Source organism: Trachypithecus francoisi, unplaced genomic scaffold (assembly GCF_009764315.1).
Source record: "Trachypithecus francoisi isolate TF-2019V2 unplaced genomic scaffold, Tfra_2.0 Lachesis_group21, whole genome shotgun sequence".
Taxonomy (NCBI): Eukaryota; Metazoa; Chordata; class Mammalia; order Primates; family Cercopithecidae; genus Trachypithecus; species Trachypithecus francoisi.
In genome coordinates, this window is record NW_022681467.1 from 46,775,327 (window position 1) to 46,847,415 (window position 72,089).

General features: G+C 44.7%; 1 protein-coding gene and 1 pseudogene across 1 annotated transcript; one reads left to right on the top strand and one right to left on the bottom strand.

Moving 5' to 3' along the window:
• Positions 1-21,542: 21,542 nt before the first annotated feature.
• Positions 21,543-35,085, bottom strand: LOC117068321 (annotated as a pseudogene).
• A 5,885-nt stretch (positions 35,086-40,970) lies between these two features.
• Positions 40,971-41,468, top strand: LOC117068297 (40S ribosomal protein S12-like). The gene has a single exon (XM_033185373.1). The coding sequence runs from the start codon at positions 41,048-41,050 to the stop codon at positions 41,444-41,446; it is 399 nt and encodes a 132-aa protein (XP_033041264.1). The 5' UTR covers positions 40,971-41,047; the 3' UTR covers positions 41,447-41,468.
• The last annotated feature ends 30,621 nt before the right edge of the window (positions 41,469-72,089 follow it).

A 72,089-nucleotide genomic window follows, 5' to 3' on the forward strand; every position in this document is an offset into this window, starting at 1 on the left:
TTCAAGAGGAAATGACAGAGATTACTTTTTCATGAGGGCTGCCTTTTGTAACTCAGCCGATGTTTAATTAAAATTTTTATTATCTCTACAAGTTAACACGGAAATTCATCTACTATGGCAGCACAAGGCCCCATCTTTGAAACTGCCCTTTTATGAATTGAGAATTCCACTATCAGCCAAAGCCCAGCATCTTTCCCAAGCATCTCTGTGTATAGCGCAGGTGAGGATTTGACAGCCCCTCACCCCAGCTTAGATGCGACCTCCTTTATGCCGTTTCTCTTGAAACCCCACTCACCTATCCCCACGCCTGTTACCTTTTCCCTTCCCTGCTCCTTTTGCATCTGCAGCACCTTATGCTATGATTCGTTTACCCGCCTCTCTAAGCTCCAAGGACAGCAACTCTATTGTCTTTATTCTAGAGTAGATGGGTATTTTGGCCTGGTTTGTAATTTATGACTATATTCCCACAGCTTCAAACAGTGCCTGGCACATAGTACATGCTCAATAAATGTTTATTAAATGCATCTCTGCATCCCACACACGTGGCAGTCCTTAGCACAGCAGAAGGACTTGGGACCTGCAAGAATGAAGCGAAGGGTTAGATACACCCTTTTACTCGATGTGATGATTACACATTGCATGCCTATATCAAAATATCTCCTGTACCCCATAAATATACCTTCTACATATGCGTAACAATTAACATTTAAGATAAAAAAGGATAAAGTAGGCACGTTGGTTCCCAGCTCCCCCAATATCATTGCTGTCCAGGACTCAATCACGGCAGGTTCTTCTGTTTCCTTTTATCCAATCAGACACCAACTGCCTTTCCTTACATTCATTCATTTTCCAGATTCCCTGCACACTTATTGGTGCCTATGCTGTGTTAGGTGTAGATAGATGAATGTGTACAGATTCTGCCTGGAACTCATCTGCTTCAGCATGTGCCATGAGGAAAGTCTCATCACTCCCATTTCACAGATGTAGGATCCAAGACTCTGAGAGGTAAGAGTCAGAGGTCACCTGATGTAAGAGGTGAAGTTTAGATGAACACCATTTTGCTTTTTCCTCAGTTGTCATGTACATGCATCTTATCTACCAGCTACTGTAGGAAAAGCAGGATAGATATCCCACATTCTGAGAGAAAGACTTGGCATGAGGCACCCAGGGGGCTCTCAGTCAAGGGATAGCTAAAACCTCATTGTCTGTGTTGCTCTGCCTTTTTCCCTGCCAGAGGTACCCTGTCGTCTTACCTTTATGAGGGACATGAATCCTTCTACTTCCTCCTGGCTTTCATTCTGAACCTCTGCACCCCTAGCAAACACCATTAGTTCTTCCTGACTTCAGGATGGACTGAGTAACTGACGCCAGAGACAGGGATGTTGTCAACACTGCCTAGAATGAAGTCACTTTTAACAGAGTGAATGCAAACACAATGTATGCATGTTGCACATACAGAACTACCTGACAGTGCTAAATAATTCAGAGAGGACGCTGGCAGCTCAGTGCCTTTTAATAGTAAATAATTCAAGGGCTCTTGGCATCCCTCCCACCGAAACAGCAATATATCCGCCTATATTGGAGAGAAGCAGAGGTCTTACATGAATGAATGTGAGGGCCATTACAACCAGAACCTTCTCCCCCATGGATGTTTACAGAGTGCAGCGGGCAACATCATTTGCAATCGTTCTTTGATTTAGGTGGCCAGCTGATCAGACTTTCAGCGTGCTGGCTTTTGTTACATATATATATTTTTTGAGATGGGAGTCTCGCTCTGTCGCCCAGGCTGGTATGCAGTGGCACAATCTCGGCTCACTGCAACCTCTGCCTCCTGGTTTCAAGCGATTCTCGTGCCTCAGCCTCCCAAGTAGCTGAGACTACAGGTGTGTACCACCATGCCTGGTTAATTTTTGTATTTTTAGTAGAGATGGGGTTTTACCATGTTAGCCAGGCTTGTCTCGAACTCCTGACCTCAAGTGATCCACCCACCTCAGCCTCCCAAAGTGCTGGGATGACAGGCGTGAGCCACTGCCCCCAGCCGGTTACATATTTTTTAAAGTGAGAGAAGAAAGTTTCCCCAGACATCCGCTGTGATTAAAGACCACCAAGTGTGCGGTTATGTACATATACATTTGTTAGCAATTTAGGTCATCCTTGGCCTACTGTTCAAACTGAGTGGCTTGAGAGCGGAGAGCATCTTGAATGGCATAGCAGCCTCGCATGTTTTCTGTCTATCTTGCTAGCTATGCAACTCTGGGCAAGTGATGAAACTTTCTTGTTCCTCAGTTTCCTCATCTATCAAGTGGGGCCAATAATAGTTCCTATATCATAGGATTGTCATGAGGACCCCATGGAAGTTCACCTGTAAAGGGTTTAGCACTAAGTGGGGCAGGTGGAAGCTGCTTTCTACATAGAGACCCATTGCTAACAGTAAATCAAAGTCATCATTTTACTAATGAGGCCACTGAGGCTCAGAGAGGGACATAAACCCAAGGTCACACAGCCATGACTAGCAGGAAGAGGGCAAAGGTCAGGTGCTCAGTTTCCCATTCAAGTGAATTTATGGCAGAAGGGAGTCACAGCATACCCCAGGGACTGGAGTGTAGCTCAAAGATCCTTTGTAGCTGAAAAATGCTTTGGGATATTAAGCTTTATCAGACAGAGTTTGAATTTCTCGATGTTTTAGTGTAACACAACAGCAATTTCTTTTACTCAACACATGTTTCTTTAGCTCCCACTTAGTGCCTGGCACTGGAAAGGCAGCAGTGAACAAGACAAGGTTTCCACTCTCATGGAGACAACCAACAAGAAAACCAATGAACAGATCATTTCATGTCATGGTAAGCACAAAGCAAACTTTAACACAGAGTAAGGGGTTAGACAGGGATTGGCAGCTCCTTCTATGGTGGGTGGGGGTGTCAAGGAAAGCGTCTGTGAGGAGCTGGGCATGTGGCGAGCTGGCACGTGGGCTGAACCATCAGCCTGTGCAAGGGCCCTGGGGTCGGGCAAGTTTAATGCCTTACCTTTCCTTCTCAAAGTGTGGAGTACTTTTCAGGGTTGTATTAGTTTCCCTGAAATCTGCTGCTATCGCAGGTGGTCACAAATAGGGTGGTTTGAAACAACAGGAATTTCTTCTCTTGCAGCCCTGGAGGCCAGGGTCTGAAATTAAGGCATCAGCAGGGCCACGGTCCCCCTGGAAGCTCCAGGGGAGTGTCCATGTTCTGCCTCTTCCACGACTGGTGGCTGCTATCACTCCAACATCACCCCGTCTCTGTCAGTCTCCCTCTGCCTACCTGCCTGCCTTTTCCTTCCTTCCTTCCTCCTTCCTTCCTCCTTCCTTCCTTCCTTCCTTCCTTCCTTCCACCCTCCCTCCCTCTCTCCCTCCTTCTCTCCCTCCCTTCCTCTCTCCCTTTCTCTCTCCTGTTTTCTTTTCTTTTCTTTTTTGGATACAGGGTCCTTCCTCCCTTCCTCTGTCTCTTCCTCTCTCCCTTTCTCTCTCCTCTTTTCTTTTCTTTTTTTGGATACAGGATCTCACTCTGTCACCCAGGCTGGAGTGCAATGATGCAATCATAACTCACCATAGCCTCGAAACCCTGGGCTCAAGTGTTCCTACTACTTCAGCCTCCCGAGTAGCTGGGACTACAGGCATGCCACCACCATGCCCAGTTACCTTTTTATTTTTTGTAGAGATGGGAGTCTTGCCTAGTCTGGTCATGAACTCCTGGGCTCAAGTGATCCTCCTGCCTCAGCTACCAAAAAGGTTGGGATTACAGGCATGAGCCACCATGCTTGGCTAATTTTATTTTATTTTTGTGAGATGGAGCTTTGCTCTTGTTGCCCAGGCTGGAGTGCAATGGTGTGATCTCGGCTCACTGCAACCTCTGCCTCCTGGGTTCAAGCGATTCTTCTACCTCAGCCTCCCAAGTAGCTGGGATTACAGGTACCCACTACAATACCTGGCTAATTTTTGTATTTTTAGTAGAGCCGGGGTTTCACCATGTTGGTCAGGCTGGTCTCTAACTCCTGACCTCAGGTGATCCACCTGCCTCGGTCTCCCAAAGTGCTGGAATTACAGGCATGAGCCATCGTGCCCAGCCCCTGGCTAATTTTTTTATTTTTTGTACAGATGGGAGTCTCATCCAGGCTGGTCTTGAATACCTGGCCTCAAGCAATCCTACCATCTTGACCTTCCAAAGTGCTGGGATTATAGGGATAAGTTTCTGCACCCAGCCTGCCTGCCTCACTCTAATAAGGACACTTGTCATTGGATATAGGACCAACCCAGATAATGCAGGATAAGCACCTCCACTCAAAATCCTTAAATTAATCACTTATTTTATCATATAAGGTAATATCCACTCTTTACTACACAAGCTAACTTTGACAGGTCCCAGGGATTAGGACACAGACATATCTTTTTGGGGCCACCAGCCAGCCCACTATTATGGCTGAGGAAGATGTACCAGGTTCTGGACGCTAAAAGCACCAATAAAAGGCAAAACTTGGGCTCCGTTCTGAGTTGAACTTGCAAGTACAGTATCCAGTTATGTTAGACATTGCTGACAATTTTGGCTCTGAATAAATACGTTGAATGAGACCTAAATATGCCACTGGGGATCCTGCAACGCAAGCTGAAATACAGATGCTTAACTCTGAAGTCCCCCCAGCCTGCACTTTCTCTGGTCCTGTTTTGATTTACTGAGGACTCTGGCGGACACTGTGCTAAACATGAACGTTCCCTGGGGAGCTTGTTAAGTGCATGCGCTCGGGTGCCCTCCTGGGAATTCTAACTGGACGTGTCTCGGAGAGGCCCAGAAATCTGCGTTTTAAACAAGCATGCCAGGTGATTCTGGTTCAGATGCAGGTGGTCTGAGAATGACAGGTGGAGAAATGCTGATGTTAGGGGGTGGGTGATGCATGTTTAATTACTAGACAGTGGTAGTGGAAAAAAAATTCTGGCCTCATACTCCATTTGAGGCGGACATAATTGAAATAACTACATATACCTTTGCAAGAAGGCTCAGGTTGGCCAGGTATGGTGGGTCACACCTATAATCCCAGCACTTTGGGAGGCTGAAGTGGGAGGATCACTTGAGCCAGGAGTTAGAGACCAGTCAGGGCACATGGCAAAACCTTGTCTCTACAAAAAATACAAAAATGAGGCTGGGCACGGTGGCTCATGCCTGTAATCTCAGTACTTTGGGAGACTGAGGTGGGCAGATCACTTGAGGTCAGCAGTTCAAGACTAGCCTGACCAACATGGTGAAACCCCGTCTCTACTACAAGTACAAAACTTAGCTGGGCATGGTGGCAGGCACCTGTAACCCCAGCTACTGTAATCCCAGCTACTTGGGAGGCTGAGGCAGGAGAATCACTTGAACCCAGGAGGCAGAGTTTGCAGTGAGTCGAGATTGTGTTCACTGTACTCCAGCCTGGGCAACAGAGTAAGACTCTGCCTCAAAAACAAAACAAAACAAAACAAAAAAACAAAAATTAGCCAAGCATGGTGACATGTGACTGTAGCCCCAGCTACTTGGGAGGCTGAGGTAGGAGGATCACTTAAGCCTGGGAGGTCAAGGTTGCAGTGAGCCATGATTGTGCCACTGCACTCCAGCCTGGGTGACAGAGTGAGACCCTGGTTAATTTTTTTATTTTTTGTAGAGATAGGAGTCTCACTCAGGTTGCTCTTGAATTCCTGGCCTCAAGCAATCCTCCCGCCTTGACCTTCCAAAGTGCTGGGATTATAGGGATGAGTTACTGCACCCAGCCTGCCTGCCTCACTCTAGTAAGGACACTTGTCATTGGATATAGGACCCACTCAGATAATGCAGGATAAGCACCTCCACTCAAAATCCTTAAATTAATCACATATTTTACCATATAAGGTAATATCCACTCTTTACTATACAAGGTAATTTTGACAGGTCCCAGGGATTAGGACAGGGATGAGGATTTGTCTCATAAACAAACAAACAACAACAAACAGACAAATAAAGCTCTGGATGCCTGGAATGATCTTGTACAACACAGAACCCTCAACTGGCAGGGTGAATCCTATGTAGGCTTCATAAGGTTGGAGAGAGCTTTCGGGAAGTGACCCAGTGCAGGCGCCTTGGGTTAGGAGTCTGAACCGCTCAGGCTGTCATCTCCACTCTCAGCTTACTGGACCTGGGGTCTTGGGCAGGCCGCTCTGCTCTTTGAGCCTCAGTTTCCCCCTCTGTGAACAGGGCTATCCAGACTTGCCTTACCCAGTTCACAAACATGCCTTGAAGAGTCATTGTCACTGTTTAGAATTTACAAATCCCAGGAGTGTCTGGACTTTCCTCCTCTCTGAGAGCTGCTGAGTGAGGCTGAGTGGGTGTTTTCTCAAAGGCTGTCACATTGATGGCATGCTGGAGGAGCCCCAAGACCACCCTCAGGATTGACGGTTCGGTAGGAAGCCTCACCAGGCCTCAGCATACGGTTATCCTCCTGGCTGTGACTTATGACGAAAAGACACCAAGTGAAATCAGCAAAGGAAGAGGCTCATAGGTGAAGGCAGAAACCAGGCACAAGCTTCCAAGAGTCTCTCCCACTGCATCACACAGGATACCTAATTCCCCCAGCAATGAGCTGTGACAGCACGTGTGAGATGTTGTCCACCAGGGAAGCTCACTAGAGACTCGGGGCCTGGGATTTTTATTGGATGCTGATCATGTGGCAACCTCAGCTTGGTAGGTACCAAAATTCCAGACTCCCAGAGGGAGCCCAGGTGTTCAGCACAAACGCTATTCTTTGTATAGGTATTTTAGGCACAGAAGCCATTCTTATCAGTTAACCGTGGGTAGGACCCTCATGAAATCTGAGTTCCCAGACTCTAGCCAAGGGCCAACCTCATAGAGATTTTTTCTTGCCTTCCAAAGGATGGTGGCTGGGCTTGCTGTGCTAACTCTCTTTGTGTAACGATCATCTCTCATTCTTTTGTTGACATTTGGGTATTCAACCTCCCTTCCCATGCCTGGGGAATCTCCCATCTTTTGAGACAAAAATCCACCTCTCATGATAGAAGCTGAAAATGTCACTCATTTTCCCAGCCAGCTTTGCAGCTAGAGGACAGTCACATGACCCCCATCCTGCCAATCAGATGAAGCACTCAGATTTTGAATTAGAAGCTAGTAACATAAAGAAAGTGGAGCCTGGGCAACATGGCAAAACTCTGTCTCTACAGAAAACACAAAAATTAGCCCCAAGTGATGGCTCACACCTGTAGTCCCAGCTACTTGGGAAGCTGAGGTGGGAGGGTTCATTGAGCACAGGAGATCCAGGCTGCAGTGAGCCATGATTACATCACTGCACTCCAGCCTGGGCAACAAATCAAGACAACTGTCTCAGAAAGAAGTTGGGAGCACACTTGTAGTGAGGGGTTGCAGCAGCTACATTCTATTTCTAGGGGTGGTGGTGATGGCAGCATTTCTGCTGTCAGAGGCCGGTGAGCAGTCCTGATGGTGGTGGTGACACCTGTGCCCAGCACGAGCTTCCAGGAACCTTCCCTGGGCCAGTTCTGCAGGATGCTTTGAGCCCGCCCCTGAGTCTCTGGCCCTCCCGGAGTCTTGGTGAGCTCACCGTTCACTTCTTTACAGCCTCTTGTCTTTCCTTAAGTCAGACAGGCTTGGGCTTTGTTTCAAAGGTTTGTTTGGGTTTAGGTTTTGTTTGGTTTTGTTAGGAAGATAATTTTAAGATGTACTCATACATGATGTTAAACAAAATTGAGTCATAGGGTGAAACGGTCCTTCTTCATTCTCTCTCAGACTTCCTGCTTACTTAGGAGAAAGTCTCTGTTTGCGTCTGGAGCCCTTGGCCCCTTTAAGCCATTTCTAGCGCTTGCAAATTTCCATTTTAAACAAAGACAGAGCATGCCTAAGGCTAGGATGGTATCTAGCTAGAATTCGACAACAAGGATATTGCAAAATGTTTATTTCATGGTTACTTTCTATTTTTCTATTTATGGCAAGTATTACATAGCAATGATACAATGTTTCCTTTTAAAATAAGAACATTTAAGAAAAAGTCCGAATCCAGTTCCTGACGGTGAAGTAGTAACAGCACAGTAGTGTCAGGATAAGGCAGTAACAGGAACATGTTCTTGAATGAGAGAAGTAGGGGGAACGATGTGGCTGGAACTCACGTTTGGGGTCTGCAAAAAGTTGTAGCAGATTCTCAGAAAGAGTAGCCAAGCTCCCTGAAACCTGAGGGCTGTGCTGGGGAACCAGGAACCCCTCAACCCCAGCAACCCCTCAACCCCAGCAGGGAAGATGTGGTGACTGTCCCCTCCACCCTAGCATTGTATCCACGGCATGTGGACAAAAGAAACCCCCCAGGGCCATCGTTGAACATTGTCCAGCCAGCCCTTCTCATTGCAGAGATCCCGTTAGGGAGGATCTGGGTTTCAGGACCAGCCTTAGGCCTTGCAGTGAATCTGGGCAAGGTCCGACCATGAGCTGGTGGGTAGGCGTTCTGGATCCTCCCCTCGAGCTGCACTGAATGGCCCCCTGCTCTGCTTAGGTCATTGCCTTCTCACTCACTCGCCAAGCTGCAGCCACACCGACTCCTCCCTGTCCCTTCAGCTTAGCAAACACCCTCCTGCCCTAGGGACTCAGCCCTTGCTCTTCTCCCCCTGCCTGGAAGGTTCTCCCCACCCACCTCCCACCACTGCGTGGCTGCCTGGCTGCCTGGCTCCCTCTAGGCACCCGCTCAGGGAAGCCTTCCCTGCCAGCCTCGGCCAGGCCACCCTCACTGGTTGGCACCCACCACCTTGGTTCACTTTCTTCACAGCACTTCTCCTCTGGGGCTTGACATTTCAGATTCACGGAGTGTCTGTTGTCTCCCAGTAGAATGTGAGCTCCCTGAGGGCAGGGACAGAGCAGCTATACAATTTCTGGGACCCAGTGCAGGATGAAAATCAGGGCCCTTGTCTAAAAACAGTCAAGAGTTTCCAGACAGCCACAGCAGAGCCTCAAAGCAAGCTCTGGCCCGCTTGAGGCCCAGCTGCTGTGCTTCTGCAGCTCCCTACCGCCTTGCAACTGGCCCCAGCCAGGGACTTTGTCTTGCTAACCACTGTCCCCTGAGCATCGGGGACACAGCCTGACGCATAGTGGGCCCTCAATGAGTATTTGTTGACTGAATGAATCAATGAATGAATGAGCTGATGGTTTTAGTTGCTGCTTCATCTGCAAACCAGAAACAAAACACTTGCATCTAACCATTGATGACTGAGATCAAGTTACCCATTAAGATCGAAAGACAGAGTCAGATGACTAGGAAGGCCCTGCCGGGCTGGCTCGAAGAGCAGCTCTAAGGGCCTCAGGAACCTTTGGAGCAGGGCCGTGACCAGTGGGCTTCTGCTGTACTGTATCACCATGTGGCTTGTGGGCAGCACAGTGAAGGAGGTGCCAGAACAGAAGCAGGACCGGGAGCCAGGAGGCCTCCCCAGTGGTCTGATAAGCAAAGCACAGTGGTGGCGGAGGAGGATGAGAGAGAGAGATGGGATGCGCTGATCCAGGCTGGGAGGATGAGAGAGAGAGATGGGATGCACTGATCCAGGCTGGGAGGATCACGTCCAAATTGCACACATGCAGTGGGGGAGACTGAAAGACTTCAGTGATGTTTTATGTCTCTAGGGTGATACCTTGTGGTGTAGGTTCTAATCATCTGGGTCTCAGAGTCTGTCCTGATGTTGTCACATGTGCACATTCTCCATGTTTCAGCCCTTCCCCTAGTCCTGTGGGACAGAGGAGATGGTTTATGCCGAGAGCACCGCATACCCCATAAAAGTTAAGTGTATTTATATATAACAGGCAGGCCTGGAGAGCCTGCAGTGGGATAGTTATGAGAAGAAATGTAGCCTTTGGAAGAAGCCTGTTAGAACCAGTGACATGGAGCCAGGGACTCCTACTGGAGGAAGGTGTGCCCTCTCCGGAACCCGGCAGGTTACAGTTCAAGTTTGTGGTGGCTCTGAGGGGTGAGAGGAGATGGATATTTCAGATCCAGCTGGTGTTCTGGGTCATTAGTGGCAATGTCAGGGGGTCCAGAAAGCATCTTCCCATGGCAGAGAGAGCTGGTTCTTTTGGAGATTACCAACATGTGAAGTGAGGAGAAAAATAATACCAGGAAAGACCTCAGTGCAGTTTTCTATATGCCAGGCACTATTCCAAGGCATTTACATATATTCATTTGTTTACCTCTGACAGCAACCCTGGGAGGTATGTACTAATATTATGACTGGGAAAACTAAGGCACAGAGAAGCTAATTACTTGCACAAGGTCATGGGCCAGAAGGCAGCAGAGCTGGAGTTGGAATAGAACATCTGGCTCCAACTCCATGCTCTTAACCACCACTCAGGGTCAGGGACCAGGGGCGCCACTGTCTGGTGTCCTCATGGCTGTGGCAACATGAGCTTGCTGCACTGGCCAAAATGCTTGGAGGCCTTTGCAGGCAGCCTAGACCTTATTTCATCCTTGAGGATGGACACCCAGGACCAGCCTAATGGCAGGATTTGGTGTGAATGATCACATTTGATTCTTATGCTGACCCTTTGCAGCAAAGGCTGTGATTGTCCCCATTTTACAGATGAGGAAACAGGCACAGAGTTATGCACCTTGTCCAAAGCCCCACAGCTACTAGGCTACCAAACTAGGCTGGACTCCAGGGCTGACCAAAGCTGTTGCAGTTTCTTCACGTCAGTCACTGGGCTTTTCCGTTTTCTGAAACCTTTAGGCTGTGGGGCTGTCTTTCTATGGCCTTCAAAGCCAGAGCATCCTTGTCCCTTCAATAGGCATTGAGACAAGAGAGGTTCAACACTCTGCTTGAGGTCACACAGCTGGTGAGTAGAAAAAGGGGATTCAATACCAGGCTGGTGCATGTCCAGCCTTCATGCCTTCTTTCTTCCACGCTTTGTTTCTAAGCAGTTTAGACTAACCATGGTTTAAAATTCTAGGGCATCTTCCTTTTTAAAATGGACTTTCCCATGGGAGAGGGTGCTAGGGACAATCTATAGCCAGCCCAAAACTTGGGAGTCAGAGAGATCTGGGTTCCATTTCCAGATCTGCCTCTCACCAGCAGCATGGCCACAGCTGGTCATACTCCTCTCTGAGCCTCCATAAGATGACAATAACAGCCCCACCTCCAGGATGTCAGGATGAAGGGAGATCATAACAAGGCTACTAGAAGAGTTCAGACTCCACAATGTGCCTGCATGTTCCATTATCTAAATCAGTAGAACATCTCTGAAGCCATTAACATGATGGCTATTAATAGGCCCTCATCCATCTTCAGATCATCCTTCTAAAGTACAAAGAGCACAAAAGCAAATCTACCCCCTTTGCAGGTGGAGAACCGAGAACCTGAATGTGCAAAGGGAGAGCCTTCCAGAACAAACTGTGCTCACTCACGTAGATTTCTTTGCTGCTTTGTTCTTAATCAGGATCTTTTAAAATTTCTTTCCACCATTAAAAATGTCAGAACTTCAACATGACAAAGTTCAGGACACCCCCTGGGGAGGAGTGGCTCAGCTCCCTCTGCCGCCCGCTGTGTCCTCCTGGCTGGGCTCCCCAGGACTGTCTGCCAAGATCCGCGCATCCCTGAGGCAGTGCATCCTAGCACGGAGCAGTCTCTCCAGGGCTGCCAGCAGCAATCCCCCGCAGATAACATGTTCTCTTCCCGAGGCCTGGGCTCACAGAACGTGTAGCCCTCGTAGGCTCAGGGGTTGATTCTGGAGGACTCTGTATCTCTTCACAGAAATGCAAAATTGAAATGTCAGCCTGGACATCTTCCCAGGGAAGTCCAGGTCTTTGCAAGGGATGGGATACCTGTTGGACAAATTTCTAGCTAATTGATTTTCTTAAGTCTAGCCTTGCTTCCTAGAAGCTTAAAATCTAGTGGAGAGGCATCCTGAGGGGACATGTGCTGTTTGGTTTTAATATTGCTAACAAATAGCATCATTCTAAACCCTTGGAGTCCTCTGCCTCCATCCAGGCTGTTCACCTGCAATGCCGTGGACCTCACTGATGTCCAGCAACTAAAGGGTTAATGCCTAGCCCAGCAGGGAATGCTGCCCAAAGCTGGAGTCACACTTTGTTCTGATTTAGTCAATACTTGCTTCTCCCTCATGACACTGATGGTTAAATATTTAGAACATTACTCCAGAGGCAATGTATACAGTCACGAAATAAGTCACGGTACAAAATGCGCAGAATGTCTGTCATAAGGGCCAGAGCAAGTGGCAATGACCCCCCTGCCACCTCCCCATCCAATTGGCAGCAAGCTTCTTCTCTGGAAGATGTTCATCCTCTTCCTCAGGCCACCTCCACAAGGAGCGAGGCCTCTTCCTGTCTCACCTGGATTCCTCCCTTAGCCTCCTCTCTGGCCTCCCTGCCTCTACCCTCACCCCTGAGCCAATCCATCCTCCTTACAGCAGCCAGAAAAACAAATTTGGTCACACCAACCCTCTGCTTAAAACCATCCCGTGGTTTTCTGTGCTCAGGGTCAGGTTAAAGCTCCCGGTTCCCTTTAGAGCAATCTCTGCAATGTGCAGTTATACATTTGTTTGTTTTGTTTATTTTGCCATCCTGGAATGGCAAGCCTCAGCAAGACTCCCTAGTGTTTACATCCAGTGTCTAGCACAGTGTCTGGCACACAGTAGGTGCTCAATAGATGTCTGCTTAGTCAGAGAAAGAATAAATGAATGGATGACCGAGCACTCACCGTGAGGTCTGCAAGAGCCCAGAAGGACCGGGGTGTTTCCTCGGCAGGTTGTAATTTGCAGAGGCAGAGAAGAGATCGCCATTCAGGGCAAAGGAATGGCCAGGGCAAAGGCTGGGAGGCGGCGTGTAGGTGGTTTCCTCTGCCCTAGAGGGCTCTGTCAGCCAGAAGACAATACATGGAAGGGACTGAGAATGTGAGGTTCTGAGTCAAAGGACCTGGGTTCAAGTCCTGGCTCCACTATGATTAGCTGATGACCTTGAGAATGAGGTCACCTTTGTTTGACTCAGTTTTCTCATCTTACAAATGGGGACAATGGTGATCTCTACTTTATAGAACTGTTTTGAGGACTAAATGAGATAACATAAGTCTGGGTGAAGAAAAAGGCTCAATAAATGTCAGTGAGTGTGTTTGATTCTGGGAAAGAAAGAACACTCGCTAAGTATTTTCTGTGCAGGACAGGTAGTGAGCCGCTCATTTAATCCTTTCAGCAACCCAGTGAGGCTGACTTTGGCATTTCAGTTTGACAGATGAATGTGACATTTCCCCGTTATGGGTATCCCAGTACCTGGTTTACTGTGGTTGGTTCAGTGCAGTGATGTTTAACCCTCACCTGGGCATTAGAATTACTTGGGCAGTTGCTGTAAAATATCCACACTTCCCACCACCAGCCAGCCAAATAAATCAGAATTTTTGGGAATGGGCCCAGGTGTCAGTATTTTTTAAAAACTCCCTGGATGATCCTAATAGACCAGTCAAATGGTCTAAGTTTGGATGTGTGGTTGTCACAGTGAGCCCCAGGACTGGGGCTAAGACTTGAGGACGGGGGCTGTGAGTCACTTCTTACTCTGACTCCTGACAGCAAAGCCAGACAAGTCACTTCATAGAGGAGACTCAGAAATCTGTTACCACCCAGTGCGGGCATGCCTGAAGTGTGGCTTTCAAGTGCTCAGCAATATTGCTTGGTGGAGTCTTCCAGTCACAAGCATCCCTCACTTTTAAGGGGCTCTCTGCTCCAGGCATCCAATTTGTATTAGCAAAAGCTCCCTCTCCTTCGTAGGAGGGTGGAACAAAAGGGAACCCAAGACATAGATTTTCTCTCTGCCTGTCTGGGGGCTGACTGTTCCCAGATCTTACTGAAAGAGGCCAGGCATGGTGGCTCACGCCTGTAATCCCAGCACTTTGGGAGGCCGAGGCGGGCAGATCACCTGAGGTCGTGAGTTCGAGACCAGCCTGACCAACATGGAAAAACCCCATCTCTACTAAAAATATAAAATTAGCTGGGTGTGGTGGCACATGGCTGTAATCCCAGTTACTTGGGAGGCTCAGACAGCAGAATCACTTTAACCTGGAAGGTGGAAGTTGCAGTGAGTCGAGATCATGCCATTGCTCTCCAGCCTGGGCGACAAGAGTGAAACTCTGTCTCAAAAAAAAAGAAAAAAAAGAAAGAACTTTGGGGCCTGAACCTGACTTTTCCTAAAACTGCTGGACGGCTACATTGCTTTCAACCCCTTCCTATAGCAATTTGCAAATTAAGTCATTTCTCTAATTAAAAAACCAACCAACCAACCAACCAACAGGATGCCTAAATTAGAAATGTAGTTACATAATGAATAACATTGCATGATACAGTTTAAAAAAATTACTGGTTGTGTACCTGAAATTCAAATTTACCTGAGTGTCCTGTAGTTTATCTGGCAACCCTACCTGGGTCTCACTTTCTGGGGCTACTTCAGAGTTAATAGCATGGACATTAACACACCACAGACATCCTCCTTGGAACCCAGCTCTGTCCCTTACGTGGTAACTGAGCTGCAGGCAAGACATTTAACTTTCGAATGGTAAATGCTTCTTTTCCCATAAGCAAATAGAGATAATGATAGTACCTGTTTCCTGCGGTTATTGTAACCACAAGAAAATAAAAATCATCTATCTAAAATAAAAATAAAATCATCTATCTAAAGTACATACTAAGTGCTCGATAAATAGTAACTTTTACTATATTTCCTGTATCAGGAAACAATATCAGCAATGTATTTTTGGTTTATAATGAGAAGAATTATAAATTCCTTTTATCCTGTCTGTAAGAAGAATGTATGTATGTTATGGAAAATCAGAAAATGTAGATAGGAGAAAGAAAATCTACTCACATTTTTAACATTTGGTGATTACTCTTCCAGGTTTTTCCTTAAAAATATATCTATATCTGGCCGGGCACGGTGGCTCATGCCTGTAATCCCAGCACTTTGAGAGGCTGAGGCAGGCAGATCACCTGAGGTCAGGAGTTTGATATCAGCCTGACCAACATGGAGGAACCCCATCTCTACTAAAAATTCAAAATTAGCCAAGCGTTGTGGCACATGCCTGTAATTCCAGCTACTCGGGAGGCTGAGGCAGGAGAATCACTTGAACCTGGGAGGCGGCGGTTGTGGTGAGCCAAGATCGTGCCATTGCACTTCAGCCTGGGCAACAAGAGTGAAACTCCGTCTCAAAAAACAAAAACAAAAACAATTATATCCATATCTATCTATCTATCTATCTATCTATCTACCTACCTACCTACCTACCTACCTACCTACCTATCTATCTCTGTACAGAAAAGTTAGTTTTGTGTTGTGGGTCCTGCTTTTTGTTTTTGTTTTTTTTCCACTTAACATTATATGACAGCTGACCTTTGAACAACATGGGTTTGAACTGCATGGGTCCACTTATAGAAGGAGTTTTTTCAGTACAAGTGACACCCAGCGTGCCTGCCTTGCCTGCCTCGCCTGCCTTCCCTTCCACCTCCTCCCCATCTTCTGCCTCTGCCACCTGCAAGACAGCAAGACCAACCTCTCCCTTTTCTCCTCCTTGTCAGCCTATTCAACATGAAGAGAGGATAAACATCTTTATAGTGATCCACTTCCATTTGATGAACAATAAATATATTTTCTCTTCCTCATGATTTTCTTAACAGTTTCTTTTCTCTAGCTTACTTTATTGTAAGAATACAGCATATAACACACAACATACAAAAATATGTATTACTTGACTATTATTAGTAAGGTTTTAGTCAGTAGTAGGCTATTAGTTAAGTTTTGGGGAAGTCCAGAGTTCTCTGAAAATTTTTGACTGCATGGGAATCAGTGCCTCTAACTCCTGCATGGTTCAGGTGTCAACTGAATAAACATTTCTCTAAGTTGTTAGATATTCCTTGAAAATCTAATTTTCACTGTACAGATATACACAAATATATTTAGTCAATCTTATGCTGATCAAGTTTTTGTTGCTGTTATAAATAGTCCTGCAATGAGCTCTGTATCTTTTATTAAACATTGCGCTAGAGCTCAGTTGGCCCCTCTGTGGCCTGTCTCAAAGCACGGTCTTCTGGCTTGTGTTTCTGGCTGCCTGGCCGCTGCTTTTGCCAAAACCCAAGACAAATGGATTTCAGCCTTGATGGGTAGGCCCAGGGCTGCTCAGAAGCCCATTTTGTCACTCTCCGTCTTTTGGAAGCGGAGCTGGCTCTCTGCTGAAATGTACAAACATAGAATCCTTTTTGATCAAGGGCAGATCCTTTTCTAGCCTTGGGACTCGGTCCCTTCTGTTCCTGGTTGCATGTGTGCCATCTCCGTTGATTGCGCTTGTCTTTCGTGTTTCATGGAACTGGAAAAACAAAACCAAACCAAAAACCTTCCAAGGTTCTGAAGTCCTCATGTCCTTAAAAATCCATCAGAAAGCCCTGAAGCTTTCCGCTGCTGAGTTTGCCTTTTCCAGCCTTGCCTGATCTCACTTGGGAACATAACTACCCAATAACTCAGTTGCAGGAATGGTGGGAGAACAGAGCCACCAAATACAACGTCCCAGAGAGAAGGGTGATTACAGGCAGAGGCGAGGCACACTGAAGCAATCAGTTCTGCTGTACAGGTTTTCTTAATGTTTTGACATCTTAAGTTCAGAGAACATAGCTTGGTTTTATAAAATAGTTTTAGTCCAGAGGGCAGAGGGCACAAAAGTCTCCAAACAAGTTCTTCTGGGTGGAAGACACTACGAGTGGCTCTTTACCTGCTTTGCCATCATCTTTGCCCCAGAACCTTATGGAATATGTTAAGTCACTGCATAGGTCCACTTGTACAAGGAGTTTTTTCAACAGAAGTTACTCTCAGTGTGCCTGCCTCACCTGCCTTCCCTTCCACCTCCTCTGCCTCTGCTACTGCTCAGACAGCAGGACCAACCCTTCCCTTTTCTCCTCCTAGTCAGCCTGTGCAACATGAAGAGAGGGTAAAGATGTTTTTAATCATCCACTTCCTCTGATGAATAGTAAATATATTTTCTCTTCCTTGCAATTTTCTTGTTTCTTTTCCCTAGCTTTTCTTCCTGCAATTACTTTTGCACCAACCTAATAATATTCAGTGCAGATTTGAGGCAATGAATTGATTTAATTGTAGGGCTCATTTGAGCCCCTAGCGTGTCTTTCTGTACGCACAATTTTTTTTTTTTCTAAACTGGTTGAGTTTAAAAATGTAATAACTTTGCCCAGACCCACATAGCCATTTTCTTCCCAGAGAATCAATGTAATTTGCATGTGTTATTCGGCCACAGGACATCCTAGAGCAGTGCAGCTCTTGTTGATTTTGTGGAGCTGCTGATCGCCTTGTTTGAGATGTCAGGGCCCAGGAGGGCAGCCAGGATGATGCAGGGCTTGTCAATTTCCAGGTGAATTCATCAGGCAAATGGGAGCGGCAGGTGCTGGTCAGCTTGGGTTTCAACCTCATCCTTCACACGTGCCAGCTTTGAGACTTTGGCAAGTTACTTCAGCTTTCTGTGCCTTGTTTTCCTCACCTGTAAAATGGGATAATAATAGACTCTACCTCATAGGATTCTTTTGACTCATAAATGAATCATTAAGCATTAAACACGCCAAACACTGCCTGGTTCATTGTTAGTATTATTTATTACGCTCCAAGTGGTATTTGGACGTCTTAAATGAGAATCACCAAAAGCAGGGCTTCTCAAACTTTAATGTAAATATAAAACACCTAGAGATCTTGTTTAAGTACACATTCCGATTTAATAGGTTGAAGGGCGGGCCTGGGAGTCTGCATTGGCAGGTGCAGAGCTATCGCAGTTGATAGCCGAGATGCTGTTTGAAGACCATGCTTTGAGGTTCAAGGACTTTAAGAACTTAGAGTAAAATTGCAGATTCCCAGGCCCCAACCCAGACTGTTGGTTTCAGGACCTCTAAGGGTGGGTCCCAGGATCCAAGTGTTTAACGAGCCTCCTAGGTGATTCAAACACACCAAAGTTTGACAGGCTAGAATGAGGAAGATGTGGCTTGTTCATAACCTTTGTGGGAGAGAATGTGTCATTCTGTGTTTAGGACTTAGGTTTCTTCTTCTCTCCTTTCATTTTCCATCTTCTCTTTCTTCATTCCTCCCAGGCCAGGCAGCATAGCTCAGTGGTTAGAGCGTCTCCTCTGGATTTGCCTCACGATCTCACCATTAGCAGTGATACCTCTATGGAGGCATGTGCTATAAGAGGACTGTGAAAGGGAACCCAAGGGTTGATTTGGGAAGCTGGCAGTCATCAGCCAAGTTCTGACCGTTTTGAGCTGACTGCTGCAGAGGCTGCAGGTCAGAGTGTATCATCGTATATGTTCTGGCCACTGGCTTTGGACAGCAGTAGTATGTGTGGGTGTTCGTTCTCCTCTGGATGATAAACAGCTCGACAACAGGGCCCTTTATTGCTCCTCTTGGGCCTTCCCCAGCACAAGACTTGACATCTAGGCTCATCAATGCTTCCTGAATGAGTGAATGAAAGACATGCTGCAGCCACTGAGCCATGCACCAGTGAGCTATTGTGAGCTGAAAGGAACTCAATGGTTCATAAACATTGGCTTTGACCACCTTCGCCCAATTCAAGTCAGCACATAATAGTGATCATGTATCTTGCGTCGGGGCCCATATCCGAGGCTACAGAAAGGCCTGTGGGGGCAGCCAGATCCGATAATTATAATTTCTCTTTAAGTTTTCCTATGCCTCGCTTATATTTGAAGTGTGATTACAATGGAATGAAACTGGCCATTCAATCAGTATTTGTAAAATAAAAACGAAATCAGCTCTACATGCTGTCATTTCCAGGATTATGTTTGTGGAGGTACTCTTGTTTTATCTTCACAACCACATTATGAGGTAGGTGTTATTATCGCCCCATTTTACTGATGAGCAAACTGAGGCTCTGAGAAGATAAGTAACGTATCTGGCACCTGGCAGTGGGGAACTTGAACCCGGGTCTGGAACTCTGCCTGTTCCACAGGCTGGAGGTGGGGCATAGGAAGCAGGTCGTGGACGGACTTGGGCAAGAAAAACAGAGCTGCAGTTCCCCTGAGAAAGGAGGACGGATGCTGGTTATCGGGACACAGCTGAGCTTGCCAGGCCACATCCCCTCCTCCAGGCATGCACAGCATCATGGGCGGGGGCTGGTCTGTCACACCCTCAACACTGAGACCCATCAATGAGAAGAATTTCCTGAGTTTATAAAACAGCAACAGGTTAGGCAGCCTCATGAGTGAATCGATCACTAAGCTGAATCTTACTTAACTCCTAGCTTTAAAATAATCAGCAGGAAGGAGAACAAAAAGCCACAAGTGTGTTTACACACAGGCACCCCTCCCTGCAGGCCCTAAATAGAGATTCAAATCAAGGCAGCCTTTCCTGTGGGCGTGGGTGCTGGCACAGGAGCCAGCTTTGCACTTAGTGCACACTAGACAGCCACATAGTTTAGCAGGGGCAGCATTGATAGAAACCAGAGAGCTGTAAATGCCACACTGGGATGGCTGGGCCACATGTGCTGTTAACCAGACAGTCTTGTTCCACGGCTGAAGCCTGAGCACATTTTAGGCCCTGGTGGCTGGCAGCACCCTGTGAGGACCGTTAACCACTTGGCCAAGACCCGCTGGGCAGATGCCTCTGAAATGTATGCTGGTCTGAATCCCACCTGGGGTGTTTTGTGCTCTTAGGGACACCATAGTAATTGATGTAATATGCCTAAGATGGACTGAAACTGTCTGATATTGGAATAAATTCAACCTCACTGGTAATAAAAGCTAAGTGCATGAAAACAAGATGTCATTTTATTATAATTTTCCCTGGCCATTTTATTACATATATTTTTTTATATATAAATATATAAATATATATATATATATGTATATATATTTTCTTGTTTGGGATGGTGTCTTGCTCTGTTACCCGGGCTGGAGTGCAGTGGTGCCATCTCGGCTCACTGCAAGCTCCGCCTCCCAGGTTCACACCATTCTGTTGCCTCAGCCTCCCAGGTAGCTGGGACTACAGGTGCCCGCCACCATGCCTGGCTAATTGTTTGCATTTTTACTAGAGACGGGGTTTCACCGTGTTAGCCAGGATGGTCTCGATCTCCTGACCTCGTGATCCGCCCACCTTGGCCTCCCAAAGTGCTGGGATTACAGGCGTGAGCCACGGCGCCCGGCCATTTTATTATAATTTTTAGGTTGGCCAAGATTTAAAAAGCTGACAGCTCTGTGGGCTAGAGGGTGGAGAGACAAGCCCTCTCCTACACTGAGGAGGGGTGTCGGGATTCTGCAGCAACACCTTCGAGTGGGCATAACCTTGGACTCAAACAATTTTCCTTATAGGCAATAACCTACAAAATAGTGGAATATACAGACAAAGATCTATGTGCCAGGATATGTGTTGGGGGATTTATATTTGGAGAAAATTAAATGTGCAATGAGAGGTGAGTAGTTAAATATATTTTGGTATATCCATAGAATGAAATTCCAGGCAGTCATAAAATGACGCTGGCTTTTATGTGTTGTTATGGAAAGACGTTCCAGATATATAATTGGGTAGAAAATATAGGTTACAAAATAACATGTATAGTATGAGCTCATTTTTGTTAAAAAAAAATACCCAAACTGGCCGGGCGCGGTGGCTCAAGCCTGTAATCCCAGCACTTTGGGAGGCCGAGACGGGCGGATCACGAGGTCAGGAGATCGAGACCATCCTGGCTAACACGGTGAAACCCCGTCTCTACTAAAAATTACAAAAAACTAGCCGGGCGAGGTGGTGGGCGCCTGTAGTCCCAGCTACTCGGGAGGCTGAGGCGGGAGAATGGCGTAAACCCGGGAGGCGGAGCTTGCAGTGAGCTGAGATCCGGCCACTGCACTCCAGCCTGGGCGACAGAGCGAGACTCCGTCTCAAAAAAAAAAAAAAAAAACCCAAACTATCTATATCTAGATGTGAAAAATGCATGGAAATATTAACAATAGTAATCTTTGGGTGATGGGGTTATGGATGAATCCCATGCTTTCTAACATTTTTTAAAGGGAAAGTGATAACTTGAATAACACAAATGGACTGTCGTTAGAGGCAAGAGACCAGGCTAGTAAGGCCTGCAAGAGGGTGGCATGGCAGCTGAATGGAGGGTGCTGGGGTTACTGTGGGCCTGAGTGTAGCTTCTGCTCAGACAGGAATTGTCTGTGGGGCTCTGGGCAGGTGGTGCAAGCTCTCTGAACCTTGGTGTCCTTATCCGAAGAAGGGGGTCTGAGGATACCTACTTCACAGTTGTGTTGTGAGGATTAAGTGGGATAATTTCTGTAAAGTACTTGGCACATGATAAGCATGCAATAAATCTTAATAATATATAAACATTCTATCAATATTGAATGCTAGCATTATCTACCTCTCTAAACACACACACACACACACACACACACACATATTAATCCACATATCTGAAAGAGTGGACTTGTTTTCTTTTTCTTTTTAAAAACATTTTTAGAAACTGGTGTTTATTTTCTGTCAACCTTATTTCCATGTTGCTTCAGAGCCTGTGCATGAACAGTGTAAGGCCATTCAGTGGTTGGTCCTACCCATTCAGTGGCCTGAGCAGGGGGAGTGGCAGACCAGTCTTCCGTGGCAGGCTCAGCACTCCAGTCTTGGGTAGGGAACTACCAAATAGGCACAGAGGGCACCTGCATGCCGTCAGACCAGTCTGCAACCTCAGGCTGAGTAGCAGTGAACTCTGGAGCCGGAGCAGTGTCCATTCACCCTGAAATTCCTCCTTGTCACAGCCTTTTCAGTAGCAGCCTGCTCTTCTTTTTCAATCTCTTCAGGATCTCTGAAGACGTAGAGATCAGGCATGACCTCCCACCGCTGTTTGCAGGCAATTGAGCCGCTGCATGGGCAGAATTTCCTGGGCCAGCATCCACATCAAGCCCACTGAGTGAGCTTCTTGTTGCATGGGATGGCAATGTCCACATGGCACAGAGGAGAATCTGTGTGACACAGAGCAATGGTAGATAGGTTGTAACATAAGATGCCTCTGTGAGAGGCTGTCACCAGCCCTGCAATCAGTAACCACAAGAACTCGTGGATCCGGGAAGGTTGCCTGGATCTGGTTAGTGAAGGTTCCAGGAGTGAAGTGGCCAGCAATAGGAGTGGCTCCAGTAGCAGCAGCACACTTCCACACGGCCCTCTGGCCAGTGCTACCGGAGGATATGACACTGGCATCAGCAGGGTTTTCTATGGCCACAATGGTGCGAGCCACCAGCACAGGCTTCTCCCAGGTCCTCTTTAGATTCATGACGTAGATGCCGCCACTTTTCCTCTTACAGATGTGCTGTTCCATTTGGAAGTCAAGGTTGGTGCCATGTAAGTGGGTTCCTGCTGCAAGGAACTTAAGGACATCCTCCTCTTTCATTTGCAGGACATCAAGGGCTCTGGACCTTGTGAAAGTTTCCCTTGGAGTTATGACAGGAATCCAGAACAACACTCTGTGGACCCCCTCTGTGGGCAGCAGGGAAAGCGAGGAGACTTGTTTTCTAAAACTCCCAAAGACGGACTCCAGAGACAGCGTCACAGGGAAACCAATGTCAGCTCCAAATTAAGAAGAATCTTCTAGTTATCCAAAGGTAAAAATGGGAGGCCCATAGCTGGAGGTATTCCAGTAGCTTGTGAGTAAACAGATAGCAGAGGTATGGGAGGTGATATTTGAGAGTCAGATGATTGGGTTGACCTAGCCAGTAGCATCCCCTTCAGTCCCCACATTGAAGCCATTGGCAAAGGGGATGAGAAGCTGGCTCAGGGTCAGGCTACCTGGGGCCTCGCAGCAGCTCTGCCCCTTTCCTAGCAGGTGGGATGCTGGGAGTCCTCTCTCCTCTCAGTCCTAGTATTCACAGGGCCAAAATAATTTCTGCTGTGCAGTTGTAAGAATTGGAAATAATGCAATCTAGCTCCTCCTTCTATTAGTGGTTTTGTTCTGAAAGTAGTGGAGCTAGGACTTGAGCAAATATTCCTCCATTCACTCATCTGTGCCTGCATTCATTCACTAGACAAATATCTATGGAGCTGTGTGCCCAGCTTCTGTAACAGGCAGGGCCCCTGGAAGGCTCCCAAGCTCCACAGACCTGCTGTCGAGGGTCTGCAAAATCCTAATCCCACTGTCAGGCTTTATTGTCGTGTTCTGCACTGGCACCAAAGGGCAGCGCTCAGTGATGATGAAGCTGGGCTCCTTGCCAGAAAGACAGCAGGAAGTTTTGCTGCAATGTACAGGCTTCCTTGAACACAGGGAAGGGAATAAGAAAAACCCCATGGCCAATGTCATGATGTGGGAGTTATTCCGGCCATGCTAAGATAATGTACCAGATAAAGGGCATCTCAAACTCACCAGCTCTCCCTGCCTCTACCCTCCTCCCTCCCATTCCCAAGCTGTGAAGGTGGCAGGAGGAAGAGAGCTTGGAACCACAGGGTCCCTGCTTGGGAGGGACTATTCCTTCTGGACTTTCTGCCTCCGAAAGTCTACTTCCATCTCAGCTCTAGCTCAGCTTCAGGTCTGTCACAGATGTCCCCAACCTTGGACCATCTTCCCCATCTAGCAAACACAGTCACACTTTGACCAGGGGCTTACCCCTGCATTATGACTGTGTGCAGGTGTGAGCTTGGCCTCCGCCACACCCAGGGTCCTCTTCAAAGTGGGGTGCGTGGAAAGAAAGTAGCAGCGCTGAGGACCTTATAACTTTGGTTTCACAGCCTTTTGCCTGTTTTATAATGTGTGGGATAGACCGGAAAATTGGTATCCACGGCCAGGTGTGGTGGCTCACGCCTGTAATTCTAGTACTTTGGGAGGCCGAGGCAAGTGGATCACTTGAGGTCAAGAGTTCAAGACCAGCCTGGCCAACATGGTGAAACCCCATCTCTACTAAAAATACAAAAATTAGCCAGGCGTGGTGGCAGGCATCTGTAATCCCAGCTACTTGGAAGGCTGAGGCAGGAGAATCGCTTGAACCCAGGAGGGGGAGGTTGCAGTGAGCCAAGATCATGCCATTGCACTCCAGCCTGGGCTTCAGAGAGAGACTCTGTCTCAAGAAAAAAAAAAGAAAAAAGTGGTATCCACATGCAATTTATAAATAAATACATATATAATTAATAATTCAAGTATTAGTTAGGAATAAAAAGGAACAATCATTGCTTCTGAGCCGCTCCTGGTTCATCCCACCAGGTTCATCACACTAGGGGCAGCTCAGGAGCTATGGTCATTTCTTCCTTTTTATTCCTAGTTAATAAATAGTACTTTGTTAATTATAACACCAATATTATATTTTATAATTATATTTTATATCTTATAATAAAATATATTATTATGTGTAATTATGACGATATGGCTGGGTGCAGTGGCTCATACCTGTAATCCCAGCACTTTGGGAAGCTGAGCTGGGCAGGTCACTTTGAGGTCAGGAGTTCAAGACCAGCTTGGCCAACATGGTGAAACCCTATCTCTATTAAAAATATAAACATTAGCTGGGTGTGGTGGTAGGTCCCTGTAATTCCAGCTACTCAGGAGACTGAGACAGGAAAATTGCTTGAACCCAGGAGGCGGAGGTTGCAGTGAGCCGAGATCATGCCACTGCACTCCAGCCTGGGCGACAGAGTGAGACTCTCCAAAAAAAAAAAATTATGACTATGTAATAACATAATTATTATTATATGATACCATAACAATAAATAATGCTAAATACATATTAATAATTGATACGTATTAAAGGCCAGTGTTTAGCAGTTTTTAAAGTTGGGAATGTGTGATCAGATAATTCAGAGCCAACCGTCAAAGACCAGGAGCAATGGCTAGGTTATTTACTGCTTTTCTCAGGGTTCTCTGAGCACAGCTTGCTCCTGGTTGGGGTTCTTAAGTGTTTGCGAAATGAATGAATAAAAAAATCGGACTCCCGGTCTTTTGGGAGGCTGGAAGTGACTTGAAGGTTCATATGTGTTGTGTCAACTGAAAAAAAAATCACACATTTATAAATTTAGAAAGGAGACTATTTCTTATAAAGGATTGTAGCCTGGAAGGTGGCCATTCTGCCAGACTGGAAAACATCGCCTCTGGAAGAGGCCGTTAAGCAGGCACTTTGAGGGAGGGAAAGATGAGACAGAAATTCATGGATGGGTTGATCAAGTAGACATATTCAACAGGTTACAGGAGGAGCTATGAATATTCATGAAAGGGGTTCTGATGTATGTATGAATAAACGTGTATGTTATGTGTGCCTTATGTTCTCTTTGGGAAGGAGACAGTGTTTAAATGCATTCTAGTTATACCCTGTAGGTCAAAAGGTAAAGCAGGGCCTTGAAGGCACTCAGTGTGCAGCCTCTGTAAACTGGCCAGAACCTGTTTACAGCTGGTGGTCTCTTATCAGGAGGAAGTACTGAAATCAGCCTCTGTCCAGTCAAAGCTGAAGCTGTGGCTTGTGGAACGGGGGCAGTTAGTCAGTATATGGCATGAGTTGAAGTTGTTTAGTGTTGCCGATCTTGAGGTCAGTGCTTGTTCAGATGATAGAGAAACCTTAGATTCTTTAGAACATGACTACAGTAGTTTCTTTAAGGATGGGGATGTGTCACTTAACCCTTGCTTGGCTCGGCCTTAGATCCTGTTTATAATTTGGTACCTTATTGCCACAAAGAGTCCATTCTATCAGTCTTATGATCTCTATGTTCACATTAACATTGGTCAGTTATTGTGTTCAAGCCACAAAAGGGAAGGGGTTTATAACAGGGTGAGTCTGACCTCCTGTCCCGTGATGGCCTGGAACTCAGTTTTTACAGTTTCTCTGAGGTTCTCTTGGCCAAGGAGGGTCTATTCAGTTGGTTGGGGGCCTTAGGATTTTATTTTTAGTTCTTAGTTGAGATGGAATAGTCCACCTTACCTCAATTCAAAAAACAAATATCAGTGGTCACTGTCTGTGTGCTACGTTCCACATTCTGAGGGTTAGGGGTTCAGAAGCCATGTGTCCCTTCCCTCTATGAGCTCATGGTGTAGGAGGGGCAGGAAGACAATCTATACACATGACTCTAACAGTTAAAAGTCACAGACAATGAAATGCACTCGAATTCTCTTTTATTTATTTTTTAAATTAATTTATTTTATTAAAAATTTTTTTTGAAACAGAGTCTCACTCTGTAGCCCAAGCTAGAGTGCAGTGATGCCATCTCGGCTCACTGCAACTTCTGCCTCCAGGGATCAAGCAATTCTCAGCCTCCTGAGTAGCTGGGATTACAGATGCCCACCACCATGCTTGGCTAATTTTTTGTATTTTAGTAGAGACGGGGTTTCGCCGTGTTGCCCAAGGTGGTCTCGAACTCCTAAGCTCAGGCAATCCACCTGTCTTGGCCTCTCAAAGGGCTGAGATGACAGGTGTGAGCCACTGCACTTGGCCTAATTCTCTTTTTATATGAAGACTCTGTCTGATCTTTAATATTTATTTCTCAACCTTGTATAGTGAAGATAAGGAACTAGCAAAGTATTTCTGAACCTTCAGTCATTTGAGTGTCCCATTTATAATTTTTGCCCTATTTGCATAAGACTATATACATTCAAATGATATTTCCCTTTAAGTTGACTTTTTACCTAAATAAGATTAGGTAAAAAAGAAAGTATATTATCACCATGTTTGAAAAATCAGTATCGCTTGCTCTAAAGAGAAAGTAAAAGTAAAAATAAACAATAACAAGAGCTAATATCGATTTAACACTGCATACCATGTCATGTTCTAAGCACTTAATGTGGATTAGCTCACTTCATGCTCATAACAACCTGCTGAGGTAGGTGCTGTTATTATTCCCACTTTACAGAGGGGAAGGCTGAGGCACAAAGAAGCAAAGTAACTCTCTGGAATCACAGAAGTGATAAACTGAGGAGCTGGAATTGCAGAGTCCAAGCTGGTGATGAGCACAGTGGACTCCTCTTCTGTGGCCACCACCCTACTCTACAACAGAGTCTACAAATTATGGCCATGGCCAGATCCAGCTTGCCGCCTGTTTTTGAGCTGTTCCCAAGCTAAGAAAGATGTTTCTATTTTTAAATGGTTGGGAAAAAAAATCAAAGGAAGAATAATATTTCATGATATGTGAAGAATATTTCAACTTTCAGTACCCATAAGTAAAGGTGTATTGCAACACAACCGCACTCATACTATATGACATTTTGTCTATAAACTTTAGGACTTTTTGTCTATAAACTTTAGGACTTTTTGTCAATGGCTGCCTTTGCCTTTGATTGTGACAGAGACCATGAGGCATGCAGAGTCTGAAATCATCTCTCTCTGGTCCTTTGTGGGAAGTATTTGCTGACTCCTGATCTATAAGGAAAATTCTAGCTGGGCAGCGTGGCCACTGACCTACGGCCTGTTGTTTCAAAATGAAATGTTAAAGAACTAGTAACATCAAACAGAGACTCCTTCATCGATGTAATGGGAAAGATGAGTTGAAAAGGGAATGTCTTTCTTGATAGGTGGATTTAAAGATTTTGTTACTCATTGCTGGGCTCTTGTACTCTTAGAAACATCTCATGGTGGGCTGGGTGTGGTGGCTCATGCCTATAATCCCAGAACTTTAGGAGGCTGAGGCTGGAGGATCACTTGAGCCCAGGAGCTCAAGACCAGCCTGGGCAATAGAGCAAGAACTTGTCTCTACTAAAAATTGAAAAGTTACCTGAGCATGGTGGTGTGTGCCTATAATCAGCTACGCGGGAGGCTGAGGCAGGATGATCACTTGAGGGCAGGTCAAGGCTGCAGTGAGCTATGACTGCACCACCACCACTTCACTCCAGCCTCGGTAACAGAGTGAAAGCTTGTTTTTGTTTTTGTTTTTTTGTTTTTTTTTGAGACACAGTCTTGCTCTGTTGTCAGACTGGAGTGCAGTGGCGCCATCTCGGCTCACTGCAGCAACCTCTGACTCCCTGGTTCTAGCAATTCTCCTGCCTCAGCCTCCCAACTAGCTGGGATTATAGGCACGTGCCACCACACCCAGCTAATTTTTGTATTTTAGATAGAGACAGGGTTTCACCTGTTGGCTAGGTTGGTCTCAATCTCCTGACCTTGTGATCCGACCACCTTGGCCTCTCAAAGTGCTGGGATTACAGGCGTAAGCCACTGCGCCTGACCCTGTTTTATAAAAAACAAAACAAAACAAAACAAAATCTTATGGTTCTTGTTTTACGGAACCTTAGTTGCCCTAGGTAATGTCTAAAAACTGTTCCAGCTCAAACTGTCTATATTCCTGAGAGCTGGGTCACTATTTCTCCCAGCACAGTAAGATCCTGTAAATGAAGTACTTCAAGGGCCTGGCTAAAACCCTCTCCATCCTGCCTCATGCTAAAGGGTTTATTTTCTTTCCTGGCTTCATTTAAACTGTGAGTTTCAGACTTTACTCTTCAATGTGGCCAGGAAATAACGCCGTGGGTGCAACAAGTTGAATCTGCCCAGCTGTGGCATGTATTGAAATTCATCTTCATTACTGAAAATCTAATTTTGTTTCTCAAAATCTTCGCTGGAAATATTGAACTGGAGCAGAGAATTAAATTAGCTCAAGTTCAAATGTGGTTTGCTGTCATTCGAGCAAAATGGGTCTCTCTCCTGAATTTCTACAACTTCCTGTCCATTATTTTGGTAGACTTTCCTGAGGAAAGTGGTAATTTGCTGAAATCAAAACATAATAAAAATGGCCCCCATTTTCTGGGATCTTAAGCAGGTGGAACTGACTATTCAAATCCTAGAGTAAAGATGAGGCACAGACTTCCGTTCTCTGAGCTCTCTGAGCTGGCCACTGTGCTGGACAGGGACACTGTCAGGAGTTATACTGGTTTCTTACAACAGTTTTTCCCCCCTTATTGTTTTTCTTTCCTCCTCCTCCTTTCTTTTTCTTCTTTCTTCTGCTTCTGCTTCAAGAAAGCGTCTGTCTCTGTCACCCAGGCTAGCTGGAGTACAGTGGCATGATCACAGCTCACTGCAGCTGTGATCCTCCTGCTTCAGCCTCCCAAGTAGCTGGGACTACAGGTACACGTCACCATGCCCAGCTAATTATTAACTTTTTGTGGAGACAGGGTCTCACTACATTGCCCAGGTTTGTCCTGGACTCCTGGGCTCAAGCAATCCTCCTACCTTGGCCTCCCGAAGCTCTGGGATTTTGAATCGGAGTCACTGCACCTGGCCTCCTCCTTGTCTTTTAAACAAGCACAAATTGAACTTAACATCTGTGCTGTCTGTTTCTCCTCACATGTCCCCCAAGGCCCTGAAAAGTTGGCCTGCCCATCTCTCTAGCCACAGAAAAGTTTAGCAACTTGCTTAAGGTCACTCAGTAGGACATGTGAGAAGCTGGAATTTGAATACAGGTCTAGCTGACTCCTGAGCCTGGGCTCTCTGGACGTTGGAGCCCCTGGATCACTAATGTGAGCATGGACAGGGCAGGGCTTGCATGCCCACAGGTGTTAGTAAGTGACCTTATCCTTGCAGAGGTGACCAGGGGACAGGATGAGGCGCTGATGGCATCTGCTGCAGGGGCCATGTTTCCCCTCCTTCTAACCTTCCAGGAGCTCCCTGTCACCTTCTGGGCAAAGTCTCAACTTCTGAGCGTGGCCAACAATGTCTGTCCTTCAGAAAGGCTTCCTCTCTACTGTCTCTGCAGGGGTTTGTACTTTTTTTTGTTTTGTTTTTTGAGATGGAGTCTCACTCTGTTACCCAGGCTGGAGTGCAGTGGCGTGATCTCAGTTCACTGCAACCTCTGCCTCCTGGGTTCAAGCAATTCTCCTGCCTCAGCCTCCTGAGCAGCTGGGATTACAGCCCCATGCCACCACACCCAGCTAATTTTCATATTGTTAGTAGAGACGGGGGTTTCACCATGTTGGCCAGGCTGGTCTCAAATTCCTGACTTCAGGTGATCCGCCTGCCTCGGTTTCCCAGAGTGCTGGGATTACAGGCATAAGCCATGTTTTCTTAAAGGACCTGAAAGAAATTTTCACCTTAGCAGGCCACCTACAGTCTCTGTTGCAACTTACACAACAATTCAGCTCTGCCCTTGAAGCAAGAAAGCAGCCCGAGGCAATATGTAAATGGAATGAATATGGGAGTGCTCCAAAAAATGTATTTACAAAAAAACAAGCATTGGTCGGATTTGGCTCAGAGCCTAGAGTTTGCTGATTCTTTTGTGGTAGATGGGAATTGGACAGGTCAGTAGGAATGGGAGTATTATGAGGACGTTGCTAACAATTATTATAAATAATTATCAACAAACAAAATATCTTAAACATGCCCTGGGGAATAAGGAGAGCCCACCTGATCTCTAATTACACAACACACGCAGACGAAATCCAAAGTCCTTTCCTGAGTATTGTGTTTTCTCTCTGAAAACCTCAAAGCAGCATTTGTACTAGATGAAATTTAATTTGAACCACGAAGAGATCTACCTTATACAACTAACTGCCTGGTTTAGCCCACGGTTAATTGAAGTCATTGGAGAATCATTTGAAAGTGGATTTTGTTCTCCTCCAATCTGGGGGCCAGACCCTGTTCTTGTCATTGTAATCAAGTCCTGTGGTTCTCTTGCTTCGGAGAGCATCTGTCAGTAGCTGAGTGGATATTTAATTCCATTTGTCATTTGGGGTAATTTTCCTGAGAGCTGAGATCAGCCATTCTATCACCAAGGGTGATTGTCTTTAATTAAAGGTGTCAGTAAAAATAGTTTAGCCTGCCATCCAGAAAACCTCTTTGCTTTTCTTTATTGAAAGAATCCCAAATATGAATAGAAATTTTTGGTTTTTTCCTTGCCTTTAGTACCTGCTTCAAAATAATACTCTGCTTTCTAGAACAGATTTTGGAATGGGATAGATCCAGGTTTAAATTCAAATTTAGTTATTTGCCTATTATTTGGGTGACTTGAGGGCAATCCATTGTAGCCTCTCAAAGTTGTAGGTTCTTTACCTACAAAATAGGAATGTTGGTGCCTAACTCCTTCTCACTTACTCCATCTCCCCAGCTCCATAATAAAGATAATCACAAACATTTATAGAATACACCTATGGGGCAGGCACCTTGGAGAAAATGTTCCAGTTATCATTTTGTTCAATTACCACACAACACTGAGGATGAGATTATCTCCATTTTAAAGATGGGGAAACTGAGGCACAGAAAGGCAAAGGACTCCGTTAAAGTCACACAGTGAGTGAATGTCAAAGCCAGGACCTGCAGAGGCTATGATGGGGGAGAGCACTTGGGGGAGATGGGAAGGAACCGTCCCAGGGACAGGTCTCACCCTCACTAGCGCTCACTCCATTACTTGCAGAATACATTGGGAGAAACACACCACTTCTCTTGACCCATCTTTCTTCCACACGATGAGCTTTTGGCTCCTCAGCCAATCGATATTTCTCTGTTTTGTTCACTCCCATGTGGCTGACATGGTGAGACTGGCTCTGGGGGTGCCTCATGCTTGGGAGGTGCCTCCTAAACCTTGGAAGTCCCTACAGGGTCGGGGGAGGGCTCAGACAGAAGGAAACTAGGGCATGGGCTGCTCTAGACATTATGGGAAAAGCAAAGGTGTTCTTGAGTGTCCCATGGTATATCAGTTAAGATATGTTTAGCTGCAAGTTACAATGTAATGAACTAACAGTGACCTAAGCAATCAGTAAAGGAGTTTGGAGGTGGGTTACTCCAGGGTTGGCTTGGTGGCTTCACTGTGTCACCAAGGACCAAGGCTCTGTCTGCCCCTCAGGCCCACCCTGCTGAATCTGTTGACTTTTCATCCTTAGGTTTGTGCCTGGGTCACAAAACGGCTGCCACAGCTCTGAGCATCCCATCCTTACACAACCTCATTCAAGGCAGAATATAGGAGAAGGTCTCATCCCTATTGCTACTTTTATCAGGAAGTGAAAACCTTCCAAGGAACAAAAACCTCACCACATCTCCTCTTAACGTCTCATTGTGCAGAACTAGGCCATAAATCCTAAACCAACCAAACTAAGCTACGGGGAGTAAAATTACCATGCTGCGGACCATCTACTGTCATTCTTTTGGGTTGGGTAGGGGAGGAGCTCACCTTCCCTGTACATGATGGGCCCTGCACAAAATCGAGGCCCTGTAATCTTAAGCAAGAAGAGGAGGGACTACATGTTGGGTGGGTAGGAACCACGTCTGCCACCAAGGGGGCCATGGTGATAAGTGGATTAGAAGCAGATCAGTCAATTTCCTCCTCTTGCATGGACCTAAAATAAGATGCCCTGAATCCCTGGATTAGAGAGACCCCACCCAGGGAAAGAGACTGAAGTCCCAACTCATAGCTGAGTCCTCTAGGCTGCATATACTTCAGCTGACTGTGCCTCCGTTTCTCACCTGTAAAACTGGGATGATATAGTACCTGCCTCATAGAGTTGCTGCAAGGATTAAGCAAGCTAACTCACTTACAATGCGTAGAGCTGTGCTTAGCAGAAGATGCAAATAGTATGAATATTGTCCACTATGTTTATTGGGGCCAGGTTGCTACCCAAGATAACTGACCATCTCAGTTCATCTGGGACTGAGAAGGCTCCCAGGACATGAGACTTTCAGTGTTAAGGCCAGAACCACCTGAGGCCAACCAGGATGAGTTGGTTACTCCATGGGAAACACACAGGAGCGAAGTGGGGGTAGGGATTGAGGCAAACTGGGGAGCCTGTGCCCCGGTCATTTGGTTCCATCTGGTTGGTGCCATATTGTTGGCCCAGTATGTTCAGATCTGATTTTTCCAGGAGAAGCCTGACAGCTGGATTTTTATGTTAAATCTCTGAATTTTTACATATTTTTAATGTTATAAAACAAAACAACACAACACTGCGTGGTCCAAACAAAACACCTTTGCTGGCCAGTGTGGGCCCTCGGGCTGCCATTTTACAACTTTTTCCTCGTTCTTCTCAGCCCCTCCCACTTACATAACGGACGGGATGTTTCTTGGTTTGGATACATACATATTTCCTGTCTTCGCAGAGCGGCTCCCTCACTCAATCTTATTTGTTTCTACAGGAAGTAAGGAACGGAAATTAAAGGAGAAAATGGTTCCACAGGTTTGGTGGCTACAAAAAGATTTCCTCGATAAACACTGCTCCCAATCACTCAATTGTGAAAGCTGCATGATGTGAAATTAAACTTGGGCAGAGGTGCGGTGGGTGATTATGTCTTGGTGGCTTGGGGAAATGAAAGCCATTCATCTCAGGCAAATGTGACAGGCAGGAACATTGGCCTTCCGTCACCTCTAGGCTGCCTTCCCATGGCGGTGGTTTGTGCAGCAAATTTGTAATGAACCAATCAGTGGCCTTCATGTCAGGCAACCTAGGAAGGTTTTGGAAGTGGGACTATTTGCCTCACTGTTGATGAGTATTAGGTATCCCTCTAGGAAGGTTCAAGAGCCCATACAAGCCAGGCGTGGTGTAATCATGCCTGTAATCCCAGCACTTTGGGAGGTTGAGGTGGGCAGATCACTTGAGGTTAGGAGTTCAAGACCAGCCTGGACAATATAGCAAGACCCCATCTCTACTAAAAATACAAAAATTAGCTGGGTATGGTGGTGGACGCCTGTAGTCCCAGCTACGTGGGAGGCTGAGGCAGGAGAATCTCTTGAACCGGGGAGGTGGAGGTTGCAATAGAGCCAAGATTGCACCACTGCACTCACTGCCTGGCAGCAGAGTGAGACTGTCTCAGAACACACACACACACAGGAAAAAGAAAACAGAGCCCATAGAAAACGTCTTGTGAATGCTTAAACGCACTTGGCTCCTTTTACAAACTTCTTTCCACTTCTCTTGAGTACCATGTGAAAGTTCTCACTGCCCCCACCTGCTTCTCACTTTCTCCTTCAGACTCTCACATGCGTCTCTTTCAGTCTCATGAGGTGCTAGAAAAAATGTTGGAGTCCTTAAAGGAGTGTTTATACTGGAAACGAGCATCACTAGGAAATGGCTGGTCCTGACCCCAAGGAACTTATCTCTCGTGGAGGTTGGGCAGGCTGATACCTGTCTGCTCCCGACTGACCCTCATTCCTTCCTGGTTGGGTGGTAGGAACTAAATGGCCAGGCGCCTTGGTGTGGGTTTCTGCCTTCCTAGGTTCCCTGGGGTCACATCTTTTGTTCTCATCATCATCCGTCTGTTTCCAGTGAAGGAGAACTGCTTCAGGGCACTGTTCCTCAAATTTCACTTCTTTGCACACAACCTTCATGGTTTTTGCTCCAGTTATGTACAATTAAAGCGACCATTAACTTAATATTTTTGTTGACATGAACTCTCAAAAGTTTACTTAAACTTATGTCACTAAGGTAAATGGAAAGCCAATATCATGCTCTATAAATAGACTTTACAAGTAAACAGAAATATAGTGAAAATCATGTTATTGTCTACTAGCTAATACTTTTGCCTAAGAAGGCTCTTAACCTGAGACCTGCCTGTCTTTTGTTAAGAAGGATGATGGACGTGTGCTGGAGAAGGGTTAAGGACCTCCTAGCACCATCCTGAGTCTTTCTCCTTGATTTAGTTGAATGGACTGAACGAGGATAGAAAAAGAGTTACTTACTCTGGGATTCAATGCTGGTTCAAGTGGTGGCCCCTCTACCATACAAAGTCACCTGGGGTCCCATGCTTTGGGAAACACCATTCCTGCAGATACTGTATCTTCAGATCACGCTTGTTCTGGCCTGGAGATCCTCTATAAGGGGTCCCCAAATTGGGTCCTCCTTGAATTAGGAATTTCAGGTCTTGGGCAATTATTAGTGCTGGAGCCATTGTTGCTTAGGGTATATTTTCCCAGTAGATGTTGGCCTTAGATTTAAATTAAAACTCCAGGATGGGGTCCAGAAATGAGCTCATATCAGTCTTCTCCCGGGGGGGATCTTATGATTGTTAAAGTCTGTGGGACCTCTCATCCTCACCTTAGCTTCTTGTCAGCTCCATGGGGACTTTGAAGGAAGAGGATGGTCTTCCCAACCCCCACAGCATCCTCCACAGACACAGCAAGGAACTCTGCAGGGTATGCATTCACTGAACACATATTAAGTGTGTGCCAAGTGACAGACACTGTGACAGCTATGTCCTAGAAAGAGGAGGAGAGTATGGATGCAAAGCTCAACCCTGACTTTGAGGCGATTGTTTTTTAAGGCTGTTTTTAACACTTGAAGGTACACGTCTACCTCCAAAACCTTTTCATAAACAAATGAGAAGTTTTGCTTTCAGCAATGGCAGATAACTTGTTTTAGACAAATCTTCCTTCTGAGAACAACTAGAAAACCTGGGCGTAAAAAAGAAGATCTGATTTAAGGCTTTGGAAAACTACCAAAGGCAACCAGGATTCAAGGGGCCAAGACCCCAGAAGGAAAATAAACCCTTAACGCTGAGTCTGATATTTCAAACCACTTTTCCCCCTAAGGCATTCATTGATTTGAAAGCAGATTTATGGAGCTGGGGCAACAAATACGGGCATTCAGAGCCAGCCACAGAAGGAGGGCCCTGGTAAACACCCTAGGATTGATTTAGGACCCCGGAGAGCTGCCGCTTAGAAGTAAGGGAGAACTAGGAACAGACCATCCTTCAGAAGGACTGAAGCTCGGCTCTGAGCCATTAAAATCCGTGATTGAATCAGGTTCATCTTTTCCTAACCCAGTTGCCTGTTAGAAGCAAAATACATCCTCTTTGGAAAGAGACTGGAAGTTTTTTCCGTCCCTCCTCATATCTTATTGCTCTGTATTTTATTCCAGCCACTGTTGCCACAACTAACTTTGTGCAGGTGTAACTCAGCATCACCTGCCTCAGCCTTTGCTATCTCTAACTCCCCATGTCAGGGCTACTCTGATGCCTCTGGCCATGGGAATCTACCTTTCGATCATGTACATGCATCCTAGAAGTGAAACAATTAACCACCCATAAGCAACCCTTGACCAATGGGGAATGCGAGTTGGGGAATAAATGCTTCTTCATTCTTTAGGCAGGACATTTTGAGATGCAATTAGATTTTTGTTGTTGTTGTTTAGGAGGTCTTAGTTTGGATCAATCCCCAGTTACCCCCAGTAATGACCAATTCAAGTGTGTACCCATGAATTGGCTTTCTCTCTTTCCCTGTCATATTCTTCTCAGAATCCCACTCCTGTGTGCTTGGATTACTAACAAAATTAACTACCTGCACACAAATCAAGGTCTCAGGTTCTCCTTTCTGGGGGAATCCAGGCTAAGACAAATACAATGTGGGGGGTTAAAATATTCTACACTTTAAATCTACAAGGTCTGGCATACAATTACAAAAATCCTGGGAAGACAAAAAGGCAAGATTAGAACAAAAACCAAGAAAAAATACAGTCAGAGAAATAGGACTATAGGGAATTCAGATATTGGCATTGTCTGACAGGGACTTTAAAATAATAATTATTAAAACGTTCAAAGCACTAGGTGACAAGATGAGGAATTTTGGTAGAGAATAACAAACTGTAGAAGAGAATCAAATAAAATTTCTACAACTGGGAAAGGCTTGAAAATGAGAGCTCAGTGGATGTGTTTTTGATAGTAGATTAGATGCAGCTGAAAAATTAGTAACCTGAAAAATAAATCAGAAGAACATATGTAAATGAAGCAAAGAGAGACAAAAGGTGGAAAATGAAAGAACATGAGACACACAGTATAAGGTGCAACAGTCTAAAACATGGAATTGGAATCACAGAGGAGAGGACAGAGCGAATATGGAAGAAATACAATTAAAGACATTCGCTGAGGATTATTCAAAAATGATAAAAGACATTCATCCATATAGTAAAGGATCTTTAAGAACCCTATGCAGCAAATACAAAGAAAATTATCCCTAGTCACATCATAGTCAAACTGCTTAAAGGTAAAGACAAAGAGAAAAACTTATAAAGCATCCAGAAATTAGCTATGTTACTTTCAAAGAGACAAAGATAATAGCTAAAAATAATGGAAGCCAAAAGGCAATAAAATGATAGCTTCAAAGTGCAGGAAAAAAAACTGTCAACTTAGATTCTCTATCCAGAATACTACTTTTAAAAATGAAGGAGAAATGGAGACATTCTTTGACAAAAGCCAAGATAATTTTTCACCAGAATACTAACACTAAAGAAAATAATAAATAGTATTTTCCAGGTAGAAAAGTGATCCTCAATGGCAATTTAGGAATTCAGGATGAAATAAAGAACAATGCAGAGGGTAAATAAATGGATAGATCTAAATGAACACTGATTGCATAAATTAATATGTTTATCTTTTTATATGATAGGTTTATAATGATATGTTTATTATAATATGTTTATAATTATTACATTAAGATAATATACAGTTGACTCTTAAACAACACTGGGGTTAGTGGTGGTGACCTGCTGCACAGTTAAAAATCCATGTATAACTTTTTATTGATTAATTTTTAACAAAAATTTTTTTAAATTTGAGAGATAGATTTTTGCCATGTTGCCCAGGCTAGTTTCAAACTCGTGGGCTCAAGCAATCCACCCGCCTCAGCCTCCAAAAGTGCTGGGATTACAGGTATGAGCTGCTGCACCTGGCCAAAAAATCCATGTATAACTTTTGACTCCTCAAAAGCTTAACTACTAATAGCCTATTGCTGATCAGAAGCTTTACTGAAAACATAAACAGTTGGTGAACACATATTTTACAAGTTACATGGATTATATGCCATATTCTTATAATAAAGTAACCTAGGGAAAAGAAAATGTTATTAAGAAAATCATAAGGAAGAGAAAATATATTTACTATTTGTTAAGTGGTGTGTGGATCATCATAAAGGTCTTCATCCTTGCTGTCTTCACACTGAGTAGGCTGAGGAGCAAGAGGAAGAGGAGGGATTGGTCTTGCTGTCTCAGCGGTGGCAGAAGTGAAAGAAAATCTATGTATAAGTAGACCTATGCAGTTCAAACCCACGTTGTTCAAGGGTCAACTGTACATAGAATTGAAACACATGACAATAAAAACATTTAAAATTAGGAGGTAGTAAATGGAGTTAAAGTGTTCCAAGGACCTTTTGTTTTCTGGCAAATGGTAAAGCACACACACATGCACATATATATGAATGTGTATGTGTGTGTGTATATATATATATATAAATATGTGTGTGTGTAGATGCAACTTAGGGATTCAGAATGAAATAAATGTGTGTATATATGTGTGTATGTGTGTGTATGTGTGTGTGTGTGTGTGTGTGTATGTATATACTATTTTTTGAGATAGGGTCTTGCTCTGTTGCCCAGGCTGGAGTGCAGTGGCACAAATATGGCTCACTGCAGCCTCGACTTCTTGGGCTCAAGAAGTGATTCTTCCAACTCAGCTTCCTAAGTAGCTGGGACCACAGATGCATGCCAACACATCCAGCAAATTTTAAAATTTTTTTGTAGAGATGGAATCTCACATGTTGCCCAGACTAGGTTTATTTTTTCTGATACATCACGGATGTATGTTGCAATCTCTAGGTAAATCCATAAGACAGTAAAAGAATGTATAAATAATAAGATAATTGAGAGTGTTATGTAATAATACATATTGAATGTTTTCAAAAAGAAAATAATGAAGATGGGAAAAGGAGGACTATAGTAGATGATACAAAAGAAAGGTAACAAGATGATAATATATTTAAAATCAAATGAATTACATATCTTAATTAAGAGATGAAGATTATTAGACTGGATAGAAAAACAAATCCAACAATATGCTGCTTACAAGGACTATCATAAACAGGAGGATAGATTGAAAATAAATGGATAGAAAAGGATAGATTAAAAGAAAGCTAAAATAGCTTCATGAATATCAGACAAAGTATACTTTCAGGCAAAAATATTACTAGAGATAAAGAGTGATATTTCTTTTTTTATTTCTTTTGAGACAGAGTTTTGTTCTTATTGCCCAGGCTGGAATGCAATGGTGTGATCTCGGCTCACAGAGACCTCCACCTCCCAGGTTCAAGTGATTGTCCTGCCTCAGCCTCCCAAATAGCTGGATTACAGGTATGTGCCACCACACCCAGCTAATTTTTTGTATTTTTAGTAGAGACAGGGTTTCTCCATGTTGGCTAGGCTGGTCTCGAACTCCTGACCTCAGATGATCTGCCCACCTCAGCCTCCCAAACGGCTGGGATTACAGGCATGAGCCACTGTGCCCAGCAAAAGCGATATTTCATAATGATAAAAAGTATAATTCATAAGGAAGATTTGGCAATTTAAAATTCATTTGTATCAAATAATGTAATCTGAAAGTCAACAAAACTGAAAAGAAAATAGATAAGCCCACAATCACATTAAGGGATTTTAATATGATCCGATGAAATAAAAAGGTAAGGATTTACAATACTTGATCAACATGATTAATAAGTTGGCCTAATTGCTATACATACAACATTGCACCCAACAACTACAGAATACACGTTATTTTGAAGAGCTGATGGAACATTTAACAAAGCAGACCATATGTTGGGCCATAAGGCAAGTCTCAACAAATTTCAAAGAACTGAAATCACACAGAATATGTTCTCTGGCTATAGTATATTTAAGCTAGAAATTAATCCAAAGATAACTAGAAGATTTCCCATATGTTTGGAAAATAAACCATACACTTTTAAATAACTGATGAGTCAAAGAAGAAATTACAATGGAAATTAGAAAATATTTTCAACCAAATGATAATGAAAAGATTACATATAAAAACTTGTTGGAATTTTTACTCTGGTCCAGATGAAGTGCAGGGACTGGATTTACCCGTCTGCTTTAAACTACTAAAAAATAGAAAAACAAATGAAACAACATACATGATCACATATAATGGTGATTATATGATTAATTAAATTTCTATGACAGAAACAAGTGCACAAAAATGAGAACTCAGTGGATGGGTTTGATAGCTGCTTAGATGCAGCTGAAGAGAAAATTATTGCCCTGGATACAGGGGCATAAGGTTATTTTTGGGAAGTGATAGAGCTCTTCTCTATCTTCATCATGGTGGTAGTTACACAACTATATACATCTGTCAAAACTTGGAGCTGAACACTAAAAAGTGTGATTATCATTTTATATAGATTATACCTTCATAAAAAATGGGAAAAAGACTGGGCACGGTGACTCATGCCTGTAATCCCAGCACTCTGGGAGGCTGAGATGGGCAGATCACCTGAGGTCGGGAGTTCAAGACCAGCCTGATCAATATGGAGAATCCCTGATCCCCTAAACACTAAAAAAGAAAAAAAAAAACAACAAAATTAGCCGGGCATGGTGGTGCATGCCTGTAATCCCAGCTACTTCCGAGGCTGAGGCAGGAGAATTGCTTGAACCGGGGAGGCAGAGGTTGCGGCAAGCCGAGGTCACGCCATTGCATTCCAGCCTGGGCAACAAGAGCGAAACTCCATCTCAATAAAAAAAAAAATGGAGAAAAGTCTTATTGGAGATATCTAAAGCTGTACTTAGAAGGAAATGTATAGCTTTAAATACATATATTAATAAAATAAGTAGAAATCAGATCTAAGCATCTGTTTTCATAAATTTGAGAAAGTGCAGCAACTTACACACAAAGAAAACAAAAAGAAGGAAATAATAATGACAGGAGTAGCAAATAATGAAATTAAAAACAAATATACTAAGGAAAGGCCACAAAGCCCAAAGCTTGTTGAAAAGACTAATGACGTTTTTATTAATTTTTGATCCTTAGCAACTGATGAGGAAAAACAGAGAAGGCCTAAAATGATCCGGATCAGGAATTTAAAAAGGGTATCACTATAGGTCAAATGAACATGAAAAAATATAACAAGAGGATATTATGAACATTTTTAGGACAGTAAGTTTAGATAACATGAACAAATTCCTTTAAAAAAACATCATAAATCTGATACAAGAAAAAAGCAAAGATAGAGAGTCCTTTATTAAGGAAATTGAATCTGCTCTTTCCCTGCCGCCGCCAAGTGGCGCGGAGGCCAAGGCTTGGGTGCGTTCAAGATTCAGCTTCACCCGTAACCCACCGCCATGGCCGAGGAAGGCATTGATGCTGGAGGCGTAATGGATGTTAATACTGCTTTACAAGAGGTGCTGAAGACTGCCCTCATCCACGATGGCCTAGCACGTGGAATTCGCGAAGCTGCCAAAGCCTTAGACAAGCGCCAAGCTCATCTTTGTGTGCTTGCATCCAACTGTGATGAGCCTATGTATGTCAAGTTGGTGGAGGCCCTTTGTGCTGAACAGCGAGTCAACCTAATTAAAGTTGATGACAACAAGAAACTAGGAGAATGGGTAGGCCTCTGTAAAATTGACAGAGACGGGAAACCTGGTAAAGTGGTTGGTTGCAGTTGTGTAGTAGTTAAGGACTATGGCAAAGAGTCTCAGGCCAAGGATGTTATCGAAGAGTACTTCAAATGCAAGAAGTGAAGAAATAAATCTTTGGCTCACACACACAAAAAATTGAATCTAATTTAAACCATTTAACAAAGGAAACTTCAAGCAGGTCTAGATGGCTTCTCTGGCAAAAAATTTTTAAAGATCTATGGAAGAAATAATACAAATAGACAAATCCTTCCAAAGGATAATAAAGACTCCTTTCTAACTCATTTTAGGAAGCTATTATAACCCTGATAACAAAATCTGACGGGAACACTATAAGAAAGGAAAATTTTAGACCAATCTCTCTTTTAAGTATAGGTGCAAATATTCTAAACATATTAACACATTTTAAAATCTGGTATATATTAAGAGTAATATGTTAATTTGTGCAAGAAATTAAGTAAAAAAAGTAATATGTTGTGACCAGTTGGAAATATTTTAGAAATGCAAAGATAGTTTAACATTTAAAATTCATCAATGCAATTTCCCATATGAATATAATAAAAGCATACAATTATTTATCTCAATATAAAAAGAAAAAACTTTTGTTAAATTCCAACATTCCTTAGTATAAAAATTCTTAGCAAACTAAGAGTAGAAGGGGGACTTTCTTAGCAAATCAGGAATAGAGGGGAACTTTCTTAGTCTGATAGGGTGTATCTATAAAAACCTTGGTAAAATGTTGAAAGAATGGATGGATGCCTGCTATCGTGACTGGTACACAACATTGTACTGAAGGTCCTAGTCAGTGCAATAAAACAGACAAAACATGTATAAAGGTTAGAAAGGAAGAAATAAAATGATCAACAGATGACATATTTGCATAATCAGAACATCTGGAAGAATCTACCAATAAATTATTGGAATAATAAATTAATTTTATCAAAGTCCCTAGATACAAGTTTAACATACAAAAATTGACCTCATTTCTATATAACAAAGGGGAACAATTGTAGAATGAGGTTTTAAAAGCAATACTATTTACAATAGTATCAAAAATCAAATACCTAGGCATGAATCCACTGAAAGATATGTCAGAGTCTCTGCAGAAACCTCTAAAATGTTAGGGAGAGAAATGTTAATAGACATAACTAAATGGAGAGAGATACTATATTCATGAATTGGAAGGTTCGATATTGTAAAGCTCTCAGTTCTCACCAAATCTACAGGTACAGTGCAATCCTCACAATCTCAACAGCTTTCTTTTTTGTGTGTGGAAATTGTAAGTTGATTCTTAAATTTATACAAAAATGTATATACAAAAAAGTCCAGGGACAATCAAGAGAACCACAGAAAGAACAAAGTTGGAGGAAAGACTTACTAACAAATGACAATAACGAACAGAGTGTAATATTTGTGCGAGGATACACAAGGAGACCAGCCAAAAAGAATAGAAGTTTCTAGAAACAGACCCACAAATCTAAAGTAACATGATTTATGACAAAGGTGGCCTTTCTGAGTAGAGGGGGAAAGAGTGGTCTTTTCAACAGATATAGCTGGGTCAATCAGCTATCCATAAGGAAAAGTAATGAAACTTGACCCTACATGAGAATAATCAGTTCCAGGTAGATTTTTTTTTCTTTTCTTTTCTTTCTTTCTTTTTTTTTTTTTTTTTACAGAGTCTTACTCTGTCACCAGGCTATAGTGCAGTGGTGTGATCTCAGCTCACTGCAACCTCTGCCTCCCGGGTTCTAGCGATTCTCCTGCCTCAGCCTCCTGAGTAGCTGGGACTACAGGCACCTGCCACCATGCCCAGTTAATTTTTGTATTTTTAGTAGAGATGGGGTTTTACCATGTAGGCCAGGTGGTCTTGATCTGGACCTTGTGATCTGCCCGCTTTGGCCTCCCGAAGTGCTGGGATTACAGGCACGAGCCACCGCGCCCAGCCCCAGGTGGATTTTAAATCTAAATATGAAAGGTAAAACAATAAAGCCACTGGAAGATAGGAGAATATCTTTATGACTTTGGGGCAAGAAAAGATTTCTTAAGTAAGGCATAAATAGCATTTACCATAAATGAAAGAACTGTACATTGGATTACATTAAAATTAAGAACTTTTGTTCATCAAAGGCACATTAAGAAAATGACAATCAGAATGAGTGAGGTGTTTGCAATACAAATTACTGAAAAGAGGGTCATATTCACAGTATGTCATGAATTTTTACAAAGAAGTAAGAAACGGAATAGGAAAAAAATCTAAACAAACTTCACCAAAGAAGATATTCAGTGAACTAATGCTCAGCCTCAATGCTTGTCAGGGAAATGCAAATGAAATTTGCAATGAGATGCTACTACAGATCTACCAGAATGGCTGATATTAAAAGGATCAACATTACTAACGATGTAAAACAGCTGGAACTCTCACCCACTGCAGTTGGGAGTCTAAACAACCACTTTTGAAAACTGGCTAAAGTATCTGCTAAAGACGAACATACAAATATTTTCTGGCCCATTGTTTCCTTTCCTAGTAGATAGTCCACAGAATTGTGTATATCTGCATACCAAAGACATAAATATCCTCAAACTAGAATGCATCCAAATGGCCAGCAATAGTATAATGGATTAAAAATCATAGTATATTCCCACAGTGAAATATTGTATGGCCAAAAAAAAAGAACAACTTACAACTACTGCAACAATACACACAAATCTCAGAAACAATGTTAAGTGAACAAAACCAGATGTGAAAGAGTCCTATTGTATTCATATAATGTTAATATAAAATATAAACATATAAATTTGAAGTTATTAATGTAAAGTTTTAAAACAGGGAAAACAATTTTTGTCTTAGAGGTCAATAATGTGATTACCTTTGGAAGCGGGGGTGGGAAAGAATGATGGCTAGGAGGCCTACGAGGTCTTTTGGGATCCTTTGATGTTCTAGTTTTGACCTGGGTGGTGGTTGCACATGTGAGCTTGCTTTGTGATCATTCAGTGAGCTGTACACTTAGGACTTCCACACTTTTCTTTTCTTTTTCTTTTTTTTTTTTTGAGACGGAGTCTCGCTCTGTCGCCCGGGCTGGAGTGCAGTGGCCGGATCTCAGCTCACTGCAAGCTCCGCCTCCCGGGTTTACACCATTCTCCTGCCTCAGCCTCCGAGTAGCTGGGATTACAGGCGCCCGCCATCTCGCCCGGCTAGATTTTTGTATTTTTTAGTAGAGACGGGGTTTCACCGTGTCAGCCAGGATGGTCTCGATCTCCTGACCTCATGATCCGCCCGTCTCGGCCTCCCAAAGTACTGGGATTACAGGCTTGAGCCACCGCGCCCAGCCGCTTTCACACTTTTCTATATGTGCTTTGTGCATCAACAAAAAGTTTAAAAGTGTCAACTAGAAATAATAAATATTTGGATAAGTAATTTTATTTAGCAAACATTTAGCAGATGGCTCTGATGTGCCAAGCACTGTGCTGAGGAAACAGTGAACAAGTTGGTCAAGGTCCCTTCCCACAGGGTGCTTACCCCATGTATGTGTGTGTGTTATGCAGCAAATCAAGAATTATCATTTGCTCTTGATTGGAAAAGAGCAGGGTGCTATGGGAGCCTGCAGAAAGGGCACCTGACATTTCTGCAGGCAGTGGTTTCTCTGATGGGAACTGAAGGAAGACTAAGAGTTGAGCAGGTACTGATCTGCAGTAGCTGAAAAAGAAATAGGAAAAAAAGGAAGAGTTAAGCAGGTAAAGGAAGTGAGGGAACAGTATTTCAGGCAGAGCGAATAGCATATGCAAAGGCTCCGTAGAGGTAAGAGAACATACGTCACTTTTAACGAGCCCAAAGAGTTCATTGTGAGAGAGTAACAGAAAGGTAGAAGAGTTAGGTAGTAGCTGAATCATGTAGGTTCCTCTAAACAATGCCAAGGAGGCTGGGAGACTGGAGTTTTTTCTGAGGGCAATAGGGAGCTATCGAAGGATATTGATGGGTGAAGGGAGTGGATAATAGGGTCAGATTTGATCCTTGAAGAGATAACGATGGCTTCTGGATAGTCAAGGGTGGAGGAACAGAGAATGCTGAGATGGATGCTCAGAGGAGACACAGCAATGGTAGCAGAGAAAAGAATGGGTGAGAAAAAGATGGAGTTTGAGAAAGGTTTAGGAAGAAGAATAGACAGGCCCAGGTGCTGGGTTGGCTTGAGAGGTGGTGGGGCTGACTGTCTATACTTGGGCAGTAGCAAGTCATTTCCAACAAGATTTGCTGGAGGTGAGCAGGTGACGGAGGTGACCCAGCCGAGAGAGACCCTGAAGCCTCATCTAGCATTCACTGCACGGCAGCTTCGGCTGCTGCACCATTGCAGTCCTGCTGCTTCTGGCTAATCTACATCCAACCTTCTGTTCAGAACCAAGCCCTAGGGAGGCCGCTGGGGGAAAGCAAAGCCTGGCGCTAAATAAGCATCCTGACAAAGTAATTACAGTGTCAGCAAGATAGCTGTGAGTTGCAAATACAATTTAAATAATCTGAGTGCTGCATCCAACCTGGGGGGCTAATTCAAATACTCTATGCTTCAACTGGGGAATCCTTGAATCACCTGCTGACCTGGACTCCCCCCTTCCAGAAGCTGGGAATTGAGGGTTAAGTGGTCTGGGTAATTTGGGACCACCAGGGGACCCATGATCTGATATTGGCAGCAGGTCAGCACAGTCCCGTGAACCTCCTGATGGCAATGTCTGTGATGACCATCTGTTGTTTTGACCAACCTAGCTCACATTCCTTCTTCTGGAAACAGCATCTTGGTTTTTTTTTTTTTTTTGGTGTGTATGTGGGGGAAACCTCCCCTTCCTCACTCTTAGTCCACTTGGCTCAGATGGATCTGACAGCACTCTCCCGCTCTGACTCCACTGCAGATGGTAGTGGGGGCTTCCTGCAGAAAGAGAGGTCTTCCCATGAAGTTCCTGAGATGATTGGATTGGGCCCGTCTGGGTTATGTGCCCATCCATGACCCAGGTTCTGTGGCTGGGAGATGGGGCACTCTGATTGGTGATTGGATGGACGGGGGCCATATGCCAACTTTCTGATGGAGAGGGTGCATTGAGTCACTTACAGTTGCACAAGAGCAATAGGGCAGCTATTGAATGACATTTTTTTCAGCAATGGTTCCTCTGAGCAATGACGGGGGAAAGGAGGGCGGATGACCTCTATCCCTGCCTCAGCTCACATCTCCAGCTTCCTTCCTCGCAAATTCATATATATATATATATAATATATATATATATTTTTTTTTTTTTTTTTTTTGAGACGGAGTCTCGCTCTGTCCCCCAGTGGCCGGATCTCAGCTCACTGCAAGCTCCGCCTCCCGGGTTTACGCCATTCTCCCGCCTCAGCCTCCCGAGTAGCTGGGACTACAGGCGCCTGCCACCTTGCCCGGCTAGTTTTTTGTATTTTTTAGTAGAGACGAGGTTTCACCATATTCGCCAGGATGGTCTCGATCTCCTGACCTCGTGATCCGCCCGTCTCGGCCTCCCAAAGTGCTGGGATTACAGGCTTGAGCCACTGCACCCGGCCAAATTCGTATATTTTTGTCTTCCCAGCCACTGTCTCCCTTCTTTTGACAACAAAATATGAATTTTCCCATCTCTTTTCTCTTGTGCAGCTGGACCGTTGGTCCAGGCTTCCTGCCCTCTCCTGTCAAGAGCTGGGCCTGGGACTGAGGTTTGTGTGGGTCTTTGACTCAAGGATTAAAAATGGCGGGTACTGCCTGAGGCAGGATGAAGTCTAGCAGACCTTCCACCCCCGCTACTCAGGACCACGGGGTTGCCGTGGTTCCTGCCCTTTCCCAAACCTGGCTTTTTAGCTTTCCTTTCATCTTTTGGGCCAGCCCATATTCCTTTTATTTTTAAAAAAAATCTTAACACTTTAATCTTTCTTTTTGTGAAAAATTGTGGTAAAATTTATTACACTAACCATTGTAAAGCGTACAATTCAGTGGCATTTAGTATATTCACAATGTTGTGCAACCAGCACTTCTATCCCGTTCCAAAACATTATCATCACCCGGAAAGGAAACCCCCTACCTGTGAAACAATCGCTTCCTCTTCCTGTCTCTCCCCAGTCCCTGGCAACCACAAAACTGCTTTCTGTCTCTATGGATGTACCTATTCTGGATATTACATGTAGATGGAATCATACAATACATGAATTTTTGCATCTGGCTTCTTTTAGTTAACAAATGGTGTTTGAGGGTCATTTGCATTGCAGCCTGTGTTAATGCTTCATTCCTTTCTCAGGCTGGAGAATATTCCCTTGTATGGATAGACCATATTTGATGTAACCATTCATCAGCTGATGGCCATTTGGGTTGTTTCCATCTTTTGGCTGTTGTGAATAGTGCTGCTAGGCTCACGTTCTCTCAGTACAATTTTTTTTTTTTTCACTTAGGTTTTCCAGAATTGGCTTCTGTTCATAGCTATTGAGAAATCCTTACTGATGGAATGCCAAAAAGGCTTTATTTTCAGAGTTCCAGAACACATAGTCCGAGGAAGGTGAAAATGTAAACAACATCTCCGATGAATTAGGATCAGCAGGGAACGGTCCCAGTTCCAGGAGGACTTTTGTGAATGATCACTGAAAGCCGTGGTTGGTGCCTCAGCTTGGGGCCCTCTGAGAGGTGCCATTTGGTGAGAATGCTTTGGAGAAAGGAAGCCAAGGAGGCCCTCCTCAAAGAATGGCAGCTGGGATCATTTTAAATTTTCATCCATCCCCTTTGGAATGGGGAGGAGCTGGGGAAGCGAGCCTCTGGGGACTCAATGATTGCAGCCCTTCCCCCAGCTGGTCCAACAGTAAAGAGACAGATACATGCCGAGAGAACAGAAGCTTTTAGGCGCTGATTATAACCTGGGTGACAAGTGACGAGATGCAGGCAGGCCTGGGTAAGATAAAAAGATCACAGTAGCTGACAGTTATTGATGCTTGCTGCACACTCTGCTCTGTGCTGAACCCTCTGCAGGCATCATCTCATGGAACCCTCGCAGCAGCCTACGGGAAGGCACTAGTGCTAGCCTCACTCTGCAGAGAGGAAGGGGGTGCACCGAGTGACTCAGGCACTTGTCCCAGATCACAGCAGGAAGTGGCAGAGTGGTGCTCTTAAAACAGCGAAGAGGAGGCTGTAAAAGGCAGCCCAGCATCTGGCTACACGTGTATCTGTGTCCTGTTTCACAGATGCCGTGAGTTCTCTTCCAGGGAATCATGCAGGTTCCTCTCCAGGGAGAAGTGGGGCTAATTGAGTAGGAAGTTTGGGGGTTCAGTTCCATGAGGTTCCTGGGAGGTTTGCATTGGCCCTGTCTGGTCATGTACCTGTCCATGCCCCAGTCTCTGTGGCTGGGAGATGGGGCACTCAGATTGGTGGTTGGACACGGGACATATGTGCCACCTCTCCGAGAGGGTGAGTTGAGTCACTCACAGTTGCACGACCTCAGAAATGGGTTTCTCTCAGCAATGACAGGGGGAAAGAATGGTGGACGACCTCTCCCTGCCTCAGCTCACACCTCCAGCTCCACAAAGAGCAATGGTCCTGGAGTCACTTACTAGCTGGGTGAATTAGGCAAATGACTTAGACTTTCTGAGCCTGTTTTTCTCATCTGTGTAAAAGAAACAATAGCAGGCTCTCTCTCATGGCATGATTGTGGGGATTAAATGAGTTAATGTTTGCAGAAGTCCTTTATCAACTGTGATAGCCCCATGGATTTGCTTTATCTTCTACTTGGTACCCCTCCCTGTCTCCCTTATTATTAAGGTGTGTCTGTGGCCCAGTCACCCCAGGGCAGGAGTGATCTGCTCCTTGCAAAGTGAGTGCTTGTCTAATAAGCCTGTTTAGTGCTGATGGGTTAAGAGCACCCTATGGGACAGAGAATAGCTAATAGTGGTCTTTCGGGATATGTTTCAAGCACTTGCCATGCAGTCACGTGACCCTCACACGATTCCTCCCAGGTAGGGTCTGGTATTATCCTTACCTTATTGATAAGGACACTGAGGCTCAGAGATGGGGGGAATGTGCAGAAGGACCCTCAGCTAATAAGGTGCAGAGCTGGAACCTGAACCCAGGTCTTTCAGATTCAACTTGTGGCCTTACCGACTGTGCAACAGCCCTTTGTGCGGCTAAAGTCGGCCTTCCAACACAGCAGAGAGTGCTTGGGAGAGCAGCTTCTGGCCAGCATTTGACAGAGGCATTTCTTGATTCATTAGAGCAATCCAAATGGGTAACTTGCTGCCTTTCCTACCTGTGGGCTGCTCCAGTATCTTGCAGAGAGCATGGGGTGGGAGTGGGGAAAGATGAAGAGACACAGGGCAGTCCTTGGAGATGGGAGCGTAAGTGTACAGCACCAGTGCTAATAATCAGCAACTCAGTGAGTGCTTATTCAACACGCATTCATTCATTCATTCATTCATTCATATGTGGGAGTCAGGTATGCTTTATTTTTAAGGTTTATAGGGACCTATAGGGGAAATGAAGGGATGCTAAGGTACATTCCTTACTGTGGTGGGCATCTGATGTTATAAATCCCTCTTTCCCACATCTTCTGATAACAGCACCAGTGCTCTTTTGAAGGACATACCCACTCCGGTTCAGGTGGCTGAGGAGGGGGCTAAGCACCATGTCCTTTGACCGAGGTTAGCAGTTCTGGGGTGGGTCAACCTGTGTGGAAGGCAGCAGAGCTTGGAGATGCAACATCCCGAGGGGATCTCTTAGCCTTCTGGATCCAGTTAGATGTGTCCCTAGAGTTTTCACTTATGAGAGCCAATAAGCCCCTTTAAATAATCAACCCCATTTGAATAGAGTTTCTACCATATGCACACTTGACCACAAGCAGTTTATGATCTCACTGAAAAAAACAAGGAGGAATAGCCTTCTATTTGATTGTTATACTTGCATGTGCATATAGGTATCTACATTTGTTTATGTTTAAGAGATTATTCTATGTTTAAGAGATTATCCTATACCCATGGAGAGCTAGATTTTAGTTCTGTCTTTGACTCTAAATCATAGCATGAACATGGGCCAACACCACTTCCTCTCTGGGCCTCAGTCTTCCATGTGTGAAATGAATGCCCTGGGCTCTCTGCTCCCTAAAGCCAAGTCCCTTTCACTCTTTTTTTTTTTTTTTTTGAGACGGAGTTTTGCTCTCGTTGCCCAGGCTGGAGTGCAGTGGCACGATCTTGGCTCACTGCAACCTCCATCTCCTGGGTTCAAGCTATTCTCCTGCCTCAGCCTCCTAAGTAGCTGGGGTTACAGGCATGTGCCACCACACCCAGCTAATTTTTTGTCTTTTTAGTAGAGACAGGGTTTCACCATGTTGGCTAGGCTGGTCTCGAACTCCTGACCTCAGGTGATCTGCCTGCCTCGGCCTCCCAAAATGCTGGGATTATAGGCATGAGCCCCTGCGTCCAGCCCCTTTCACTCTTATATACTAGGAATTTAAGATTAGTATCTGTGAGATGGCTGGAGACAAAATAATGAGAAACCAAGAAAACATTGATGTGCTCTCTGCTAGCCTCAGCATTCTGCTTGTTGATGCAGAAAGGAGAAGGACCTAGGACCTGAATGGAAGGAGGAACAGGGATTTGTGTATGGGAGGCTGCAGCAGCCTGGGCATGGGTTCTGCTGCCTCCTGCAGATGCATAAAGCATTGATAAGAATGATGCCTGCAAAGCGCCCTTCACAGATGGCTGTGGGCTGTACCCGGAGCGCAGGGAAGGAGATGAGAAAAGTAAGAGCAGTTGGCATCAGATCAGCCCCAGATAGTGGCGTGGGGATTGAAGCTTTTAACACAGACCTTGAATGCCCGTGACCCACAGGAACAGTAGCCAGTGTTCTAAACTAAGGAGATGCAAAAACATTCAGCTCAGTCTCCTCTGCCTCTCAGACTCCAGACATGTCAGAGGAGGATATGACAGCAAGCTTACATAGACAACTGGCTTTTCCCCCTAAATCTCTGGTGGAACCCATCCTCCTGAGCTGAGATAACCATTTACACTATTGATTGACTGATTGATTTCTAAAGGTAAAAAGCATGTTTGTTAGGGTCTGTTTGGCTCCAAAACCCCCGAGTAATAGCAGCTAAAAGGATAAGAATATTCACTCCTGTCTTAACAAGATGTCTGGGCAGAAGTACCAAGATACCGCACGTCATAAAAATGTCATCAGGGAATTAGGTCCTTTCCCAGTCTCCTTTCTGGGTTGGTCTTCTGTCCTTGAATTTGTTATCTCCAACCCTGAGATGGTTGCCCCAGCTCCAGGTGTTGTGTCTCTGATCCTCTTCTGCATCCTACGGAGGAGGCAGGGCATAGGCAAGAGGCTCTCTTTGTAAGCCGAAGTCTTTCGATCTGAAAGATTCACTTTCTAGTAGCCTTTGAGGAGACCTGCTTATACAACTCATCAGCCAGAATGGACGCATCCCACTCCAGGCTGTAAAGAGCCTGGGATACGTGTTAGTGCATGGGGGCAGAGGAGAAAGGGGCTGGCCAGGTGGCTGCTGGTGGACCAAGGCAGAACAGGGATGGACAGAAGCCCTTGGAGGGGTCTCCCATATGTTTCTCCACAGGGGACTGAGTCTGAGGTTGGCTTACAGATTGTCCGGTCCCCGATTCTTCTCTTGGTTTGACCACTTGCTTACCATGTACCCACAAAGTACAAGACAGAGGTTTCAGTTTGTGGAGCAGAGGCTGGAATCGAATCCCAGTGGGAATGAACTAATTTGCAGATGCTATCTCCAAACTTAAATATTTGATACCCATTAAGCCTGTCTAACCAAAGCATCTCCCCAGGCATGAGTCACCAAACTTGACCTGCCCTCCACCCTCGGATCTAGTCAGGCTAGATAACACTGCTGTCAACAAATTTCAGAATCTCTGTGGCTTAACCTGGATGTTTACTTTTCATGCACACAGAGGCTACTGTGGATCTAGAGCCTCTCCATGGAAGCTCCCTGCAGATGGGCAGCTCCAGTCTCCAAGGGCTTCCATCCTATAGCTACACGTGGCTCCAGGGTCCCTGTAGCAAGGGAGAAGACCCACAGGCTTATGCACTGGCTCTTAAATGCTTCAGCCCAGAAGGAACACAGCTCCCTTCTGCTCACAGCCCATTGACCAGAAGTAGTGACATGGCCCCACCTAACTCCAACGGACCAGCCCACGAGGAGGAGTGCATGGATGGATGGGAGTGGGAACTGTGGCTCCACACCTGCCTTGTGTGACTTCTCGCCACCCTCAAAGTCAAGTCCTTGCCCTGACCTCTCAGGCTTCCCCACTCCCCACTGCACAGCGCATGCTTCAAGGACACAGAAGCACGTTAGTACTCACAGCAGGCTTTCCACAAGCTTCGCTCCTTGCCTTCGCATGTGCTGTCCCTCTGTCCCTTCCCCTTTTCCTGGGTGATTCCTGCTCATTCTTCATGTCATGTTGACACATTCCTCTATGTGTCAACTTGACTGGGCTAAGGGAAGCCCAGATTGTTGATTAAACATGATTTCTAGGTGTGTCTGTGAGGGGGTTTCTGGAAGAGCTGAGCATTGGAATCCATAGACTGAGTAACAGAGACTGCCCTCCCCAGTGTAGGCATGCATCATCCAGTCCACTGAGAGCCCCTGGAGAACAAAAAGGTGGAAAAAGCATGAATCCCCTTCCTCCGTTGGAGGTGGGACCTCCATCTTCTCCCGTTCTTAGACACTGGTACTCCTGGTCCTCTGGCCTCCAGACTCAGACTCGGAATTGTACCCCAGGCTCTGAACTTGAACTGAATTACATCACTGGCTTTCCTGGATCTCCAGCTTGCAAAGGGCACATCACGGGACTTCTTGGCCTTCAGAATCATGTGAGCAAATACTCATCATGAATCTCCTGTTATAAATCTCTCTATATCCTGTTGGCTCCGTTTCTCTGGTGAACGCCAACTCAAACGCTTGATGGCTCATATTGGGTTCTGTGTTTTCCTTTCTGTTCAGGGGACTGGGTGTCTTCAGTGGGCTCCCCTCGCCCCCTCCGTGTACACCATTGATGCCTCATCACCCGGTGTTTTATCTGTGTGTTTCCTTGGCTCTCCTGCACTAGCCCACAAGCTATGCCTTGGTGCTGCTAACTGTGTATGCCCAGCATCCAGGGCAGTGTCTCACACCGAGTAGGAGCTCAATGACCATCAGTTGATTTAAAAAAAAAAAAAAAAAGGACAGCGAAGAAATATTTATTTCAGTTGGTTTGAATCCTTATCTTGGAAAATATGGAACTAAGAGAGGTAAATAAGTTTTGTTAGACATCCGTCTGTAAAAAAAAAACGTAGCTTCCTGATGACATGTGGCTGTTTCCTGAGGATGGAGAAGAAAGCTGCATCCCTGCCTGTCCTTTAGAGTAACACAGGCTGGGACTCCAATGCCAGCCCTGTCACCAGGAAGCCACAGGACCCCGGGAGAGTCACTTCCCCATTTCGAACCTCGCTGATCAGATGGGGATAAGAGTATCTGCTCAGAAGTCTCATCGAAGAGGGCGCGTGAAGCCCTCAGCACCCTGCAGGTAGATTACATGCTCTCAGTGAGCGTCAGCTATTGGTGTGATGGTTTATTGTTTATAATGATCAAGCCATATTAGTATTGGGGCTTAAAGAATCCTTGAAAGGATGCAGCTTATGCTGGCATTTAGAGATGGGAGTGCATTCTCATTCCACAGCCAGCTGGTGGGGGGCCCTTGGTTCCTTCCCCTCCACAATGATCCTCTCTTTATTTCACTAGTTTGTTTTCAAGGTCCTGTTAAGTCACTACAAAATCTCCTTTCTTTACTCAAGCACACCAGCAAGCACTCCTGAATGCTTGGTGTGGAGGCTGTGAGGGTAGCTCTGGCGCTGGGTTGCTAGAGTTGGACTCCCAGCTGTGCCACTGGCTGTGTGGCTGGAGCTGCTAACCCAGCCTTTCTGTGCCTCAGTTTCTTCATCTGTAAAATGGGGATACCAACAGTACTTATGACTTGCGGGGTTGTTGTGTGAATTGCATTAAACACATCAAACATTTAGAAAGTTATTGGAATATAATAAGTACTCAATAAATGTTGGTTGATATGATTCTTGTTATTATCAGATGCTAATGACAGGTGTGGAGGATGGAGTGATTCCTCCCCGGTGGAGCACGTGGGGAGCAGAGGAGTAGGAGAGGTAAATTAGCAATCAAAGCCCGGATAGCAAGTTCTACACGCAGGGGATTAAGAGGGAGCCGGCACAAGCGTGGGCCCAGGAGCCAGACTGGCTTGGCTCAGAATTCTCGCCTAACCCTTACTAGCTGTAAAAAGGGGACTGGCAGCAGGAATTACCCACCTCACCCGATGTCGGGAGGATGAACTGAACACCAGCGCACTCAGAGCAATACCACTCTGCATTGCCAGACGGGTTAGGCGTTCTTTTCACTGCCAACCCCCAAGGTGGAAGACAAGGAAAGCTGAGATGAGGATGAGTTGGGGGAAGGCACAGGGGGAAGGCTGGGGCCATCTTATGCGTTCTTTAAACAGAGGTTTACCAAGCACCTTATACGTCCAGGCCCTGGGGGGACAGTAGGGCACAGGGCTCAGCTAAGGGTTTAGCTCAGGGTAATGGGAAGCCAAGAGGGGGATATTATGCAGAGAAGAAAAGGAAAAAATATGCCTTTGAGAAAGATGTGGAGGGCCAGGCACGATGCTGCCTGTAATTCCCACACTTTGGGAGGCCAAGGTGGGAGGATTGATTGAGACCAGGAGTTCGAGACCAGCCTGGGAAACATAGTGAGACCCCACCCCCCATCATCTCTACAAATAATAATAATAATAATAATAATAGTGATAATTAGCTGGGTGTGGTGGTGCATGCCTGTACTCCTAGCTACTTGGAAGGCTGAGGCAGGAGGATCACTTGAGCCAGGAGGTCAAGGCTGCAGTGAGCTATGATCATACCATTGCACTCCAGCCTGGGCAATAGAGTGAGACAGCATCTTAAAAAATAAAAATTAAAAAAAAAGATGTGAAGGCTGAATCAGAGAGGATCAGATCCCAGATCCCAGCACAGATGTGAAGGGTGTCATCCTGGCCTAGTCCTGATAGAGTTGTCCTGATAAAGGCCAGCACTGCAGCCCTTGACCCTTTTCCTCCCTTACTCTCAGACATCGAGGGCCCATTGGAAGGGTTGCCATGTAAGATACAGGACACCCAGTTAGATCTGGACTTCAAATAAACAACAAAGAATTATTTAGTATGAGGATGTCCCAAATATTGCACAAGACATACTTATATAAAACACCTGCTAACCCTGGTGAGCCTACCTCCACGGGGCCTGATGGGTAGCCTTTGCTGGAGTGCCAGGTACTTCAGAGTGTTCACCTGAGCTCAGTCCACAGCCGGATGAGGACAGGGCTAACACCAGGGAGGTTTTCTTTGCAAGATAAATCAGAGAGAAGACAGAGGAGCTCTGCCAGCCTCCTCCGGCCCCCAGGTTTACTTCTTTCCTCTTTTTCAACGGACCAGGGTCTTTCTCCCCTGCCTAGGAGGACTTAAGCCAGGCAGCTTCCTTGAGTCAGTTCAGATGTTGAAGTGGACTGATGTTCAGATGTTGAACAGATAAGACACAGCTCTTTGTGCCCTGGGAGCTGAAGGATGCCAGCTGCATACGAGATTCTTCAACTGTCTTATGGGGGCGGTCTTTGCAAAGCTCCCCCTCCAGGGCCAGGAATAGCAAACACCGCCATTGTTTGGGTCTGTATTTTATGACAGGCTTTTGGGAATCAAATGTCTTTTGGTATGAGTCTTAGTTTTGCCACCTCCCATGTCCATGACCTCGGGCAAGCTGCTTCTGCCTCCTGGGTTCAGTGGCCAATCTCATGAGCTTGTGGGGAGTTGAAATGAGCAGACGTGGATAAAATGCTTAGCTCCATAGTGCCTGGCACCTGGTCAGGCACCCAGAAAAACTACGGTAACACAACCCAAGAGGTATCATCTCCATGTTACCAACAAGGAACCAGGCTCCCAGGGGCAAAGTCCAAGGGTGGGCATCCAGTAACTGGCTGAGCCAGACCTTGCCCCTGGCCCCTTTGCTGAGATTCACCTTCCTGAAACTTCACATTGGATCATGAAATACCAACCCAGAAGGGTTCTCCAACTCCCAGAGCCCAAGGACTTCTTGGAAAAGCTGAAACTTATTTGATTACGAGACTAATGCATATTCATTGCAGATAATTTAGAAAGTGCAATTTTGCCAAAAGAGAAAAATAAAACTCACCAGCACTCTCACCACCCAGAGATAGTCACGGCTGACGTGCTGCGGTGTGTATTTTAAGGCCTTGAGGGAAATTTTAAAAACTTAAACCTGAGATTCCCTGCACTGCCTTTAATCACAGCCTAGGGCTTCGGCAGGGTGTCTCAGCCTCAGCAAGGGTGACATTCCGAGCTGGATGGTTCTCTATTGTGGGAATGTCCTGTGCACTGTGGGATGTTTAGCGGCATCCCTGACCTCCACCCACCAGATGCCAGTGGCACCCCCCAGAGGACAACCAAAAATGTCTCTAGATATTGCCAAGGGCTAAGTGCAAAATTGGCCCTGTGGACCATCGTTGGGTTTAGGTATAGAAGCTCTGAAATCGGCCAGACCTGGCTTTTAATCCCAGATTAGGCATAGACTCAGGCAAGTTAGCTAATGACCAAGAGCCTCTCCGTCTCCATCTGTGAAATCGGGCCAATACCTTCCCATCTGGCAGCATTGGTGTGAGGGTTAGAAGAGATGGTGTTTGGGACGTGGAAAGCATTCAATACTAGAAAGCTGCTATTGATTTTGGCATCCTCATAGCCTGTGGCTTCTCTGATGAGGACTGACTTCACAAAAAACTCAAACAAATCAACAGTGGAAACTCACCTGCCTTTGGAAAACCCTTCCCTCCTGAGATGTGTAGCTTGTCTTAGAATGGCAACAAGAGTTATGATTGAGAAGGTGGCTATAGAGCCAGCCGCCTGATTTGTGTCTCATCTCTGTCCCCCACTGCACGTGTAAGTGACCTTGGGCGGATGACTGAACACTTCTGTGCCTGTTTCCTCTTCTGCGACATGAAGGCAATGGCAGTACCTCAACCTCTTGGGGTTGCAAGGACTAAATGAGTTCACCCAATAAAAGGCTTTATTAATAAATATTATTTGATCGGTGCAAAAGTAATTGCTGTTTCTGCCATTACTTTTAATATTACACATGGCCAGTCTGGTGTAGGAGGGAAAGGGTACATTGGAAACTATCAAAATGAAATTGTGCCTTGGAGGAACATTGAGTGAGAAGGAGGCTCTGGATGGAGGAAATGACCACATGTGCCTGGCTACATCTCTCTTCTTTCTAGATCCTGGGCACAACTGCTGTCCCTATTGCCCCGAGGCTTGTGAATGACGTTGGACTGGCCTCCATATCTGGAACACTGGAGTCTATATCCCAGGGAAATTTCAGTTTAAAAAATCCATTGTGTCCAGGGGGCTTCCAGCTGATTTTTTAAAAGTTAAAAAAAATTATGGTGAAATATACAAAAAATTGACCACTTTAAGTGCGTAATTCATTAAGTACATTCACACCCTTGTACATAACACAAAATTAACCATTTTAAGTGTACAATGCACTAAGTATAATTGTATTGTTGTGCAACCATTACCACTATCCATCTCTAGAGCCTTTTCATTTTCCGGAACTGGAACTGTACCCATGAACTCCCCTCTGTACCCATGAACTCCCTCCTCTCAGCCCCTGGAAACCACCATTCTGCTTCTGTCTCTGTGAATTTGACTATTTTCAGTATTTCATATAAATGGAATTATGCAATATTTGTCCTTTTGTGTCTGCCTTCTTTTACTTAGCATAATGTCCTTAAGGTTTATCCATGTTGTAGCATGTGTTACAATTTCCTTCCTTTTTTAAGGCTGCATAATATTCCATTGTATAGATGTCGCACATTTTGTTTATCCATTCTTCTCTTGATGGGCATTTGGGTTGCTTCTGCCTTTTGACTATTGTGAATAATGCTGCTATCAACACTAGTGTCTACGTATCTGTTTTGAGACCCTCCTTTCAGTTCTGTTGGGTGTATACCTAGAATCAGAATTGCAGGGTCATATGGTAACTCTATGCTTAGTTTTTTGAGAAACGACTGTACTGTTTTCTACAGTGGGTGCACCATTTTACATTCCCACCAGCAATGCATAAGGGTTGCAATTTCTTCGCATCTTCACCAGTCCCAAGTGTTTTTAACCCAGTTGTCTTTTGGAATTTTATACACTGAAAACAGTATAGCATGTGTATGGGAGGGGCCCTTCTTCATAAAAATCCTTTGTATTTCTCAAGAGCTTCAAGCATTTCCAGTGAGCTGATGCATGTTTGAACTTCACAACAGTACAGCAAGGTAGAAAAGGTTGAGACCACCTTTTTTTTCCCCCTCTCAATCAATCTCTCCTTTTTGAGAAAGAGAGGCTGAAGAATAGCTCAGTGAGTCTGGAAGATTCCAAACTAGAACTCAGGTCTCCTGACCTCTTCGGGCCTTTTCCTAGAGCAAGCAGGTTGCCTCCTGTGGGTTTCCTGTTCCCAGTTGTGTTGCCTTGGCCTTGGGCTTGGGCTTGGGAGACTATTAGTTTCGTTTCGTTTCTTTCTTTCTTTCTTTCTTTCTTTCTTTCTTTCTTTCTTTCTTTCTTTCTTTCTTTCTTTCTTTCTTCTTTCTTTCTTCCTTTCTTCCTTTCTTCCTTTCTTCCTTTCTTCCTTTCTTTCCTTTCTTCTTTCTCTTTCCTTCCTTCCTTCTCTCTCTCTCCTTCCTTCCTTCCTTCCTTCCTTCCTCCTTCCTTCCTTCCTTCCTTCCTTCCTTCCTTCTTTCCTTCCTTTCTTAAGACAGGGGCTTGCTCTGTTGCCCAGGCTGGAGTGCAGTGGCACAGTCTTGGCTTACTGTTGCCTCTATCTTCTGGACTCAAGTGATCCTCCCACCTCAGCCTCCCAAAGTGCTGAGATTACAGGCATGAGCCACCACTGCACCACCATGCCTAGCTAGTTTTTGTATTTTTTGTAGAGATGGGGTTTCACCATGTTGCCCGGGCTGATCTTGAACTCCTAGGCTCAAGTGATCCACCTGCCTCAGCCTCCCAAAGTGCTGGGATTACAGATGTGAGCTACTGCGCCTGGCTGAGACTTTTGACCTGCTTGTAAGCACAGAGGCAGCAGGATCTGTGAAACTTCCCAAGCCAGCCTCACCCCCAATGCTCAGGGGCTATGAACATGCCAGGTGAGTCTTCAGCATGGCCTAGATTACAAAACCTCAGGGTTTGCCCCTCAAAACTTGTCTGCAGGTACCAAAAAGTGAAGGGAGAGGAAAAGATGCTCCTAGGATTATCTCCCCTGTCCTGGAGCACACCACTGCCTTCACACCTGGGAGGCAGACATCAGAGATGTTTAAAGCTCTACTGTTTGAGGGACAAGATTTCACATACATGCCACTTTTATCTGTTTTCTCTTTCACATAATTCATGAGATGATGGGGCAGTTTGAAACATTGGCTGTTTTTGGTGATTGTCATTTCTTCCTGTAGGTTAATTACCATTTGATATCATTTCAGAATGAAAAGCTTTCTATAGTTGTTCTTATAGGAGAAGATTATGGATTATGGTGATGAATTCTCTCTGTCTTTTTTTATTTGAAATATCTTTATTTTGCTTTCTTTTCTTTGCTTTTTTTTTTTTTTTTTTTGAGAAAGGGTCTTTCCCCGTCACCTAGGCTGGAGTGCAGTGGCACAGTCATAGCTTGCTATAACCTCTAACTTCTGGGCTCAAGTGATACTCCTGCTTCAGCCTCCCAGGAAGCTAGGACTACAGGCATGTACCACCATGCCCAGCTAATTTTTATTTTGTATTTTTTTGTAGAGACAGGGCCTCTCTTCATTGCCAAGGCTGGTCTCAAACTCCTGGGCTCAAGTGATTCTCCTGCCTTGGCATCCCAAAGTGTTGGGATTACAGGCATGAGGCACTGTGCCCAGCCTTGTTTTCATTTTTGAAGGATAATTTCATTTGATAAAGAATTATGGATTCTTGTTTTTTTTCTTTGAATATCATAAAGACGTTATTCCCTCCTCTTCTGGCTTTAATTGGTTCTAATGAGAAGTCAGCCATAATTCTTATCATTATCTGCTAGTATGTAATACGTTGCTTTTCTCCAACTACTTTCAAGGCTTTTTCTTTATATTTGGATTTCAGGAATTTGACTGTAATGTGCCTATGTAGAGCTTTTATTGTATTTATCTTATTTAAGGTTTGCTGAACTTCTTGGACTTGTAAGTTGATGTCTCTTACCAAATTTGGGAAGTGTTTGGCCATTTTAATTCTTCAAATTTTTTCTTGCCCATGCACTCTCTCCTCTTCTTCTGAGACTCCAGTTACATTTATATTAGGTGACATTAAGTCCCTGAACATGTTTATAATAGCTGCCTTAAATTTCTTGCCTGAAATTATTGCAACATCTGAGATTATTTTCCATTAAATGCTTTTTTCCTTGATGATGATCCACCTTTTCCTGCTTCTTTGTGTGTTTAATGACTTATGATTCACTGCTAGATGTCATGAATGATATGTTGTAGAGATTCTGGGTTCTGTTGTGCTCTTTTGAAGAGTTATTATTTTTTCTAGCAAGCAATTAATTTGGATAGGCTCATCCTCCAAACTCCACCTCCCTCAACGTCAGCAGGAACTCTGACTCAGTTCTCTCAGTTTCTCGCTGCTGCTTTTTCACTGTAGTTCCTGGGTCTTCCCTGACCGGTGTAGTTTTGTAGTCAGCTAAGAATTTGGGTGCATTTTATATAGAGACGTGAGGGCTAATTCCAGTGGCAGTTCCTTCTCTCCTGGGATCGACCACCTAATCTTCCAGTTGCTTTCCAGTGCTCTACCTTTGACACCTCCAGTTGGTAAACTGCAGCTTTTTGTCACTCTTAGCTGCTTGTGGATTGGCGAGTACCCTCAGGCAAAAAGTCACTAATATGCAAATCCCACACTTTGTCTTTAAGGGTAGAGTCTCCTCTCATTTCTCTGTTTCTGGTTGTTCTCCAGAGCCTTCAAGTAGTTGTTTTTAAAAATATGTGGCCCAGATTTTATAATTTTGTGTGGGTGGGTTAGTCCAACTCCTCGACCCCCATCTCATTCCTATAGCATTTTACAATAACTTCGAATTTGAGGCCAATATAAAAAGTTGAAATATTTCACAAAAATATGATTTGGAGGCTGCAAAAAATCAAATTTTTCCAGTGTGATGAATTGATTGGAATCAAACACAGCCCCCTGGCCTCCCCCAGCATCACCTCGCCAGAAAAAGCATGGCTTTTCCAGTTTGATGCTGTCCCTACCACGCCCTGTTGTCTGCCCGAGCTGAGGCCAACTGTTAATTTCTTTGTATCATTTTCAATGTGGTTTTGTGGGCCATTGTTTCCAATCATAGCCTATTTCAGAGTTTTTCCTTGTACTCTCACTCAAGCGTGAGCCCAGTGGCTTATTCTGTGACCTACTTGCCTATCCCCTCTTTCCCCTATAATGCTGTCTGGCTGTCTGTCCTCAGAGCTTTTTTTTCTCCATGCTCTTAAACATTCTTTGACATTTTCTCCCCTTCCTCCAACCCTCTTTCTTTCTCCTTCCTCCAATATTAACTGAGCACCTACTATGTGCTTAGCACTGTCCTAGGAGCTCGGGAAATAGCACTGAAGAAAACAGGAAAAAAAGGCTGGGCAAAGTGGCTCACACCTATAATCCCAGCACTTTGGGAGGCCAAGGTGGGCTGATTGCTTGAGGCCAGGAGTTCGAGACCAGCCTGGCCAACATGACGAAACCCCATCTCTTCTAAAAATACAAAAATTAGCTGGCGTGGTGGTGCACACCTGTAATCCCAGCTGCCTGGGAGGCTGAGGCACAAGAATCACTTGAGCCTGGGAGGTGGAGTTGCAGTTAGCCCAGATTGCGCCACTGCACTCCAGCCTAGGTTTCAGAGCAAGACTCTGTCAGAAAAAAAAAAAAAAAAAAAGAAAGAAAAAAATAGTGTCTTCATGGAGTCGATATGTGAAGGTAGGATCGTGACCATGAACAATTCATATTATAGTGGTAAGTTCTGAGAAAGATAAGGCTGGGTAAGAGGATGTAGTCATGGGTGTGCAAATGTTTCTGTCTTGCTTGCTCCGCCCCAAGCTAAGTTTTCACTGAATGAACAGTTCTGTACTTGTTCATGTTTTATGCCCCTCAGGGGGCAGGAAGTGCTTTGTATTTCAGTCTTGACTTTATTCACCTCCTAGCTGTGTGATTGAGAAATTCCCCCACTGCTATACCTCAGTTTCCTCATCAGTAACATAGGGATAAGAATAGTACCTACCTTTTAGGGGTATTGAGAGGATTAAATGAGTTAATATATGTAAAATGTGTGTTTAACATAGGGTCTGGCATATAGTGAATACTTCATAAACATTAGCTAATAAAGATATCAATTACCCAACACAATGACTGACACATTGTGAGCAAGAAATAAATAGTAATGTAATGATCACCATTGCAGACGGCCCCTGATTTATAAGCGTTTGACTTATGACTTTATGATGTTTCAAAAGCAACGCACATTCAGAAGAAACCATACCCATACAACGATTCCGTTTTTCACTTTCAGTACAGTGTTTGATAAATTGCATGAGATATTCAAGATGTTGTTATAAAATAGGCTTTGTGTTAGATGACTTTGCCCAGCTGTAGGCTAATGTAAGTGTTCTGAGAACGTTTAAGATAGGCTAGGCTAAGCTATGATGTTTGGTAGGTTAGGTGTGTTAAATGCATTTTAGACTTACAGTATTTTCAACTTACAGTGGGTTTATCACGATGTAACCCCACCCTAAGTCAAACAGCATCGGTATTTCCCCAGTTCTGAATACTGGTATCCAATAGATTGCTTTTCTTTCTACCAGGTCACCAGTCTCATCTCCTTTGTTTGAGCTAATGGAAAATGGCAGTGAGAATCAATAATAGAGAAATCACATATTGGCAGCATCATGGAAAGCTGCCTGGTAGGAATCCGGTGGGGAGCTGGGGCTGGAGGTGGCTGCTATTGGGAAGGACTCCACCTCCAGTTATTGTTGATGTGCGAAATAACAATTCAAGAAGTGAGAAAATGCCAAGGTAGAACTCCAGGGGCTGGACCAGCTCTATAGACCCCAAAGAGTTGAGTCAACATTGGAGATACTTCAAGAAACGTCCGTTCTTTCCTTCCTCTATCCAACATCACCTTCCGTGCCTGTCCAACGTGTTCCTGCCAAAAATCACTCCCTCTCTCCCTGCCATCTCTGGGTGGGCATTTTTGGCTTGGGCTCATTTTCCCTCCATCCCCTAATGAAGTTTGAATTGCTCTTTATTACTGTCATATACTATTTCCCAAATTCTCGGGCAAGCTCAGGGAAGGAGGTGTCAGAATTCTGCCAGCCTTGTTGGCTTTGATCGATATTTGCCAGCACCTGGTAGGGCTGCTTTGATTTTGTGTTTCTGAGTTATTGGTGAGGAGCTGGCTTACAGGAAACACGTCATTAAGAGGAGCTGTCAGAACAAACTGCTTTGTGGTCCCAGATTGCTTGTAGGTGGCAGGTCCTGAAGCCTTGAATCCAGGCTCTACCTGAGTGGGTAAATGTTTACCAGGTGCCATCTGAGGATCCTGACTCAAGTCACCTCTCTTCTCCCAGAGTCCCACTGTGGGCCAGGTGTTCTGTTTCCAAGAAAAAAGGGACTTGTTCTTTAAAATGGGGACATTGAAACTTTGGCATTTTCCTTCCTCATTATGACTTTATATTTGTTATGAAAAGGTCTGGCTGTGAATAACAGAGACCCAAATAACAGTAGCTTAAATAAGGTAGAAGTTTGTCTCACTCTCTTGTAACAGTCCAGGGGGAGGCAGTGTAAGGTGGGCAGGGCAGTCTGCTCCATAAAGTCTCCAGGTGGCCTGTTGCTTCCCTATGCATATCTTCCATTTCCCAAGGTCAACTCATTGTCCAAGAGGGCTGTTACAGCTCCTGCCATCATGGCTGCATTCCAGCCATCAGGAAAGAGAAAGGACAAAGAAAGATCACTCACTTGAAGGACTCTTCCCATCTTTTCCACTCACATCCCTATTGGCCAGCATTGAGTCACATGACCACTCCTAGCTGCAAAGAAAGCTGAGAAATGCAGTCTTTATTCCTAGTGGCCATGTGCTCAGCCACAATGCATAGCTGCTAGGAATGTGACCTCTGTCACTAAGAGAGAAAGAAAAATGGTCGCTGGTGGAGAACTAGCAGGTTGTTTGGAAAGAGTGATGATGCTATGGAAAACATTGCTGAATGGAATCAGAAGACCTCTAAGTTTGCATTTCAGTCTGTCCTATAACTTTCCCAAGTCTCAATTTCCTTACCTATGAGGTGGGGATGATGTTGACTACCTCACAATTTGTGAAGATTAAATGACATGGCATATTGGAAGATGTCTTCTAAGCTTTTCAAAACATCACATACACTTGAGGACACGTTGTGAAAATTAATTTCCAATGCTGATAATGTGTCTACCAAATGTATGGAGGCCTGTTTACGAAAAAACATGCACCTGTCTGCAGGCTCCCCACTTACCCAAGTCTTGGACCTTGTAGATTCTCTGTAGCTGGTTGACAACAGAAATCATTTGTAAGGTACCTGGGGGCTGTTAGTGTAGGATGTAGTGTCATGAAGTCCAGGTGTGATATGGGAAATAATTGTAAAGTGTGGTGTGGGTATAATCAGTGCACACCATTTTAGATGCAACAGTTAAAACTTTTAAAATAGTGATATGTTTATTTGAACGTATTAAGAAAAAAGGAAAATTTGATGGTCACACTTGGCAATTGAATGGATATTATTGCTTAGGGCAAGACTGAGTTTTATAAAAAGTGAGTTTATTAATGAAAAACTTAAGTAAATAATAATCTAAGTGGTACTTGGCTTTAGCAGAAACTCAGATGGGAATTGCAACTTCAGCCAACACCTTGATTTCAGCCTGGGAAGCCCCTGAGCAGAGGATCCAATTAACCCTTTTTCCTGGACCCCAGAGCTGTGGAAACTTTAAAATAATAAATGTGTGTGGTTCTAAGTTACCAGTTTGTGGTAACTTGTTATGTAGCAATAGAAAACTCATATACATCACTAGAGGTTAAGACTTCAGGAATGTCACTCATCTGGCAAATTTCTTAAACCATTTCCTCATTTGTAACATGGTGATACCTATTTGTCAGTTTGCTGGAGGAACAAGTGAGGAAATCCCTAAAGTGAGGGAACTATTGGGCTTAATAACTGTTGGTTAGAACACAAGGGTTTTAGGATCATTCCCACCACTTTTCCTCAGTTTCATGATCCCAGGGATGGGCAAACCTTGACAAATTTCAATTAAGATTTACAGGATACAGCTTGGCAGAGCTTCTTTTTCTTTTAAAGATGAGATCTTGCTACATCACACAGGTCAGAGCACAGTGGCTATTCACAGGGACCCTCACAGCACGGCCTCAAACTCCTGGGCTCAAGCAATCCTCCTGCTTCAACCTCCTGAGAATCTGCAATTACAGACATCCACCACGACACCTGGCTGGCAGAACTTTTATGTAATAGCCTAGTTTCTTCACTCAGTTCTTTCTAACCATTTCAAAATGGTCTGAGCTTGGACATAAGCCTGATGAGACATTGGAGCATGGAAAATTCTGGCCAACACACCATCCTTATTAGGGAAAAATGAGAGGCTGATGCTTTTGGGTGTGAGGTCGGATGCAAGGACAACTAGGTGACAAGGCCTCCACTGAGCTTCCTGATACAACATCCTGCTCATGTCTTGGGGAGAAAAAGTGCTCTCTGCCCAGAATTTTGATGGAATAGGGATTTCAGATAAAAAGGCTTTCAAAAGGCCTTGGAAATAATTTCTTAGAGCAAAAAGAAATGGGTGCCCAGTGAGTATCTTAATCCAACTTGAGTTTTGCTAATTAGGAGGGTTTGATCATTATTCTAAAGTAACTTCACTGTAGATAAGAAATCACCTGGGTCACTTATTCTAAAAACATCCCAGATCCCCAATTCCCATGCCCAGAGAGTTGGATTCAGGAATCTTAGGTAGATGCCAGCTGTCTGCACTTTTATCAAGCACCTCAGGTGATTATAATGTCTGTAGGTAATGAGGGCTGCAGGTGCACTGGTAAATGTCTAACGACCAGCTTTCTGGGGAAGTAAACCCTGATCTGTAGCGTTTGCAGTTTTCCGAGGCAGAAACGCTCCCACCAAGGCTGATGTCACTGAGTGGGCGCGGAATTGGGAAGAAATACGAAGTAGCCCTTCGACCACACAGGTATGCAAATAATCAAGTAGACACAAATACCCTTAACAGCATAGAAGGAGTGAAATGCAGTTAAATGATTAGGAAGTGTTGGGTTGTAATTATGTACTGTGTTTCTATTAAATATAATTTATTTAATTCTGTTTATATAATTTGATGGTTAATAGTGCTTCTGTTTATCAACTGGTTCACACAATTCCTAAAAATGTAACATTAGGCTTTCCCAAGCCAGCACAAGTCAGATTCAGCACATTGAGCAGGGGGACACTGGCTTGATTCTAAAACAATTGTATGATTCCTGGGGGCAGGGCCCAGGCAGCTTAGAGCTAAGAGCCACCCAGGTGATGCCAGTGTTTAGTCAGGGCTGAGAATCACTGACCTAAACCCTCACTACTCAATGTATGGCCCTGGAATCTGCTGTATCAACAGAATCTCAGGCCCAGGTGCAGCCCCAGCCCTGCTGAACCAGAATTTGAATTTCAGTAAGAACTCCAGGTGATTCCTGTGCAGCACCAGTGAGGTAAAGGACTCAGTGGTTCCCAAACACCAGTGTATGTGCACCTGCTGGGGCAGAGTCCTGGACGTGCGTTAAAATGCAGATGCCTGGGCTCACCTCGAGGTCCTCACTCCGTGGATCTGGGGCTCCAGGGATCCATACTGGGGTGTGATGGGCTTCCCTATGTGCTCTGAGGCACTTTCTGGTCTGGGAAAGTGCTGGCCAGGGTTGGATTCAAACAGATCTATGGGATGGAAGGGAAAATCTAAAAAGACGAAGAGGAATTCTTAAATCTCCACCTAGTGAATGTCAGCAGGTAAAGGAGAACAAATGGACACTGGGAAGAATGCAGAATGATTTCGGGGCCAGGAGGAGCTGCTGTTAAGGGAGACCTCGTGCTTGGCCACTGGGATGCTCAGGCGTGCGTGTGCCCAGGTGTGGACGGAACAGCGTGGGGAGTGGAGGGGCATGGACTTGAGAGTCAGGGTCCGGGTTTGTTTCCCACCCATCACTCATGAGCCGTTCCTAACCACTCTGCGCTTTGGTTGGTTCTTCTGTGACATGGCGATTATTATCTTTCCCCTCATAGGAGGTTGTTCTGAGAAAACAATGAGATGGTGCGTGTACACAGCCAGGCACTCAGTGGCTCAGCCCACGGTAGCTGCGACTGATAGGATCTCTCTCATCGTGGTCCTCACGATGGTGGTGCAAGAAGATCAGTAAGAGGGGAGCAAGACGCCACACTGGCTAAGCCCAGAACTTGATACTGAGTTCAAGGGCAAACCAGAATGCCCGGGGAAGTGGACAGAAACCTGGTTTTTGTTAGAAATGCTCCTAACTAAATAGCACTCCTCTGGGAGGGTAGATTAGACAGACCAAAGCTGCAAGCTGCGAAGGACGGAAAGAACACAAAAGCACGTGGTTCCACCATGCTGGGTGGAAAAATAGAGGCGGCTGGGAGGAAAGACTGCTCCTCTGTGTCTGGAAGGAGAAACCATTAAGTGAAGAGTCTGAAGGAGTCTATTTTCTTTTCTTTTTTTTTTGAGACGGAGTCTCGCTCTGTGCCCAGGCTGGAGTGCAGTGGCCAGATCTCAGCTCACTGCAAGCTCTGCCTCCCGGGTTCACGCCATTCTCCTGCCTCAGCCTCCCGAGTAGCTGGGACTACAGGCGCCCGCCAGCAAACCTGGCTAATTTTTTCTATTTTTTAGTAGAGACGGGGTTTCACCATGTTAGCCAGGATGGTCTGGATCTCCTGACCTCGTGATCCGCCCATCTCGGACTCCCAAAGTGCTGGGATTACAGGCTTGAGCCCAGCTATTTTCTTTTCTTTAGTCTTTTCAGCAAAGATAAGCCACAAAGCGCTGGCTGGAGCACTTCCCAGCTAGACTGCCGGCTGATAACAGGATGTGGTTAAAGATGAAGAAGGTTGAAAGTGTGAAGTCCATGGCATCTCCAGGTTCCTCAATGAATTGGGCAGATCATTGTGTGGCTGTAACTTTTTTTTTTTGAGACAGGGTCTGGCTCTTGCTCTGTCATTCTGGCTGGAGTGCAGCGGCACAATCACCGCTCAGGGCAGCCTCTGCCTCCCTGGTCTCAGGTGATCCTCCCCACTCAGCTTTCCAAGTAGCTAGGACTACAGGCGTGCACCACCACGCCTGGCTGCTTTGGGTTGTGATTACATACACACAAAATATGTATAATTTTGTACAGTTGGGTTTTCATCATGTTGCGCAAGCTGGTCTTAAACTTCTGGGCTCAAGCCATCCATCCACCTTGGCCTCCCAAAGTGCTGGGATTACAGGCGTGAGCCACTGTGCCCAGGCCATCATGTGGCTTTTAGCCCTTACTTTTAGAAAATGCACAAGAGCAGTCCTTGACTCAGAGGAGCAGATAGGAAGCAGTCTGCAGAGTGGCAGGTCTGGGAATTGAAGGCTGCAGTGAACAGCCATGCGGCATAGGGAGTTCAGAGACGGGGACAAATCTTGGGCAGCATCTTACCAGGAAGGTGTTCTTCACATCCAAGCCCCCGAGCTCTCTTGGCCTATGGGGATTGCGAGGAGAATGGCAGTGGATAGAAAAGGCTCTTGGGCCGGGCGTGGTGGCTCACACCTGTAATCCCAGAACTTTGGGAGGTGGGCGGATCATCTGAAGTCGGGAGTTCAAGACCAGCCTGACCAACATGGTGAAACCCCATGTCTACTAAAAATACAAAAATTAGCCTGGTGTGGTGGCACATGCCTGTAGTCCCAGTTACTCTGGAGGCTGAGGCAGAAAAATCACTTGAACCTGGGAGGCGGAGATTACAGAAAGCTGAGATTGTGTCACTGCACTCCAGCCTGGGCGACAGAGCGAGACTCTGTCTCAAAAAAAAAAAAAAAAAAAAAAAGAAAAAGAAAGAGAAGAAAGAAAGAAAAGAAAAGGCTCTTGTTAGAGAATTTCCTGCCCCATGTGGACTTCTGCTGATAACAGAGCATGGAGCTGGGTTAATGGTTGTGCCACTGTCTGAGAGCTGTCACTTTACTTGTGCCAGCTACTTCCCCCATCCCCCGGGCTTTATCAGTATTTACTACAGGGGCATTCATTGATTTATTCAGACATCCTACTATGTGCCAGGATGGAGCTGGCCACATAACTAACAGGGGCCACTGCGAAATGAAAATGTAAGACTCTTGATCAAAAAGCAAAAAAAGGTATCACTAAAGGTACAAAAACACTGTTTCTTTTTCTTTCATAGTCTCTCTCTCTCTCATCATAGTGTTTTTTGTTATTTAGTGTCCTTCCAAGTAAAGAAAAAAAATGTTTAACGTGAATTTTACTGTTCATCTTTATATTATATGCCAGTTAAGAATGCAAATACAGCAGCAGTTAACTCATATGTGGAATCACTGAAAACACACCGTTCCTATTTTGTAGTCTGTACGTGGATATATATTTCATTCTTAGCAGAAGAGTTAAAACTTGTCCAAAACTAACAACTGCCTTTATTTCACTTCTTGCTATGCTCACGTGTTACCAACTCCTCATCTTCGACTTGTTGATGATTAAGGAAGGACTGAGAGGAAAAGGAGCCCTGAAGTGCCCTGTCTTTCCCTTCCCTTCTATGGGATCATTTTCAGCATAAATGGTTGGCTAATACAGGAGATAACACAGCTTTGGTTGTTCATGTTTCTCAGAAGAGCATTGCTTTCTGAGTCTGAAGCAAGTTCTAACTTCAACAGGACATGTGTCCTGCACCAGGGCAAGTTGCAAGACTCACCTTGTGCTTACTTTGAGCCTCACTGAAGTCCCACATTATCGTAGGTCCATTGTAGGAGCAGACCCTAGTATTACCCCATTTTACAGATGAGAGTTCTGGGATACAGAGGTGAAGGGACATCTTTGAGGTCCCAAAGCTGGTGAAGGGTGGAGCTATTTTCTAGCTGAGATAACCCAGCCTCAGAGTTCGAACCACCCAGTTGTTGTTTGATAAACAAGGTTAGAATAATTGGAATATCCATTGAAAAAAAAAGTGAAATTTCCCACCTCGTACCATATACTTCTACCACCCCCCACAAAAAATTCCAGTCTTAAACACATTAACACACATTAGAACTACCCGTGGTAAGTTTAATCCTTTTGTATTAAAGTACAAAAGGACTCAAATTTTTGGAAACTATTCATATAATTCTGGGCTGGGAGAGGCCATTTGAAAAGCCACAAAATCCCAAATAATCCAAGATTAGTAAATTTGTTTACATAAAACTTTTCAATTTCCCGATGGAAAAATACATGAGGATCACGTCGGAAGAAAAATCGCAGATCTGGGAAATATTTGCACCCTAATTGACAAAGTCTTAATATCCTTCAAGTAGAAAGCACTCTTAGAAATCTGCGAGGGAAAGTCAGACACCGCTACAGAAAAATGGCAAAGGTCACAGAATAGGCAATTCCCAAAAACGGATTATAAATGGTAACAAAATGAGGGAAAAAAGTTTTACTTCAAATAAAATGTATCTATTTTACCTCCAATTTCTGAAGATAGAGAAGTCACGACTATGGCCACATTAGTGAGAGTTTTGGTAGAGAGCCTTGGCTTGTTTGGTGGGCATGCTTTCCATTTGTCTGGAATGTTCTTCCCCCAGATACCTGCATCTCCCCAGCCCCAGTTCCTTCACTTCTCAAGGAGGTATCCTGGCTCTTTCATCTGAATGTACCCCACTCTCCCAGCTACTCCCCATTCCTTACTCTGCTTTTTTTCCCTATAGCTTCTATCATCATGTGACCCATAGCTTCTGTATTTGTTCACTGTCCAGCTCCTTTCTCTAGATGACAAGCTCCACCAGGGCAGGGACTTTCTTTTGTTCACAGCTGTTTCCCCAGCACCTGCAAGAGAATCTGGTACATAAAAGGTACTCAACTGGTATTTCAATGCACATGAAAAGAATGGAGATCTAGGCTGGGTGCTGTGGCTCATGCCTGAAATTCCAGCACGTTAGGAGGCATTTTAGCAGATCACTTGAGATCAGGAGTTCGAGACTAGCTTGGCCAACATAGTGAAACCCCATCTCTACTGAAAATATAAAAATTAGCCAGGCGTGGTGTATGTGCCTATAATCCCAGTTGCTCAGGAGGCTGAGCCAGGAGAATTGCTAGACCTTGGAGATGAAGGTTGCAATGAGCCAAGATCACAGCACTGCGCTCCAGCCTGGGCGACAGAGCGAGACTCCATCTCAAAAAAAAAAAAAAAAAAGGCGGGGGGATCTCACAGTGTAGTTTTTTTGGAGGGTGATTGATCAGTATCATCAATTAAAAAATGCATGTCAGAAATTACTTCTAGAAATGTATTCTACAGAAATACAAAAGGCAAAATTTATATGTGTATATGTGATTTATCGCCTCCTGTGGAAATG

Coding starts and splice junctions, on each gene's coding strand:
- LOC117068297 (XM_033185373.1), top strand. CDS start 41,048: ATGGCCGAGGAAGGCATTGATGCTGGAGGCGTAATGGATGTTAATACT.